The sequence below is a fragment of the Lutra lutra genome, chromosome 11, assembly GCF_902655055.1.
Source record: "Lutra lutra chromosome 11, mLutLut1.2, whole genome shotgun sequence".
NCBI lineage: Eukaryota > Metazoa > Chordata > Mammalia > Carnivora > Mustelidae > Lutra > Lutra lutra.
In genome coordinates, this window is record NC_062288.1 from 104,194,111 (window position 1) to 104,255,282 (window position 61,172).

At 43.3% G+C, this 61,172-nt stretch overlaps 1 protein-coding gene and 1 pseudogene across 1 annotated transcript; one reads left to right on the forward strand and one right to left on the reverse strand.

The window, feature by feature from the left end:
• Window positions 1–743: 743 nt before the first annotated feature.
• On the forward strand, window positions 744–848 carry LOC125081480 (uncharacterized; annotated as a pseudogene).
• Window positions 849–3,631: 2,783 nt separating this feature from the next.
• Window positions 3,632–28,027, reverse strand: XRCC2 (X-ray repair cross complementing 2). The gene is made up of 3 exons (XM_047695952.1): window positions 27,873–28,027; window positions 15,696–15,777; window positions 3,632–5,211 (listed from the first exon to the last, which is right to left on the reverse strand). Exons 1-3 carry the CDS (start codon window positions 27,909–27,911, stop codon window positions 4,490–4,492), a joined length of 843 nt encoding a protein of 280 aa, XP_047551908.1. The 5' UTR covers window positions 27,912–28,027; the 3' UTR covers window positions 3,632–4,489.
• Window positions 28,028–61,172: the final 33,145 nt, after the last annotated feature.

Genomic DNA, 61,172 nt, shown 5'->3' on the forward strand with positions numbered 1-61,172 from the left:
GGTGGCTCAGTCGGTTAAACATCTGCCTTCGGCTTAGGTCATGATCCTGGGGTCCTGGGATTGAGTCCCACATTGGGCTCCCTGCTCAGCAGGGAGTCTGCTTCTCCCTCTGCCTCTCTCTCCCAACTGAAGATTTTTATGTATTTGACAGAAAGAGAGTACAAGCAGGGGGAGCAGCAGACACCAACTGAGCCACCAGGTGCCCCTTCAACCGTTTTTTTTTTTTTTTAATTTAAAGATTTAATTTATTTGACAGACAGAGGTCACAAGTAGGCAGAGAGGCAGGCACTCAACTCATTTACAGTTGGATTTATCTCTACCAACTATTTGGTGCTGATCTGTACTGTCCACTTTCCTCCTGCGTGTACTGATCTGTTTCTTGTTTTCCCTTTGCCTCCTCAACAGATACCACTGCAGTGCATACTGCTTTGTTTCTTCTAGGGGCAGCTCTTCATCTTGTCGAGTTCATACAGGTCTAAAATGGGTCCCTATTGTTACTCTCCTTCCCAGTAACACCAGATAATTAGATTGATATAATTTCAATGACCAACTTCACATGCATTATGCTTACAAGCAACAAGATTAAACTTGGACTTTTCCCTCCCACAAATTTGACATTCCTCACATTATCAATAGTTCTTTAGATTTACTAAAGTGCTTACTGTTTTCTTTGCTATTACTTCTTACATCTCAGACCTGTGATATTCCTCCTCCTTGAAGTTTATCTTTTAGAAGTTCCTTTAAGCTTTGCGCAGTGGCAGTATCGTGGCCAATGAGGTTTATCTGAGGCGCGATTATTGCTAATAGAAGTTCCTTTAGTGAAGCAATTTTGGCGGAAAATTGTTTTTGTTCTTCTGAAAATGTCTTGTCTTTCACCTTCATTCTCAGATAATCCATAAAGCATAGTGTTTGCATCAAAATTTCCTGGATGGTATTAACAATAAACATTTGATAGCAGAAGGCTGAAAACTGTATACAAACGGAAGCAATAAGGTAAGCGTGATCTTAATTTTGTATTGCATTTATCAGATCAATGTCTGGAATACCTTTCTTATGCAATTTTCTTTCTTCTTCTTCTTTTTTTTTTTTTAAGTTATGCAATTTTTTTCACTAGATTCTCACAACGATTCCAAGAAGTTCACCCCCTTTTCTACAGGTAAATGGAACACTCTAAGATTTGTAATCCTCACTCCATTATTCTGGTTCTAACCAGCACCCCCGTATCTGCTATCTGCACAACAGAATGTGCCATTTCTTTCCCTATAAGTCTCATTCTTCTTAAAAGTATTAAATTTTCTGTAGTGTTCAAGAAATCCCATTGGTGTAACTTTTAGTTTAAAAGAATTTTTTTATTAACCAGGATTCTTAATTCCTTCCAACATGTCAGATAACAAATCTTTTTAAGATAACTAATTCTTTGGTCTGACACATTAATATATAATTGATAATTTAAGCTAATATAAAAGTTCATTATTTTTTAATCATGTTCCCGAAGAATAAGTTATAAATCTGTGAATAACAGCCCATTAAGTTAATACTTCATTTATATAGAGGAGAAATGGAAACAAGGATAGAATTCTGCTAAGAACTGCTCAGTTTTTCATACATGCGTGTAATGCATATATCCAGAGCTAGAACAGGGAAGGTATTGGAATTTTCATATCTTTTTCAAATAGCTTCAAATAATAATCTTCAAATAAAGAGATTTTCTATCTTATTTTTAAAGATTTTATTATTTAAGAGAAGAGTGCGCGCACGTGCACACACCCATGGCGGGTGGAAGTGGAGGGGGGAGCAGGGTCCCCATTTAGCAGGGAGCCCAACGCGGCGGCAGGTGTGGGTAAGGGGTGGTGGAGACCGCTGGAACTCTGGGATCACGACCTGAGCTCAAGACAGACGCTCAACCAACTGAGCCACCCAGGGGCTCCAAGAGATTCTCAATCTTACTGATCACACAATTATCCAGGGGGAAATGAACATATTCCTCCAACATACAAATATTTGTAAGTTACTTACATGTAACTTGTAATAAAAACCACAAAACTACAAAGTGAAAAAGGATGGACTAGGGATAAAATAGGTCATATTCTTAAATATTTTAAAGTTTATTAGTGGCAAAATCAGATCTGTTGAGGGCATATGGATGTGAGATGTGAATGACAGAAATGGGACCCAGCGTAACTTGACTGGAATGCCACTGGGACCACTGTCATTTTAAATTTCACAGTGCGGCTGAAGAGCAAATACTGGGCCTAGGAGGACTGTTTGTCTGACAGCTTTTTATGGTCTCCTGAGAGTTATTCCTCGACCCACAACAGAAGTAGCTCCTACACCAGGACTTGGCCTTCATCAGGGAACAGTCCGGAGGCCCCCTGCGCTGCAGCGAGTGGGAAGGACAGAAGGCAGTATGCAGTGTGTTGACACATGGACTGCTGCTGTAAGCAGTGGGAACCAATCCTACCAGGGCCACTCTGAGAGAAGAACTTCAGTGTCCTCTCACCGGAGGGGTAAGGAAGCTGGAGTGTTCACACACCAAACCCTGCCCTGCACTGGCGAAGGCCTGCTGGCCTGGCCCACAGGCAGCCCAGAAGCTCAGGCAGCCAGCAGGCACCGCCAGAAGGCCGAGGGTTTTGGAAACTGCAGATAAGCTAGAGGCGGCGCAGGGTCCATGGGGAGGGCACAGACGGCAGAGGCCACCTCTGCTGTCCCTGCATCATGAAGAATATTAACTTCAGGGCACCTGGGTGGCTCAGTTGGTTGGGCGACTGCCTCCGGCTCAGGTCATGATCCTGGAGTCCCGGGATCCAGTCCTGCATCGGGCTCCCTGCTTGGCAGGGAGTCTGCTTCTCCCTCTGACCCTCTCCCTTCTCATGTTCTCCCTCTCTCTCAAGTGAATAAATGAAATCTTTTAAAAAAAGGGGGGGGGGGTGCCTGGGTGGCTCAGTGGGTTAAGCCTCTGCCTTCGGCTCGGGTCATGATCTCAGGGTCCTGGGATCGAGTCCCGCATCGGGCTCTCTGCTCAGCGGAGGACCTGCTTCCTCCTCTCTCTGTCTCTCTCTCTCTGCCTGCCTCTCTGCCTGCTTGTGATCTCTCTCTGTGAAATAAATAAATAAATAAATAAATAAATAAATAAAAATTAAAAAAAAAAAAAAAGAATATTAACTTCAATCTTAAATTTCTTTGCAGGATCCTTTCTAAGCCCTTAAGAAGAATCTTTGTCAGGTTAATCCACAGTCGGTTTTTAACTAAACTGGGGACAATAAATGAACACACCCACAAAAACATCACGGCCAATTCTTTCCACTTTCCAACAGGGTACTTCAGAGAGGAATGTGACAGATGACCGCCTATACACAGATCGGTGAGCGCACCAGCAGCAATCTGAGTATCAAATATCGACACAATTTCACCTTTTCTCTGATTAAAACAGAAGTTGAGGGGCGCCTGGGTGGCTCAGTGGGTTAAAGCCTCTGCTTTCGGCTCAGGTCATGATCCCAGGGTCCTGGGATCAAGCCCCGAATCGGGCTCTCTGCTCAGCAGGGAGCCTGCTTCCTCCTCTCTCTCCTGCTTCTCTGCCTACTTGTGATCTCTGTCAAATAAATAAATAAAATCTTTAATAAAAAAAAAAAAAGAAGTTGAGATTTTCTTCCTCTCCACAATACATTACCTTGTGTACCCCTCGAGGTGCATGCTCCCCATTCTGGCTATTCCTTGGCCAGAGTACACAAAGCCCTGTCCAGCTCTCAGCTGGAAATAATTTGACTCATTGCATGGTATGGCTGGACTATTCTAAATGGCTAAGAACATACTAGTTACAGTTCTACTACAGTTTTAGCCTTTATCACTTAATGAGGAGATGAAAATGTCAAAAACAATCTTCATAGAATTCTTTGAATGGTTATATTATTTCCCCGTGTTAAAAAAAACTGTACAGAGACCCAACCAGAATGCAACTCCATCTTGGACTCATTCTAACTCTGATCAAAATGCTCTGGCTTTCCATAGTCTTTGGTGTAAAAGGCAGATGGGCAGGCTCGTGTTTTCATCCCCTTTGCAGAAATAACAGCTCTACAGAAACATTTTCCAAAGTCACAGCTTCCGAAAGGAGTTACATATGAGAAGTCAGAAATGCATTTAAACTTTTCTAAACAATTAAGTACTTAACTAAATTCCAGAAATGTGACACAAAGTTAGAAAAAAGTTCATTTTATTCAGGCCGCAATGTGTAGATTACTTATTTAGTCTTAAAACAAGCTCAATATACAGTTTAATTATTATCAGCACTTTATCTTCAACAACCCAAGAATAGAATAAAGTTTTCCTGTACGAGTTTAAGAAATCCATTCTGGAAAAAAAAAATCCATTCTGTGTAGAAACATTTTTATTAATTCTCCCAGAGTTTAAAACTTTATTACCGAGTTATTTTAGCCCATTAAAGACTTTTTAGATTTTGCATGATATCCTGAAAAACACTATTTTATGACACATATCAACAAAACTCAACGCCACTTTCTCCAATAATAAAAATGTGCTTTTTTGAACTGTTACTTTTTAAATGACGTGAAACTAAAGAAAACTGGTTGCTGGTTTTAAAATCCTCTTGTTTGGAGAAAAATATCCTATGCTTTACTACTCGTTGCCATGCCTTACAGAGATAGGGTCTGTAGTCCACATCTGCCTCACTTGGATGGTTAAAGGCAGGAGGAGGCCCTTCTGTGCAGTCTGAGGTTTTCTGCATTAGACTTTGTGTTGTTGCAAAAAGAACTAAGCGATACTCACTCACGAGTTTCTCTAAGAACTGAGCGCATTTCTTCACGGTGCACTCCTGCAAGTTAACACTGTCTCCTCCATTGGCGCGGTCTATCCAGTAAAAGGCGGACAGGCTATCCAAGATCAAAAGGCAGAGGGAAGGGTGGCTACAAACCGTGGTTTCTAGGGAGTACAGCGTGAGGAGCAGCTGGGTGCTGTTACTGCAGCTCACCAAAAACAACCTTCCCAGGCACTGTTTGACCATTTCTTCACAACTCTGGGACAGTCTATGCTCGAGAATTGTAACCAGCCGGAGCATATCAAAGCGGTAATCTGTGTCAATAAATAAGACTTCTACTTCCAGTCCCCCTTCGGATTTTGGAAGTATACATCGTGCTGTTAAATGATAAAGCATTTCGGTTTTTCCTGTTCCCTCTGGACCATGAAATTCAAGAATATCACCTGTGTAAAATGTAAAAATGTCAGTCAAAATGCAGCAGCACAGTAACGGTAGGCTACAAAATGAAAAGTCTGCAACAGTGTGTAAAAAGATGTTTACTGGAATGTGAAAGAAAAATTCTAAATCCATTTGCGAAAATGGATCCATATAAGCAAATACAAATAAGTAAGGAAATTAAATCATTAAATTTCACCTCTGAGAAAGGAGCTGGCTATTAATTAGCATCAAGAAAACGTGAAAAACAGAATGACAAGGTGGAAAGGCACCCAAGGAAGTCTCCCGGGGAGGAGTCCACATGCACTCACACTGAAACTGAGAAGCTAAGAATAAAGTGCTAAAAGAAGCTACTGACCACTACGGTACACAGCACTTCTGCTACTTGATTATCCAATATACATCCTCCCCCTTCCCTTAAGTATAAAACCTCTATTTGGGCGGGGGGGGGGGGGAGGCAGTGCATCAAGCTAAAAAACTATTTTTCTCAGTATCCCTTGCGAGGAGGAGTCAGGAGGATCACCAGAGCCAGGGAGTCACGAGTACAACTCTGTTGGGGGTTTCTAAGTTTTGCTTTCCTGGTACAGGTGCCACTTCTGCTCTGCCATACCCTGCTCTGGAGGGGAAGCAACCGTCCTGAGGCAGTGAGTAGAAAAGGGACACCCTAAGTAGGGAGGACCCTGAGAATCGTGGAGCAGGAAGACAAAAGGTTCCCAGGACTTTGATGACATGGTGGAATCCCACACCAGCTAGGCAGGGCCTGCGTCTATACCACCTGTGAGGTGAGGAAAATAAGCCTCTATCAGGTAAGCCACTGAGTTGGACTTCTGTCACACGCGGCTGAAATGATCCCTAACTAGGGTTTTTTGGTGTGACTGGCATTATGGGCGGAACAATTCTCGACACTGCAGTTTCATATGTTCAGCTCTTGGGCCTAAATGCCAGTAACAGCCCTCCACATTTCCAAAATGCTATCGGTTATTCTCCGCTATATAAATTTCTTGAAGCTGTGCCCTGCTGGAATGACATCTGCACTGTAAATTATTTTCCCAGCATTATAAGCTGAAGTAAACTACTCTGAATTTCAAAGACTCCAAATCTTTTTTCTATATAGGTTTCTATACAGGAAAACGCAAATTAAACACCTGGGGAAACTGTCCTACCTCCAGAGCTCTTCAAAACCCACTCCTAAGAGTGGCCTTCCAATCCTTGCTAGTTTGTTTCCCTTTAACTTATGGCTGAACCACAGGACTGGAAACACTGTTAAAAATGCAGATTCTCAGGCCCCAACCAAATCACTAGTGTGAGAGTCCAGTTCCTTTACTTCCTGTTATTACTAACAAACCACTGTAAATTGGAACATTCACAAAGAATGTAAAAAAACGAGCATGTTACCACTATAACATATTTAAGGTACTATGAAACTTGAACCAGTTTCTACCATAATCTTACATGCAATATGCAATTAAAATTTTAAATAAAAATGATTCCCCACACCCCTCCCCCCAAAGATTCTAGACTCAAGAAGTGAAACTATTTTCACAATAACAACTGTTCACCGATACTCTTGCTGGCAGTTAACACAGTAACTAAGTAACTATTCAGGCCAGATGTTCAGTTTACTCTCCTACTACTGACTAAGAAGCGAAGCTGAAATCCTCCCCTTACCCACAAGTAAGTCTTTTACTTCCCTATATTACAGAGCGTAAACTACATGCATTTGATGAAACATTAATGTAGAACAGATATTAATGGTAGAGAAGGAAAGCTGAAAACACAGATTAGCAAAACTAATCTCAAAATAGTTTGTAGGATGCAGCGAACCGCACGGAGAACACAGTGGGGAAATCAGCCAGCAGACGGCACCAGACCCTCCCTTCCTTCCCCAGAAAAGAAGGCGATGAGACCTATCAACAGCGACCAGCTTTTCTATGGTGCTTTACAGATGAAAGGGGACAGCTTGATGATAGCTCATTTGACCCTGATAACAACACTCTGAGCGAAGAAAGCAAACTTTATCACGTTCCATCATTGCAGTTATCATGCTATATAATTTTTAAAAGATTTTTTAGTTTTACTTAATGTCTACACCCAAAGTGGGGCTCAAACTACAACCCTAAGATCAAGAGCCGCACACTCCATAGGCCAACCAGCCAGGGGCCCCTCATGCTGTACGATTTCTGGCTATTTCGTCGTATTTCCTACGCACTACTTTAAGGTTGGGACTTTACTATTCTACTTCCAGCAAAAAACACGTACCTTTTGAATGCCCTTCATTAGGTTACTTTCTTTTTGAGAACTTCTTGAGAGACATCTGAAAAATGAAAATGTAAGTCCTACCTGGTGAGGGCTTAAGGCTCCAGAGTGAGCTCTGGAACATCGCATTTTGAAAAGAAGCAAGTCAGTAGGGAGTCCCAGGTAGGGAGTGCGGCACTGGTCACCAGAGTCCTGCAGGTGTAAAGGCCCAGGACCAAGGCTGGAAACGAGAGACCAACACAGGAGACAAGCCAGAAGAGGAATAGAGTGCCCAGTACAAGTCCAGCCCGCTGCCCACGGCCCCTGGCCCAGTGAGTGTGGACACTTCGTTTCTGTCAGGTCTTCAGTGCCTGCCCATGTTCAGGGGTAAGGTAGCGACGTATGTAAAGGTTCTTCTCAGAGACAGGGTTGGAAGTACCCATACACATCAAACACATAAGGAAAGCAGGAATTTTTAATTCACGTAATCACATAAATATCCTAACAAGAATTTAGCTTTCAAAATGCTATGTTAGGTAGGTGTCACAAAATAAAAATGTCCTACAACCCCTAGGGATTTGAGATTCAAGACCGTAATAAGAGTGCAGACATAATGATCTGAGAATAAGCTACAAAGCAACAGAGAACAGAAAGCTCAATTTGGTGGGTGAGAGTAAACAAAAAATTAGGAATAGAGGCCAAAAACACAACTCTTGGGATAGATCCACGATAGAGGAGTCGGCATGAAGACATAAAACATGAATTTAATATAAAAATTAGAGGAGGAAAATGACACAGAGCACAAAAGGTTTCAAGAAAATGAAAGAATACTGGGGCGCCTGGGTGGCTCAGTGGGTTAAAGCCTCTGCCTTCGGCTCAGGTCGTGATCCCAGGGTCCTGGGATCGAGCCCCGCATCGGGCTCTCTGCTCGGCAGGGAGCCTGCTTCCCTTCCTCTCTCTCTCTGCCTGCCTCTCTGCCTACTTGTGATCTCTGTCTGTCAAATAAAAAAAAAATAATAATAATAATTTAAAAAAAAGAAAGAAAATGAAAGAATACTAAATAACATTAAATGAAGCACAAAATTTCTAAAAGTAAAGTGGCAGAGGAGAGTTTGGGAACAGATCCCTGAACTGGTCCCAGATAGTTACCTTGCACCAGTAAATGTGTAGTATGCAAAACCACATTTATTTTTATTTTTTTTTAAAGATTTTATATTTATTTATTTGACAGAGAGGTCACAAGCAGGCAGAGAGGCAGGCAGAGAGAGAGGAGGAAGCAGGCTCCCCGCTGAGCAGAGAGCCCGATGCGGGGCTCGATCCCAGGACTCCGAGATCATGACCCGAGCCGAAGGCAGCGGCTTAACCCACTGAGCCACCCAGGCGCCCCAGCAAAACCACATTTAATATATGTATTATTTTATGAAGCAAACTTCAAAATCAGATACTCAGAAAAGAGATGGGAGGGCTCTCCAGGGAGAACTCAGCGTTCTTCCAAGGATTAGGCTGCAGGGAAGGCAGGGGGCACACAAAGAATTAGGGGAAAAATATGATGGTTTACATTCATTTAAAAAGTAATATTCAACAGCAGTTTCATGAGGCTGAAGTCAAATGAAGACAACCAAAGGTAGGAGAAAGGCAACATATTCTGAAGTAAAAGGGAAGAGACTCCACTGGCCAGAGGGTAAGTGGGAGCCGTCTGTGGGTATTTCTGGAATCCTCAGAATAGGAAAAAAATGAAAATCTAGCTGAGTATTTTCTTGGAGAGAAGGTGGTGCTCATAAACATCATTCAGCATAACTCAATGGAGTAAGTCTTTGAGAGCACTCGTTACATGGTTTAACACGGTTTGCTAAATTCATACATTACTAAGAAACAGATGACGTAAGTATATGGATTCCTTAGATTCTTGGTTTGACAAGATTGAGATGAGGCAAAGCTTAAGGTGAAATCCTTGGTTAGGAGATTAAGGGGTATATAAAGACACTCTTTTCCTTTTACAGATTAATAGCAAAGCAGTAAAAAGGTCATCTGTTAACAACTGGGGAAATAAAATGTGCAAACTTACAAATTACACATAAATATCATCACGGTCCCAGATTCCCTATAAATATGTTTAATGATGAAGTCAGTTTTGTTGATTTTATAAACATTTACTGTCTAATCATCACATCAAAAATCATATTCAAGCATGATGTCCTACAGAGGGGCATAGTCCTTTTAGCTGTTTTTGAAGTTACTATCTCAAATGTTTCTGAGACCTGTTGGAAAAGAAATCATACCCTTGTCCATTCAAAGTATTGCATATGACAACTTGGGAGTAAAAAAAACAAAAAAACCACCTCTCACCACTAAACACACACAAACACACACACACACACACACACACAAACACACACACACACACACACACACACACACACACACACCTCTCTATAGTTTGGCACTTGACAAATTAAGCTAAATCAGAAAATCTGGATGGTTTGGCCTTGGTAGTTGCTCTCACAAATAGAATGCTGTAAGGGATCTGGGTAACAGATTGTCAGAGTGAGTTTATGAATCTGAAGATCCTTCAAAATAAGGATAAAAAAGAAAAGCCAAAAAATACACCATCTTGGTACCAACCTACTAATTATATAACAATATGTTGAATTTGCAGATTACAATCATACAGAAGAGGTAATGAGTTAGGTATGCACTATTGTATATGGTATAGTATACAGTACTGCATAACTACTATGAAAAAGCATTTAGAAATGTTTACAACGGAGTAGAGCTTTCTATAAGCCCTAAATGTGAACTTCCCCATACAGCTTCTGATAAACTGTTGTTGACAAACAATCCTTGTAATACCAGTCTTAGGTCTGCTACTGCTCCAGTGGGCACTCATTTAACTAGTTTCACAGCTAAAATATCTACAGTATTTATAAAATATTGAAATTAAGATGGTGTTAATCCAAACTAAGTAAACTTTTTTGTTAGTGATTGAGCACGATGGTGTTTTTAAAGTTTCTACAAATATAACATTCAGGGCACGTGGGTGGCTCAGTGGGTTAAGCCTCTGCCTTAGGCTCAGGTCATGATCTCAGGGTCCTGGGAACCAGTCCCGCATTGGACTCTCTGCTCAGCAGGGGGCCTGTTTCCCTCTCTCTCTGTCTGCCTCTGCCTACTTGTGATCTCTCTCTCTCTCTCTGTCAAATAAATAAATAAAATCTTAAATATATATATATATAACATTCAAATGGATAAGCGGTGCTCTGACCCATGTTTTCGTGTCAGTTTCATAAGGTCCAACTTAATAATATCTTATCTGATAGAGTAAAAAGTTCAATCTTTTGTCTAACACGTTTGGTCAAAAGTTGTCTTTATTATTGATAGTTTAGAAAATTGTTTGCTAACAGATCTGCTCTATAAAAAAATAGTAAAGGGAATATTCTAGGCTGAATGAAAGGATAGCAGATAGTTACTTGAACGCATGAGTTAATAAAAACCACAGGTAAATGCAACTACAAAGGTAAATATGAAAGACAGTATATGTTTTTTTTTTTTTAAGATTTTATTTATTTGATAGAGATCACAAGTAGGCAGAGAGGCAGGCAGAGAGAGAGAGAGAGGGAGAAGCAGGCTTCCTGCTGAGCAGAGAGCCCGATGCAGGGCTCGATCCCAGGACCCTGGGATCATGACCTGAGCCGAAGGCAGAGGCTTTAACCCACTGAGCCACCCAGGTGCCCCGACAGTATATGTTTTATATTTGTAATTTTTTTCACTTATCTGACTTAAACAAATGAACTAAATAATATTTTTTATTTATTTCTTTGTTATAATAATTTTAATTCTTTTTTTTTTAAGATTTTATTTATTTGACAGAGAGAGATCGATCACAAGTAGGCAGAGAGGTGGATAGAGAGAGAGGAGGAAGCAGGCTCCCCACTGAGCAGAGAGCCCGATGCGGGGCAGATCCCAGGACCCTGAGATCATGACCTGAGCCAAAAGCAGAGGCTTAACCTACTAAGCCACGCAGGCGCCCCAATACATTTTAATTTCTTTGCTGTAATGACTTTTTAATTTCTTGCATTAAGTCACAATTTTAGAAGTGTTTATGGATATACGATGCATAGATATGTAACTTGTAACAGCACAAAGGAAGAAGGAAGAAATGGAGCTACCCAGTAGCAAAGTATTTATAAAATATGGAAATTAAGATGGTATTAATCCAAACTAGATTATTTTAAATTAAGATATTAATTGTGATCCTCAGAGCAACCATTAGGAAAATAACTCAAGGTCGCCTGGGTGGCTCAGTCAGTTAAGTGCCTGCCTTCAGCTCAGGTCAAGATCCCAGAATCCTATGCATGGAACCTGTTGAACCTGCTTTTCCTGTTCCCTCTGCTACTCCCCCTTGGTGGGACTGGGGGGGGGGTAATGAGGCAGTGGCATGGCTCTTTTTTTTAAAAAGTGAAAGTAATGACCAGGAATAAAAATGGTACACTAGGAGCACCTAGGTGGCTCAGTTGATTAACTCTTGCCTCTTGATTTCTGTTCCGGTCATGATCTCAGTGTTTTGAGATCAAGCCCATGTCTGGTGGGGCTCTGTGCTGGGTGTGCAGTCTGCTTAAGATTCTCTCTCCCTCTCCTTCTGCGCACTCCCCAAATGGCACATTAGAAAATATTTAACACAAAAGAAGAGAGTAAAGAAGGAATAGAGAAAGAAAAAAGATATGTCTATATAAAAAGCAAAATGAGGGGCGCCTGGGTGGCTCAGTGCGTTAAGCCGCTGCCTTCGGCTCAGGTCATGATCCCAGGTCCTGGGTTCGAGCCCCACATCGGGCTTTCTGCTCAGCAGGGAGCCTGCTTCCTCCTCTCTCTCTGCCTGCCTCTCTGCCTACTTGTGATTTCTCTCTGTCAAATAAATAAATAAAATCTTTAAAAAAAAAAAAAAAAAAGCAAAATGACAGTCATAAACCCTATCTTATCAGTAATTCATTAACTGTAAGTGGACTAAACAGTCCAAACAAAAGGCAGAGATTGGCAGAATGGAATAAAAACACAGGATTCTGGGGCGCCTGGGTGGCTCAGTGGGTTGAGCCGCTGCCTTCGGCTCAGGTCATGATCCCAGGTCCTGGGTTCGGGCCCCACATCGGGCTTTCTGCTCAGCAGGGAGCCTGCTTCCTCCTCTCTCTCTGCCTGCCTCTCTGCCTACTTGTGATTTCTGTCAAATAAATAAATAAAATCTTTAAAAAAAAAAAAAAAGCACAGGATTCAACTATAGGCTATCTACGACAGGCACACTTTACCAAGTCACAGACAGACTGATAACAAAACAATAGAAAAAGATATGCCATGCAAACAGTAACCAAAAGAGAGCTGATGCGGCTGTACTTGTACTGTACAAGTACTGTACTCAAAATATACTTTGAGACAACTGTTACTAGAAACGAGGGACATTTTTGTTTTCCATTGTGCTAAAAGATGGCATACAAGTTACCATTTCTAATTGTACAGTTCAGTAGTGTTAAGTTCCAGTCACATTGTTGTACAACATCTCCAGAACTTCCATCATGCAAAACTGAAACTCTATCCCCATTAAACAACAACTCCCCTTCTCCCCTTTTTCCTCAGTCCCGGGTAACTATCATTCCTGTTTCTATGAATTTGACTGCTTTAGATACCTCATGTAAGTGAAATCACAATATTCTCCTTTTTGTGACTAGTTCATTTCACTTAGCATGTCCCCCCTGTTTATCCATGTAGTAGCATGACAGGATTTCCTTCCTTTTTAAGGCTGAACAATATTTCCTCGTCTGCATATACCACATTTTGTTGATGTATGCATCTGTCAACGCACATCTGGGTTGGCCCCATCTCTTAGCTATTATGAGTAGTGCCGTTATGAACATAGGACTGCAAATATCTCTACAATATTCTGCTTTCAATTCTTCTGGAGATCTACCCAGAAGTGGAATTGTTGGATCATATATATGGCAGTTCCTTTTTTTTAAGATTTATTTTGAGAGAAAGAAGAGTGAGCACAGTGGGGGTAGGGCCAGAAGGACAAGGAGAGAAAGAATCCCAAGCAGACTCTACACCAAACCAAGAGCCCAACCTGGAGCATGGCCTGTGCTGAAATCAGGAGTTGGATGCTTAACTAACTGTACCACCCAGGTGCCCCAATCATACAGCAGCTCTATTTTTGATTTTTTGAGGAACCTTCATACTGTTTTTCACAGTGCCACCATTTTACAATCACATTAACAGTGCAGAATTTTTCTACAACCTTAACACTTGTTATTTTGTTTTTTACTGTTACCATCCTAATGGGTGTGAGGTTACAAAGGACACTTTATAAAGATAAATGAATCAATCCATCAATAAGGTAAAATTATAAACTTGAAAGTGCCCAACAGTGCACAAAGCCCTAAAGTATATGAAGCAAAACTGAGAAGTAAAGGGAGAAATACACAATTCAACAGTAATCATTGGAAAATTCAATACCCATTTTCAATACTGGATAGAACAATTAGGCAGAAGACCAACAAGGACAGGAGACTTAATGCTAAAAATCAACCAGAATTATTACAAAACATCACGAAAACACTCAATCCAACTATAGCAGAATATACATTCTTCTCAAGTGCACATGGAACATTCTTCAAGATAGACCGTATGGTCAGCAATAAAACAAGCCTCAATCAATTAAAAAGACTGAATCAGAGAAGTATGTTCTCTGATCGGAAAAGAATGAAAACAGGAATCAGTAATGACAACAAAGCGGTAAATCTTCTTGACCTTGACTGGATTAGCCAATGGCCTAGCTATGATACCAAAAGCATGAGCAATAAAAGACAAAACAGATAAACTGGACTTCATCAAAATTAATAACTCTGTGCTTCAAGACACCATCAAGACAGTGAAGACAACCACAGAGCGGGAGAAAGTATTTCCAAACCGTATTGGATAAGGGACTTGTATCTAGAATATATAAAGGACTCTCACTACTCAACAACAAAAAATCCATTTTTTAAAAGGGCAAAAGATATGCCATTTCTCCAAATTACACCTAGAAATTGCCATTAAGCACAAGCAAAGATGCTTAATATCATTAGCCACCAGGGAATGTAAGTCAAAACCACAATGAGATATCATTTCATACTCACTAGGAAGGCTAGATAGAATCAAAGACACAGACGATGACAGTTGTTTGTAGGATGTGGAAAAACTGAACTATTCTAGGCCTCGCCCCTGGCGGCAAGTAAAATGTGCAGCCGCTATGCCCAACAGCCCCACAGCTCCACCAAAGGTTAAGCCCAGTCACCGCATGAACCTAACAGTCCCTCTCGTGGGTATCACGCATGAGAACCAAACACATGAATCCACAGAAAAGCTCATACACAAATCATCCCAGCAGCATTATCCATAACAGCAAAAAGCAGAAACCCAAATGTCCATCGAATGATGAACGGATAAAGCGTGGTATATCCACTCAACAAGAACCAGAACCACTGAGCCATGCCACGGTATAAAAGCTGGAAATGTTATGCAAAGGAGCAGAAGCCAGTCACAGAAGACCACATACTGTATGATTACATGAAATACACAGGCAAGGCTGGTCTAGAGAGTCATCAAGTAGATCAGTGGGCACCCAGGGCTGAGGGATGTGGGAGCAAATGGGAAGTGACTGCTAAGAGGCACGGCTTGCTTTCTCGGGCAATGAAAATGTTCTAAAATCAATTGTGATGACAGCTGCATACATGTAAATACAAGTCAGGAAGCTGCACGCTTAAATGGGTGAATTACACCTCCACAGAGCTCTTCCACTAACGAGGACAAACAATGCCAGCACAGTAGTACTCTTCTGTAAGTCTTCCCTAGTGTAAAAGTGCGGGGGGAACAAGTGGCCATGTCTTTTCCCTTCCACTGAAGTAGTAACAGACAACGGGGTACTTAAGGACTTACCTGTGACTCTCAAACTTCTAAAGAATTAAAAAATAAATAAATTATAGTAACAAAACTCTCTCAACTACTGTGTTGGGGTAAGAGAGGCCAATATTTATTCTGAAGATTTTACCAAAGAAGAGCCAAAATTTAACTCATCTGACACAGATAATGAAGACTTAAAAGTGTTCTAGCATGATCTATTTCTCACTTTTTAATTTTACAGGTTAATCCATATAGCCGTTTGCTACAAGTATGTACATATAAATAAATATATGGTTTTAGAAGACTTAATGTGTGACATTGTGTTTTGGTTTGAGATTTTTACCATGTACAGATGAATCTTCATCAGCAAACAGACTCGGTTCTATTTCTTTCAAGGAACTTCTACCTTCAAGTCGGGCAAGAAGCTAGCAAAAGAAAAAAAAGAAAAACTCATTACCTAAAAATATAAAATCTTAGACATCTACATTTACACCATTTTCCAAAGGTCTATAAAAAAGACCCATTTAATTTTGAGGATTTGGAGGAAATCATGAAATAGGAAATACAAGTTAGGAGGAAAATTGTGTTCGTTCATCCAGAAAACACTTCCTTATTTCTTTACATCTCAAATACTGATGGTATAAAATGAGCCCCAGGAAGACTCTGGACACCAAGTTCAGGGGAGCTTCTGCAGTTAGCAGACCGTCACACATTGTTGTTCGGAGAACTGAGCACCCTCCATAATTCCACCAGGAGAGGACAACTGGAAGGTCTGCATTTGGAATTCTCCTGGACTTTGACACCTCCTCCTGTGCCTGTCTTTAAGAGTGCATCCTTTCCCTGCAGTAAACCATAACCATGAACACAACCACTTTCAATGAGTTCTTTGAGTCCTTCTACGGAATTGCTATACCTCAAGGTGTCCCCGGGGTCCCCAGGCCCCCCAACTTGCAAACAATATCAAAGCGGAGTGTAGTCTTAGGGATCCGGAACTTGGTAAAGTCTGCTCCCGGGACGTCCCCAATTTCACACACAGATGAAGGACTTCTGCTCCAAAATTAAATACAATCTTTTTCTCCCCCTCTCGGAAGAGCACTTGTACTGATAATTTGAATTGGATGCTTTTTTCATAGACTACCCTTTATTTTGAAAGAACAACTAAAAGAAACTTTGATTATACAAACTCTGGTATTTGGCAGACATTTTATTAAAACGAAGAAAGTAAGCTTGTCACTTCAAGAAAATTGACAGTTGGGAGCCTGGGTGGCTCAGTAGGTTAAAGCCTCTGCCTTCAGCTCAGGTCATGGTCTCAGGGTACTGGGATCGAGGCCCGCATCGGGCTCTCTGCTCAGTAGGGAGCCTGCTTCCCCCCCTCACCCGGCCTCTCTGCCTACTTGTGATTTCTGTCTGTCAAATAAATAAATAAATAAATAAATCTTTAAAAAAAAAGAAAGAAAATTGACAGTATTTGTTGCCAATGATAACATTTGAATTTTAGAAAACTCGCCCACCACTGTGACCTTGATAGCTTCCCGATACTTAAGATCCTTTATGGGGAAGACACCAATGTTTTAATGAATGTGATTTTTAAAAATAATTATTTAACAAACACGCCAATTCTTGAAAGATCTGTGTAATTCAGTGAACCAGTATTTCCAAATGACCAATGCATGTTAAATCAGTCCTGGGTAAAAGATTCACTCCAAGTGTAAGACCAATCAATCAATGGTTTTAACATATTAAAAAAAAAAAAATCACTGATATAATTTTATATTCTACATTGCAATTAACTTTTAGGAAACTAATATCTTGTCCCGTTTTGGTACAGAATCAAAGAAGTAAACCCACAATTATCTAAAAAGACCTTCAAATACTCCTTTTTCCAACTATACATCGGAAGTACTTTATGTTGTTCTGGTTGAAGTACAACATTAAGAGAGTCTTAACATAATTCAACCAGAACAAAATAAAGTCATAGACTGGATGCAGAAGAGATGAGACCCCAGTCAAATTCTATTCAACTGGACATTAAAAAAGAGATGTGCAAATATGTAAAAGAGTGTCACTCCTCATATTTTTTGTTTAGGGAAATATAGCTATTTTTCATTAAAATACTTATAATATCCAAAGAGTTTATAACTATCACTTGTATATGAATGCAAATATTTAAAATTCTAAATTTCTCACTGCAGCTCTCTCCAAAGCCCACCTGCTCTGGAGATCTCTCGAGAGTATATTTTTGCTTTAATAAACTTTCTCGCTTCTGCTATTCAATAAATAGATAAATTTCTCAGTTTCACTGACAGCTAAAACCCACATAAACAAAAGCTCTTTTGGTGACAGATATTCACTGAACTTATTGTGATCATTTTGCAACATAAACAAATATCAAACCATTATGATGTACACCTCAATCTAATATAACGTTGTAACTACTATTCTACCAAAAAAAAAAAAAAAATCCCACAAAAAAATGCACAAAAGCTCTTTGAAATCCTCAATAATTTTTACATGTGTAATGCATTCCTGAAGCCAAAAATTGAGAACCACTGAGTTAGAAGATGGAGAGTCCAGCTTGAAAGACAAGACAGAAACTTTCATGAACAAGATGAAACACATAAAATGACTTCAAAATGTTTTAAAAAGGGCGCCTGGATGGTTCGGTTGTTAGGCGGCTGCCTTGGGCTCAGGTTGTGATCCAGGGTCCTGGGATCAAGGCCCACATCAGGCTCCCTGCTCAGTGAAGAAGCCTGCTTCTCCCTCTCCTGCTCTCCTGCTCCCCCTGCCTGTGTTCCCTCTCTCTCCCTGTGTCTCTGTCAAATAAATAAATAAAATCTTTAAAAAAAAAAATGTTTTAAGAAGCATGTATACAAGTAATTATTCTCATCAGAATGACTAACTTAGGAAATTACTCTGATTGTTTACTCTTATTGTCACTCCTCAAAATATTTTAGAATTCTCCACTGTGAGAATTCCTGGTAGGAAAGGATTCAAGAAAGCTTTATATTGGCAGGATACTTGGACAGAGATGGTATAACTCCTCTTATCCAATTGGCTAAGTTAGCCAGTTTGCATCTAATTTTCCACTATTATTAAAAAATCAAATTTATTTTCAAGGATGAAAACTTCCCACTAATATTCAAAATGTTTACAATGCCAAAGCAGAGTCTGTTTCTTTCAAATAAATAAATAAACTTTAAAAAAAAAAAAGGAAAATACCCTAAAAACCTGACATAAACAATTACAGAAATTAAAATTAATGATGTCCAGATTTAAGGAATGAATTAAAAGAAGCCAGGTGTAATCAACCTGGAGTTTCTGAAGGACAAAAAAAGAGTCCAAAGTGTCCATGGTAAAAGGAACCCCAGTGAGTTCTGTTAGACAAGACAGTTTAATCCTTTCAGGGAGATTAACACACTGGGCAATCACAGCTTGGTGATGGATTTCTCTTGATTCTCTCTGCAATCTTTCTGAGGCCAAATTTCCTATTTAGAAAAGAAGGCAAAGTGGACACAACAATTTTAGTCTATTTGGCAATTTCACTAATATTGTTAATTAATAGATTTGACATCTGATTTGTAAATCAGTATCTTCTAGGTTTTATTATTTTAACAAAGTCATCAACTAATAGCTACTATTTGCGCTTACTGTGTATCTGCAGTACCTAATTTATATACATTATCTCTTTTAATTGTTACAGTAACTATTTGTTATCATTCTCTTTTTCAGATGAGAAACTAGTAGATGCCAGAGCCAAGGCTTAAGAGATCTCTTCTGGCTCCCAAAGCCTGGAGTCCGCTGGGCTCCAGTGCCTCAGAGTCAGTATGACGGAGTCTAATAAAATCTGAGTACAGAGATAAAATAGTTTCTGGATCTACTAAGCTGATCCGAGATCCTGTCTAGGCAATTACCTGACCTCTTTCAACCATCTCTGTTAATACTCCCCCCAACAGCAACAAGGAGCCCTCAATGTTTTCAACGGCAGCATTATTACCATAACAATAATATAACCTATAAAGGGGGTAATCCTCACTGCACAGCCAGCCACTGGTAACCATCTCAGCCAACGTGGGGATACACAGATGTAGCAGACATAGTTCCTATCTTCAAAGAATTTAACAGGGGAGAGTCAAAAGTTTACAAAAATGCAATACAGTACAGTGGATGCTACAGAAGAAACACAGGCACGGTGCGTGGAAGGTAAGGGAACCTAACGCCATCTGGGACAAATCTCCCCGGAGGCCCAATCAGTGACCGGGGACCTCCTGGAGCACAGCACCCCTCCCAACATTCTTTCTTTTTGTTTAACCACACCCTTAAGTATACCCTTAGGGCATAACGCCCTTGACCTGCCCCAGAGCGGAACTCCCGACACAGCCATTAGACATTCTCCTCTAGGGTGGTCCCACAGCAGCACTCCCAACCTCCAGGGCTAGAAAAGCCGGTCTCAAGGGTGGTGGAGTTGAGAAGATTCATTCAGGAAGTCCCCTTCTCACAGCAGGCTGCCCTTGCCAGCCTTTCTCTTCAGTCTTAACGTCAGTTCTAATTTGTGGGAGGCACACTTAATTTTGAACAAGAGATTAAGCATTTAGTTCTTTTAAATACATACAAAATGTGCACTGATAGAGAAATGTTTTTCTTCCTACATGGAATGTCCTTTGCCTATTCTCTTTTAAAAACAAATGATGATAATAACATACATTCTTCAAGGCCGCCTCCTTCCATGAAGCTATTACTACTGTACTTAACACATTACCAGCCCATCTCCCTCATCTGGATGTAAAAGCTCAAAAGGAAAAGCACCTATTTTGACTCACAATGGACTCCAAAATGCTTTTGTCTGGCAGAAACTCAGTAGCTGCCTATTAAATTAAAAGGTAAACAGGGCAAAGGTAGGCAGGCTTGGGAAGGATGGAGTGTAAATGACCTCAAACTATTTCCATTTTCATGTTTAGACAGTATGCAAACTTATACCAAACAAAAGTCCATGAGTATTCATGTCCTTGAAGTTCTTTATACTAACAAAAGTCCATTCCCAATGCCATTATATACCTTCTTGTGACACCTAGTAAGCAGAATACCTATCTAGTAAGCAGAATACCTACCATTCAGTTGTGGAAAAGCTTACACAAGAGCAGAAAGAATACAGAGATCAAACTAATTAGAAATTAATGGCATTAAGGTAAATACACACACACACACACACACACACACACACAGAGCTCATTTAGATAAAGGCTCATTTCCCCTGATCTTCTGTAAATAAATTTGTCTGCAGATAGACCCCAGTAGTAGGGTTGCAAACCGGTTCAGTATAAAAGGCTACCTAAGGGGCATCGGGTGGCTCAGTAGGTTAAGCCTCTGCCTTAGGCTCAGGTCATGATCTCAGGGTCCTGGGATCAAGCCCACATCGGCTCTCTGCTCAGCAGGGAGCCTGCTTCCCTCCTCTCTCTCTGCCTGCCTCTCTGCCTACTTGTGATCTCTCTCAAATAAATAAATAAAATCTTAAAAAAAATTAAAAAAAAAGCTACCTAAAGGGGCTCCTGGGTGCTTCAGTCAGTTACCATCTGCCTTTGGCTCAGACCACGATCCCAGGGTTCTGGGATGGAGCTGGGATGAAGCTCAGCTTCTCCCTCAGCATCTCCTCTCAGTTTATGCTTTCTCTCAAATACATAAACAAAACCTTAAAACAAAAACAAAAACCTACCTAAAGAAGCAAACATTCTGAACCAAATATTCCCACCTCTGCCCATAATAGACCTGGATTTCCCAGCTATAAAATAAATACAATTCTTAGTTTTACTACTCATAGTAGTAGAGGAAATTCAGGCAAAAATGTGTAACTATAAGACAAGAAATGAAAGAGAGGAGTCGGAATAAGGAAGCAAGGGAAAGCAGCAGCTAGATGAGTATGTATGTGACTGATGCAAAATTTGGATCTCATGGTAGTTCCATAAATTCCTCTTCACATGGGAAATTAGGCTCCTCTGCCACTTTGAAAATTCAACTGTCCTTCAGGGCGGAGCACTAGGCCTGGCCCTCCAATCAAGCTTGAAGAAAAGCTAATGCTTTTATAAAAGCAATCATCCTGTAAGAGGAAAAGGAAAAATAGATACATATAAACTAAAGCAAAAACTACGGCATGTACGGAGCAACTGGGTGGCTCAGTTGCTAAGCATCTGCCTTTGGCTCAGGTCAGGATCCCAGAGTCCTGGGATCAAACCTCACATCAGGCTCTCCACTCAGCGGGAAGCTTGCTTCCTCCTCTCCCATGCACCGCCCCCAAAAGGTACTACATATATATCTGACAATTTAAGCAGCATGAATTTCTCTTTTTTAAGTTTTTAATTCCAGTTAGTTAATACTAACTGGTTTAATTCCAGTTAGTGTTGTATTAGGTTCAGGTGTACAATACAGAAATCAACACTTCCATACACCACCCCGTGCTCACCCCAAGCACACTCCTTAATCCCCATCACCAGTTTCACCCATACCCCCGCTCTCCTCCCCTCTCTAAACCAGTCTGTTCCCTGAGTCTGTGTCTTGGTTTGTCTCTCTCATTTTTTTCCCTTTGTTTTTTAAGATTTTATTTATTTGACACAAAGAGAGCATGAGCCAGGGGTGGGGAGGGAGAGAGGACAAGCTCACTCCCAGTTGAGCAGGGAACCCAATACAGGACTAGATCCCGGGACTCTGGGATCACAATCTGAGCCCATGTCAGATGCTTAACCGACTGAGCCACCCAGATGCCCGTTTGTTTTATTTCTGAAATTCTTTTTTTTTTTTTTGAGAGAATCTTTTTTTTTAATTTAGGATTTTATTTATTGGACGGAGAGACAGCACAAATAGGCAGAGCGGCAGGCAGAGGGAGGGAGAAAGCAGGCTCTCCGCTGAGCAGGGACCTGATGGGGGCTCGATCCCAGGACTCCGGGACCATGACCTGAGCCAAAGGCAGCCACTTAATCGACTGAGCCACCTGGGTGCCCCTATTTCTTAAATGAATGAAATTACATGGTATTTGTCTTTCTCTGGCTGACTTATGTCGCTTAGCACAGTACTCTCTAGCTCCAACCATGTCACTGCAACTGGCAAGATTTCACTTTTTTATGGTTGAATAGGATTCTGTTGTATGTATACACCACCTCTTCTTTCTTCTTTCTCCATTCATCAGTCTATGGATATCTGGGTTGCTTCAGTATCTCGACTATTGTAAATAATGCTGCTATAAACATGGGGTGCCGGAATCCCTCTGACCCAGTGCTCTTGTACTCTTTGGGTAAATACTCAGGAATGCAATGGCTAGATCATATGGCAGCTCTACTTTTAATTTTTTTTTTTTTTTTTTTTTTTGAGGACCCTCTAGGGTTTTTTCCATAGTGGCTGCACCAGTTTGCATTCCCACAACAGTACACGAGGGTTCCTTTCTCGCCACATCCTGGCCAACACCAGTTGTTTTTTGTGCTGCTGATTTTAGCCATTCTCAAGATGAGTAAGAAGTATTAACTTCTAGCAGAATCTCTAAGGACTAAATTTTAAATTTATGATATCCCACAAATGAGTAATTCCATTAAATGCATTCTTCAGATTTCATTAGGAAGTTATACCAAGCTGCTTCAAATTTTCATTTAGATAAAACAAATATTGGGACCCCTGGGTGGCACAGTTGTTTAAGTGTCCAATTCTTGATTTCGGCTAAGATCATGATCTCAGGGTCGTGAGATCGAGCCCCACATTGGGCTCCAATCTCAGTGCAGGGTCCACTTGGGATTCTCTCCCTCTCCCTCTGTTCCCACTCGCAGAGCTCTCTCTCTCAAATAAATAAAATCTTTTTAAAAAAATCAAATAAATGCAGTCCCAAAAAGAAAACAGTAGAGCATAAAATCAGTATTACAGGAGCTTAATGTTGGCAGAACACTTATTCTCACCTTGCATGTGAGGAACTCTGCTGGAGAAACACTTCTGGCATATTCTCCTATCCTCTCATTCTCCCTCCCCCAGGGAAGATCTTCTAATGGGTTACGAGCAGGTACCCATGGATCATCCCCTTCCTCCCCCACGAGGAACTCTGCTGGAGAAACACTTCCGGCATATTCTCCTATCCTCTCATTCTCCCTCCCCCAGGGAAGATCTTCTAATGGGTTAAGAGCAGGTACCCATGGATCATCCCCTTCCTCCCCCACAATGGCTTTCCTACAGGCAGTACACATTCTGCCGTGTTCCTATACTTTAGTCTAAAAAGAGAAGAGCACTCAGAAACGAGCATTTGGCAACACAGGTTGGCTGATAACCTTACGAGAAGTTTTAGTGGTCTAGTGGGAGACAGAAGCCTGATCACCACGGGCTAGAGAGAATGGGAGATAAGTGCAGACCGGAGCACAGACTTTGCTGTGCTGAGTAGTAAAGGAATGGGGCTGGCTGGGAAGGAGACATCTAGGGAGGTTTTCTGCTTCCTGTTTATTGCTTTATGTTAGGATACCAATGGAAATTATTGGTGAAAAAGAAGATTAAAGATGCAGAAAACTGGGACTACTGGGTGTCTCAGTGGGCTAAGGGTACTGGGATCAAGGACTGCATCAGGCTCCCTGCTCTGACAAATTTTTAAAAAAAAAGAAAAAGAAAAAACAGAAGACAGAAAAATGACCATAGGAGTGGGAAACATCTGTAGCAGTGAGTTCCTTGAGGAGGAATGGGATGGAAGAAATCCATGTCGTAAGTGGAAAAGTTGTACTTTCTTTTTTTTTTTTTTTTTAAAGATTTTATGTACGTATGTATTTTTGTATTTAGGCTGAGCCCACGCTAGAGTGCCCACCCTGGGGGAGGAGCAGAGAGGGAGGGAGAAAGAACTTCAAGCTGACTCCCAGCTGCACGTGGAGTGCAGGGTGGGGGGTAGCCCCCTCTTCAGCACCGCCCATCTCACGATCCTGAGATCGTGACCTGAGCCAAAACCAAGAGTCAGATGTTTAATCGACTGAGCCACCCAGTCACCTCGAAATTGCAGTTTCTTTTCTTTTTTTTTATTAAAGATTTTTATTTATTTGAGAATGAGTGAGAGAGAGATAGCACGAGGTGGGGGAGGGTCAGAGGGAGAAGCAGACTCCAGTGAGCAGGGAGCCCAATGTGGGACCCTTCATGGGACTCCAGGATCATGACCTGAGCCAAAGGCAGTTGCTCAACCAACTCAGGCACCCAGGTGCCCTCGAAGTTGCAGCTTCTTAGAAGCAAAAATATTTACTCTATTTTAAGGAGGAAATTCAGAGAAAACCTGTGCATATATTATCAAGACAGACTTCATGAAAACGGAGGAATTGCAGTATTAATATCTGATAAAGCAGACTTCAGAGGGAAGAAAGTTCCTAGAGACAAAGGGGGACATTACAGAATGAATAATAAAAGTATCATTCCACCCAAAAGACATACGATCCTAAATGTGTAACTTATGAAGCAAAACTAATATAGGTGAAACGAGAATTAGACAAACCCACAATTATATCTGGGACCTTAACAGTCACCTCTCAGCAAAGGACAGAGTTACAAGCAAAATTAAAGATACAGAAATCTCGGGGCGCCTGGGTGGCTCAGTGGGTTAAGCCTCTGCCTTCGGCTCAGGTCATGATCCCGGGGTCCTGGGATGGAGCCCCGCATCAGGCTCTCTGCTCAGCAGGGAGCCTGCTTCCCTTCCCCTCTCTCTGCCTGCCTCTCTGCCTACCTGTGATTTCTCTCTGTCAAATAAAATAAATAAAATCTTTAAAAAAAAAAAAGATACAGAAATCTGAACAAACGAGATCTGACTCATGTATGTAAAACACTGCACCCAACAGCAGCAGCATACATGTTTTTTTCAAGTGCCCATGGGACATCATCAAGACAGATCACATCCTGACCCATAAAACCAACCTCAAATTTAAAAGAACTGAAATCATACAGAGTATGTCCTCCAACAATGAAGGGCACAAACTGGTAATCAGTAACAGAAAGACAACAGGAAAAATTAAGGGAGTTCCTGTGAAGTTTTTTTTTTTTTTTTTTTTTGATGACACACGAAGCAAGGCAGAACGAAGGGAGAGGGAAGAGGAGAAAGATATCAAATTTATCTACTAAAGTAACAATTATTGAGTGCTAACTGTGGGCTAAATATTGTTCTAAACACTGGGACTAAAGGAGTAAACTCAACAGACAACAAAGTCTGCTCTCATGACCTTTAAATCGATATAAAATGTCAGGTGAGATAAGAAGAATAAACAAGGTAAAAGAATAAAGACTAACAGTAGGTAAAAACCAGGTTATTATACTGTAAACTGTAGTCAAGTGCTGGTCTTTAAATGCAGGGTTCATTATTAAGTTTTACACACACTACTTGTCCTACCATAGTTCTATCTCTAGAACACATTAAAAGAAAATATTTTTTGCACTTTATTTTCTTGGAAGACCCTATGAAATGTCTTTTCCCTACTACTCACAAAATGTGGGAATGGTTAGCTGTTTTTTGAAGCTGTAATTCTAGCGAGTTAAAAATTTAAAGTAGTTGTTTGTTGGGCTCGCTTGCGACTTCAGTTCTCCTCAACACGAAGCCTCCCAGTAGAACCAGTAAAGTTTTGTAGCATAATATGCAATGGAAGAAAACTGTGTCCAAACAAATTAAGCACTAGCCAGAGTCCTACAAAACACTCCGAGTTTCACTTAGCTGGTTTTGTTAACAAAAAGGAAAAAGAATAAAGTAGCACCTATTGCCCAGCTCCCTGCTCTCCCCTTGGACCCTCTGTACTCAAGTAGTACAAGCCAAGCAATCTGGCTAAGGGTCTCCATGCAAACATGGCAGGCCAAGGATATGTTGCTAAATTTCCTGTTCCATGACTTGGCTGCGCTGGGCTCCCATTTTTTACTTTTAAAAAGATTTTATTTATTTACTTAACAGAGAGGGAGAGAGAGAGAGCACAAGCAGGAGAAGTGGCAGAGGGAGAAGGAGAAGCAGGCTCCCCACCGAACAGAGAGCCTGATGTGGGGCTTGATCCCAGGACCTGAGCGGAAGGCAGACCCTTAACTGACCGAGCCACCCAGGCGACCCAGGGCTCCCGTTTGTTAGATACTAGGCTTGATCTGACTGCAAAAGTCACCTGTGTTTAACCCTGGTTTCAAACGATCATCTAAATATAAGGTTTTAACTGTAGTGGTTCTAGCAAGGGTTGGTAAACTCTAGCCAGCAGGTTAAATCCAAAAGTTTAAAAATAAGTTTTACTGAACACAGTCATGCTGATTGTCCCCCTTTCTGCGGATGCCTTCACATTAGAACTGCAAGGTTAAGGAGTTCTGACAGAGAGCGCCGTGACCTGCAAAGCCTAAATACTACCTGGCCCTTCACGGGAAACATTTGTGGACTCCTCCTAAGAGCACTGCTTCTCGGGCGCCCGGGTGGCTCGGTCGGTTGGGCGTCTGCCTTCCGCTCAGGTCATGATCCCGTCCCTGGGATGAAGCCCCATGTCAGGCTCCCTGTTAAGCCTGCTTCTCCCCTCCACTTGTTCTCTCAAATACATACATAAAACATTTTTTTTTTTAAGAGTCTTGTTTCTCTCCCTCGTCTGTATAAAAGATTCTTCCTAACCCACCTCGCCCATTTCTCCGGGCTCAGGGCCCAACTCCAGTCTCCCTCACTCGCTTCGTTCTAACTTTCAGAACCACCTGCAGTTCCCTAAACACCCACGTCACCGGCTACTCCCCGCGGCCGCCGCCCCCTCCTTGCCAAACCGATCTCACATGGCCCTTAAACCCTCAGTCCCTGCTCCTCCTGACCAGGGCTCCGTGCTGCCCGCCCTCCACCGGACAGCGCGCTTCCCTCCGAAGGCCGCGGTTCCTCCGAGTCGGCCTCCCCTACTGGTTCTTCAGGCAGAAGTCGTTCCTTTAGCTCCTCGTTCCCGTTCCGTAACCGGTGACCGACGCGCAGGCCGCACTGGATACTTGCCGGTGCCGTTTCTGAGCAAACTCTCGCAGCACCTGTCAAAGCCGGCGTGTCCGCGGACGCCCCGCGCCGGAAACGCTCGCGGGCGAGCGAGCGGCCGGTGCCCCGCGCAGGGGCAGGCGGGAGGCCACCTGCTCCAACACCACCTGTCCCGTTCCTGTCTGCAGACCGTCCGACCCGCAGGCCCCGCCGTGTCCCCGTTTCCGCCGCCCGGCTCACCGCTCCCGACAGCGGGTAGCCCGGGACAGCCCCGGCCCCGCGCGGCGAGCGGACCGCAGGAAGCGCACAGCGACCGGGCACGCGCGGGCGCCTCCCTCCGCCTCCGCTCGCCGCGCGCCAAGCAGCCCACGCACGTCTGACGACTCCCAGGGTCGCGGGCCGGCGCCGGGGGCTCAGGCCGGTGGGGTGGGCCGGGCGGCAGTCCGGCGCGGCCGCCTTCCCTCCGCCGAGCGCCCCGCGCACCCCCGGCCCGGGCCCCCGCCCCGCCTCCCCCGGCCTCCCGGCTCCGTCGCGCGCCCCCCGCCCTGCTCGCGTCTCCGCAGCTCCCGTCCCAGACCCGGCGGCTCTCACCTGCGTCCCAGACTCTGCCCTGCGGAAGTCACTACACATCGCCCCGAAGGCTGGGCGAACCAGGCACTCAACTTTCCCGCCACCAGCGCCATTTACCCCAGCGGCCAAGGCCTCGCAGCCAGTCAAACGCGCTGACCCGCTGACCCGGGCGCGAGCATGCGCACTGCGCCCGCCCAGAGCCAGGGAGGTGAGGGGCATGCGCAGTACTGTTGACGGGCGTCCCTCGCCTGAATGACGTCAAACTCCGTCTCCTAGGAGACCGGAGACAGCTGGTGATGTTTTTCTTGTCTCATAAACTTCAATTCGTTTTTATTAGGTAAAACTAGCAGCATGTACTTTTTTTTCTTTTTTACTATAAACAAAACAGTTACTGAGTATGAAGGGCTTTTTGTCCGTTTGTGGGTTAAAAGCCTCTGGCTGGCGATACGTGTGATTCAGAGTTAATTCTGAAAACAAAGAATTAAGACTAAGTTTGAAAGAATCTGTGTAATTAAGAAATAATTATAATAATAATAATAATTACAGCTAACACGTATAGTGCTTAGTATGTATCCTTAGTGCGTTATATATAATAATTCATTTAATCCGCGCAGTCCTGTGAGGTAGCTACTCTTATCCGCATTTTACAGTTGAGGAAACTGAGGCACAATCTTGGCGCACTGTACTCTGATGACCAGAGGGTAGTGAGTCAGCACATTAATGGGAAGTGGGAAAGGAAGAGCATGGACACAAACAGTTCTTCAAAGAAACTTGGATGTGAAGGAAGGAGATAACAGTAACAAGAAAAGTCAAGGAAGAGTCTTTTAAGAAGGCGAAGCCTGGGACGTGTTTAAATGCGGACAGGGAAGAGCTGTGGGAACTTACTGGTTAAAGAAAGAGAAAGAACATTTGATGGAGTCAGGACTTACAGACAATGGAGTGTAATGCAGGTGTAAGAAAGCTTTAGCTGTGGGGGGGGCATCCCCCCCCCCCCCCCCCCCCCCCCCGTGAGTAGAGACAAGGGTTGAGAATGGCTGCAGATGAAGATAAATTTGGGGATGGGACGCTCAAAGAGCTTGCGGAAGGTCAAGTCTGAGGTAGAAAGCAAGGTAGTAGAAATCCAAGACTCCTCTTGTGAAAGTCAGTTCCTTTTGTGAAAGTTGAATTCCTCTTGTGAAAGTCAAGTGTGCGCCTAAGCTGATGCCAGGATTTAATGTTCCCATTGGCAGGCTCTGCCACAAACCTTCCTCAGAAGTCCATTCTTGGTTCATTCTGTGCACAGAGCAGTGGTGATTGACCTCAGTACTCCATGGCGGTAATTGTTTTAACCAGGATAATTTTCCTTAACACTTACTGTCTACAATCACATTTAACACACAACATATATTAGTACTATTCTTTCATTGCACAGAGCTTTTCTCCCTGAGTTACAATTTTCTTGAATCTCAGAATAAATTTTCTGAAATCATTCTGGATTTTGGTAACACACACACTCGAAATTTTAGATCTGGTTCCGTCCCTTAGTCCCATGATACACATCGCTCACCACCCTGGACCTTAGTTATCGTTGTGCTGTGGTGATGAAACTATGTACTTTAAAAAGCTAGCACAGCATCTAGTACAAAATATTGATTCTCTTCCTACCTCCCTATCTTTCTTAGATCATATCTTAGCATAGTGCCAAAGCTACAATAACTACACAGTCCCCATCTCCTGTTAACCATGATGGCAGTGATTAGGGCCAGATTAAGAGATGAGCCTGTCTGGCAGTTGTCCAGGGTGGTACATCATAAAAGCTGCTAAAACTTCTCTATGTGCTAAAACATCACAGGAATATTTGATGGAAAAAAATGATTTTTAATTGCAACTCTTTTCAAGCAGGATACTGTATGTGGTTGGGAAGAAAAGACACTTGGAAAAATGGTGAAACAGTCACCATCAAAGACACCTTTGAGTAACAGAGGTTTACTATGTGTAGGTTTAACTGATTGGGATAGAAGGTAAGCTGAACAAGCTGGTGCGTTACCACCACCAACATCCTCCTACTCTGCCTTCTCCCCACCCGCTCCCACACAAGGAAGCAGGATTGTGAATCTCTAAAAATAAGTCAGCAAATATTGAAAATGCATTTTTTAGAAGACGTGCCAACTTATTTGCTCCCTGAGGCAAGTCTGCAAATCTTACTGTAATTCTGATGATATTGATGATAGTGATGGCTTGCGCTATAACCCCTTTTGAACTGGGGCCCTGGATTTCCTATCTTAGAAATGTGAAGTCTAGGTTTTCTAATTCTGTAAGATATCCAAGGCGTTTGTGTAATGAACAGCCATGGAAGATGGATGCAGTGTCTCCCTCAGGAGCAAAGTCCTGCTTATTGTCCATTAGAAAAGATTTGGGTTCCCTGAGCTGAAATGTCCTCCCTTATAATGCAACCCACTCCGTGTGAGGCGTTATCTTACCCTCTTCACATTCCCTGTGCTTACCCGGGCTCTTAGAACCAGCATAACGAGATGTTGATACTCTGGCTGCTGGTTTGGACTCGTGTGTGTGTGTGTGTGTGTGTGTTTTAAGATTATTTATTTTGGAGAAAGACTGTGTATGTGGGGGAACATGGGAGGGGCGAAGGGAGAAGGAGAAGGAGAGAGGGAATCTCATGCAGACCCTGCTAAGCATGAAGCCCAACACGGGGCTTGATTCCTGTGTCAGGATCCCTGGACCCTTAGATCATGATCTGAGCTGAAACCGAGAGTCAGACGCTTGGGGCACCTGGTTGGCTCAGTCGTTAAGCATCTGCCTTCGGCTCAGGTCATGATCCCAGGGTCCTGGGGTTAAGCCCCCCCCTTCTCAGGAGGGGGCCCGCTTCTCCCTCTGCCCCTCACCCTACTCGTACTCCCACTTTCTCCTTCTCTCTCTCAAATAAATAAAATCTTAAAAAAAAAAAAAAGTCAGATGCTTAACAAACGGAGCCACCCGGGCACCCGCTGACTCTTCTGTCTTTTGTCAGGATCCATGAAATTGTGGTAGGCTAACTCATTAGCTGACTAGAAGAGTAAACCCACACTAAGCAGTCTGATAAAGTAAAGATTTTGAGTGAGCAAAGGAGAAGTTCAGAGAAGCAGGAATGTCATTATAATTGAGAAAAGCAGAATTTAGCCAAAATAGATAAGCATGTCTTTTATTCTGACCAAAAGATTTTTTATGCCTTTTTAAGCTTTCTTGATGAAGTTTTGGGCCTAATCTCTAGGATTTGACAAACTAGAAATTTAGTCCTGGTAATAGTAATGCCCACTTTTGGGTTCTAAGAAGCAATAATCTGGAACTGATACTAATGGCCATTAACATCAATAGGAAAAACTGGAATGACAAAGTTTCATGAAAAGATATATTTTCACTCATCTATCTTTAAAAAGTTGACATAATATCATATACCTATGAAATATTTCTCATAGATAATACTAAAGTTGCTCATGGTATAAATTAGAATGTTTTGGTTACAAGTCACAGAACACTCATCTCTTATTGATTAAAAAAAATGAGAGGGGTCCTTGGCTGGCTCAGTCACTAGAGCATGTAACTCTTGATCTTGGGGTTGTGAGTTCAAGTGCCATGTTGAGTGTAGAAATTACTTAAAAATAAAATTAAAGGGGCGCCTGGGTGGCTCAGTGGGTTAAGCGGCTGCCTTCGGCTCAGGTCATGATCTCAGGGTCCTGGGATCGAGTCCCGCATCGGGCTCTCTGCTCAGCAAGAAGCCTGCTTCCCTCTCTCTCTCTCTCTGCCTGCCTCTCCGTCTACTTGTGATCTCTGTCTGTCAAATAAATAAATAAAATCTTTAAAAAAAATAAAATTAAATTAAAAATATAAGAAATATATACATTAATAAAGAGATTTATTGGGTCACGCAGATAAAAGTCCAGAGGTAAGATAGGTTTCAAGGTTAGTTTGTTGAGAGGCTGAATTAGGCAAACAAGTACCTAGTTTCTTTTTTCTCTTGTCACATTCATATTCTCTACCTTGGCCCTTATAGAGCTATGTGTCTGCATCATACAATAGAGCAATAGTCTCTTACCTATTAATAAACATTAATAAATTAATAAACTCAGGAAATAAGGTTGGGCTGTTTAGCTGGGGCCTGAGTTACATTCTCTACCCCCAGACCCCGGGTTGGAGGTGTATTCTTTCAATGTGTATGGGCTCTGTGCAAGGTGTGGGTAACCGTAAATAATGAAGCAACAACATCCCAGTAGTTAGGAGAATTGGGAGTGGGTGCTGGGGAGGCACCCTCTATCTCATTATATCCTCCATAATGAGGACACATATATAGAAAGCACCGTATCTAGGTCATCCCCCTCTTCCATTCCATTCGCGTCTCTGCAAAGCAAATCTTTCCTTACATGTAAGAAAACCAATATTTGAGAAAGAAGGCCTTTACACTTGAACAGCCACCCTGGCCGGGCTGAGCTTCTCGGCCCTCACACTGTCCCTAATGAAAATTACGTGTCCGCTGAACTGGCTTAGTTCGTTAAGTGCACACCTGTTTGCATGGGCCATCTTGCACAACATGGTTTTGAAATTCCTTCAATTTTAATATTCTAGAGAAATCACTTCTTTATAAAAGAATGTTCAAGGGGCAAACGGGGCACTCAGTGGGTTAAGCATCTGCCTTTGTCTCGGGTCATGATCCCAGGGTCCTGGGTTCCAGCTCCATGTCAGGGGACTGGTGGGAGGGGGGTGGTCCCTGCTCAGTGGGGAGTCTGCTTCTCCCTCTCCCTTGCTGCTCCCCCTGCTTATGTGTTTGCTTGCTCTCTCTCTCTCCCCTTGCCACCCCAGCAAAGAGAGAAATAAATAAATCTTGTCTTTTTTTAAAAGAATATTCAAGGTGCTCTCATCACTTGCTGGTGGAAATGCAAACATGTGCATTCTTTATGGAAGGGAATTTGCCAATACCTAACAAAAATTATACATTCATTGGGTGCCTGGGTGGCTCATTGGGTTAAAGCCTCTGCCTTCGGCTCAGGATGTGATCTCAGGGTCCTAGGATCAAGCCCCGCAGCGGGCTCTCTGCTCAGTGGGGAGCCTGCTTCCCCATCTCTCTCTGCCTGCCTCTCTGCCTGCTTGTGATCTGTCTGTCAAATAAATAAATAAATAAAATCTAAAAAAAAAAAAAAACCCCAAAAACAAACTATACATTCACGAACTTTTTGACTCAGCAATCCTACTTCTAGGAATTTATCCTAAAGTCATACCTCCAATTCCATATAGAGATTTAAAATCCATCCTCAACTCTGTGATGCTGGGTTTGCCTCTAACTTCCATGAGGTGGTGGCCTCTACTTCTTCCCTGGGAAGTGAGGGATTCGGACTAGGTGATCACTTCCATTGATCAGAAGTCAACTCTGTTGCAGACACTCTGCCTTTTGCTCTTTGTATGATGCCCAGCCCTTTCCAGCAAGGTATTTATTACACCCCCATTTCATAGATGAGGACTTTGAGACTCAGACAGGTTTAACCATCATACAGTCCTCCAGCTGGTAAACCCAGGTTTACCTGACCATAAAGCCTGAGGTCTTCCTAACATATTAAGTTGCTTCTAGAAGATGCAAAGGGTTTCAGGCCTTTTATAACTCTAGGATTCTCTGTGATTAAGAAAAGAATCAACAGGGACACCTGGGTAGCTCAGCCAGCTAAGTGTCTGCCTTCAGCTCAGGTCACGATCGCAGACTTCTGGGATCAAGTTCTGCATCAGGCTTCTGGCTCAGTGGGGAGCCTGCTTCTCCCTCTGCCTGCTGCTCCTCCTTGCCTATGTTCTCTCTCTCTCTCTGACAAATAAATAAGATCTTAAAAAAGAAAGAAAGGAAGAAAGGGAAAGAAATTAACATGTCTGCCAAGGTACTAATAATTCATAACCTAAACGTTCAATCCCTTTTCCTGGGGGAATTAACCAGCAGCCAAGTGAGTATCAGGTTCACATACCCTAAAGTCATTGTCACCTCAACCCCTTTCTTTCTTATATACCTCGGGATAGTTCATTGTACTTTTTTGGCTTGCGACCAGCTCTCTTCTCCTGCAAAACCCTGTTCTGGTTTCACTTACTCGTTTATTCTCTTTTAGGCCCCTTTCTTACTCTTTATCTCACCCCTGCCTAGACCATTACTCAAAGTGTTCTCTGTGTGTACTTGAGTCTGTCTGTGAGTTCCTTACAATACGTAGTTTCACTTGCGTGTGTACAAATTTGTGATTCATGGAGAGCAGTATGCGCCTTCTTTGTCCTGGTGGGGATCGAAGACCCTCCAATCCATTTCTTGTTCTTTCTCCACTGCGCTTTATATATCACAGCACGGTGCAGGTGCAGTGGGGCAGGAAGTGGGCTGAGTTCGGCAAGCTGCATTGCCAGGTTCCCTTATCAGAGTGTAGCCAGGGGGAGGCACCAGAGGGAAATGGGAGGATAAAGGAAGGGAGAAGCTGGTGTGTGCTCCTTCTCCGTCTTTTTAAGGATCTCCTGCAGCAACTGTCTTCTCCAGAGATCCAGTTCCCACGGAACACCCTGCCGTCGTTCCAGATTTTATAGTGACCTCAGCCCCTGGACTTAGGTCACCTCACTTCCTGCCCTTGTCCCTCCCATCTCAGGTGGTAGGGTTGACTCCCTGCTGTTACAAAAGCCTAGGCTTCACCTGTCCCCTGTTTGGTTTCTTAAATGTTTCATCATCTGGGTAACCAATTTCTCATATTACCTCCTGTTTTAAAATACTTAAGGTGTTATCTCTTTTCCTAGTGAATTCCTGGTGGATACACTCAGTTTTTCCCTTGTTTTAAGGTCCAGCTCTGTTCCTATTCATCTGGGTCACTCTCTAACTGCGGCATGGTGGTCTACACTGCATACCCACCACCCTGTGCTTATCTTAGTCATCTGTGTCCTCCGTAACTAGAGTGTCTCCAAATCCTGCTTCCACATACAGCACTCTAATGAACATTCACTATGTATGTCTCCTTACAGATCTTTTGGAGAATTTTTCTGCAATATATCCTTGGGATGGGGTGTCTGGGTCATGAACACATTAACTCAACTGAGTTCTGCTGGGTCAGTGGACAAAATTTCCTCTTTCCCCATATACTCAACTCTTGGCATCCAATTTTTTGCCTTAGTTATTAAATTTCATGAATACTATTTGATAGTGGGATTGACTAACAATTTTTGAGTGCTATGCCAAATGCCAGCCGCTTTACATGGTTTCTCCTTTAGCTCTATGGGTTAAGTGCCTGGTGAAGGAACAAAGCCGGGGATCAAAGGGGTTAAGCAACCTGCCCAAGGCCACATAGCTAAGAAGTTGCAGAGCTGGATTACAATCCAGGCCGATCAGTTCTAGGGCTCCAATGCTTTTACCTCATTGGTGAAGCCCCTGTTTTAGACATGAGGAACTGAGACTAGAGAGATGACATCAGTTCCATGATGACATGGGGATTATTTTGAACTTGGTGGTTCTTGGCTGGTGTTCTTGACTTCACACAACACCACCCAACAGGCACCATGTCTGGGACAAGAGGAACCCAGGGCCATGAACTTGTAATTCAGCCAAGAACCACCAAGTTCAAAATAATTCTGAATTCTCTAGGTCATGCCGACAGAACACCAGGAGAAAATTGGGAGAAAATTGGGTTCACAAAAAGACCTGCAGAAGTAAAATTGCTCTTGGGGGCGCCTGGGTGGCTCAGTGGGTTGGGCCGCTGCCTTCGGCTCAGGTCATGATCCCAGGTCCTGGGTTCGAGCCCCACATCGGGCTTTCTGCTCAGCGGGGAGCCTGCTTCCTCCTCTCTCTCTCTGCCTGCTTCTCTGCCTACTTGTGATTTCTCTCTGTCAAATAAGTGGATAAAATCTTTAAAAAAAAAAAAAAAAAAAAAAAGAAGTAAAATTGCTCTAAATTTAATTTAATTGGGGCTTTAGGAGGTGAAAAGATTGAGGTCAGCATCCATATTAAAATAAAGGGTTTTGCAGAGTCTAGGCATCAAAGCCTGAGGTACTACTAGAGTTCACAGGTTGATAGCATAAAAGGGTTTTGACCAATCAAAGCCATAATGGGATGCCACTTCACACCCACCAGGATGGCTAGAATAATACAAGAAAATAAATAAATAAAAAATACTAGCGAAGATCTTGAGAAATTGGAATCTTTGTATATTGCTGGGGAGAATGTAAAATGGCTCAGCCTCTGTGGAAAACAGTCCGCCCATCCCTTGAAATTAGAGTTCTCGTATGACTAGCATGTCCTCTCCTGGGTCTATATCCCAGAGAACTGAAAACCATTGTGCACACAAGGACTTGTACACAGATGTTCATAGCAACATTTCTCATAACAGCCACAAAGTTGAAATGACCCAAATATCCATCAGTTGATGGGTGAATAAATAAAATGTGGTCTATTCATACAATAGAATATTATTTGTCAACAAAAAGAAATGAAATACTAATTTGTGTTATGATCCATACAAACCTTGAAAACATTATGCTAAGTATTAAAGAAGCCAGTCACAAAGGACATAAACTGTATGATTCCATGTGTATAAAATGTCCAGAATAGAAGAATATAGAGACAGAATATAGATTATTGGTTGCCAGCGCTGGAGGGTATGGGAGAGTGTTGGTGAGTAATGGCTAATGGGTACAGGGTTTCTTTTTGGAATAATGAAAATGTTCTAAAATTGATGGTGTGATTGACGCACAACTCTTGAATAAGCTAAAAGCCATTGAACTGTACATTTTTGTAGGCGAACTACATGCATGTGAGTTTTTCAGGAAACCTGTAGAAAAAGGCTATGAGATTAAGACTTAGAGAAATGGATGTTGGGAATTGACTAGGACAACATTATCTTCTTTATTTACAAAACTGGCATTTTATTACTCATACACACAATTAATTATACAGACCTCAGCTCATTCCAGCAGAAATTTTTACTTCTTGTTTAACTAAAAGACTACTCGTTTATCCATCTGTATGTCTCTTTTGGGTCATATAGGATAGGGTTTCCAATTCCCTCTCTCTTTTTCATTTATATTTATAGACATATAAAAAGAGTTGTTATAATAAAAACCTGTTATATAGGTGAATATGGAAATAATAGATAGAATTCTCTCACCTTTTTAGGTAAAAAACAATTTCAAAGGAAGGTCCAAGAAAACTATTCAGACTGCATTTGAAATATCACTTTAGGGAAGCAGCTCTCAGAATGTTGGGGCTCAGGAGCACTTTACCCTCTTAAAAATTATTAAGGACCTCAAAGAACTTTTGTTTATGTGAGTCATATCGAATGATATTTACTGTATCACAAATTAGTTTGAGAAATTGAAAAATGTATGTATTCATTCAACCTGTTACACATCAACATATTTTATTTTATTTTTTTTTAAGATTTTATTTATTTATTTGACAGACAGAAATCACAAGTAGGCAGAGGCAGGCAGAGAGAGAAAAGGGGAAGCAAGCTCCCCACTGAGCAGAGAGCCTGATGTGGGGCTTGATCCCAGGACCCCAGGATCATGACCTGAGCTGAAGGCAGAGGCTTTAACCCATTGAACCCCAGGCGCCTCCAACATATTTTATTTTTAAAAAGTGTTTTTAAAGTAAAAAATTGGTGAGGGGTACCCAGCTGGCTCAGTCAGTAAAACATGCAACTCTTGGTCTTGGGGTTGTGAGTTCAAGCCCCATGTTGGGTATAGAGACTACTCAACGAAAATGAAATCTTTTCTTTTTTAAAAGATTTTATTTATTTGAGAGAGAGCAGAGTTGGGAGGGGGAGGAGCATGAGCTGGATGAGGGGTAGAGGGGGAGGGAGAAGCAGACTCCCTGCTGAGCAGGGAGCCAGACATGGGGCTTGATCCCAGAACCCTGGGACCATGATCAGAGCCAAAGGAAGCTGCTTAGCAGAATAAGGCACCCAGGTGCCCCAATAAAAATAAAATCTTTAAAAATTTTAAATAAAAAATTGGTGAAAAGAATAGCATTTTTAGTTTTTTTGCAAATCTTTTTAATGGTTGGCTTCATCAGACAACAGCTAGAATCTTCTATCTGCTTCTGAGTTCTATCTGTTGTAATGTCAGCACAGTGCAAATGCCAATATAATGAGAAAGGAAAATAACATCTTAGTATTTTTATGAACACAGTTTTGATTTCATGAACCCCCCCTGAAAGGTCTTGGCAATCCCAGGAGCCTTAGATCACAGGGTGCCAACCACAGGTTTAGTGCTTGCTATAATTCCTGACAGTAGTAGCTCCTTTGACTAGTTTTCACATTTCATTTTAACAGAATTGTTATTTAATAATGACATGTCAAAATATGTGCACAGATGCCTAGGTAAATGTACAAAAATTATTTAATTAAGCATGTGCCTCACCACTGAACATTTACCTTTGCTCTATGAAAATATAGAAACCAGGGGCACCTGGGTGCCACAGGAAGTCAATTGTCCAACTCTTGACTTCAACTTGGGTCATGATCTCAGGGCTGTGAATTTGAGCCCTATGTCAGGCTCTGCACTGAGCTTGGAGTCTGTCCCCCTCCTCTGCTCTTCCCCCTGCTCTCTCTCTGTGTCTCTAAAGTAAATAAATAAAATCTTTAAAAAAAAAAGCATTTTATTTATTTATTCATTTTTAAAGATTGTATTTATTTATTTGACAGAGATCACAAGTAGGCAGAGAGAGAGAGAGAGGAGGAAGCAGGCTCCCCGCTGAGCAGAGAGCCTGATGTGGAGCTCGATTCCAGGACCCTGAGATCGTGACCCCAGCCGAAGGCAGAGGCTTTAACCCACTGAGCCACCCAGGCGCACCTATTTATTTATTTATTTTTTATTTTATTTTTTTTTAGATTTTTATTTATTTATTTATTTGACAGAGAGAGAGAGAGAGATCACAAGCAGGCAGAGAGGCAGGCAGAGAGAGAGGAAGGGAAGCAGGCTCCCCGCTGAGCAGAGAGCCCGATGCGGGGCTCGATCCCAGGACCCCGAGACCATGACCCCAGCCGAAGGCAGCGGCTTAACCCACTGAGCCACCCAGGCGCCCCGTATTTATTTATTTTTAAAGATTTTATTTATTTATTTGACACAGAGGGAGCGAGGGGGATCACAAGCAGGCCGAGCAGCAGGCAGAGGGAGAAGCAGGACCGTGGGATCATGACCAGAGCCGAAGGCAGACGCCCCCCAGGCGCCCCCAAGAAACCAAGGTAATACCAGAAGAAGACTGGCGAGCAGAGAAAGGAATCCCTCAGAATGACCCGATGGTCTTCCGGCTGGTGTCTTCAAATGCAGGGCACGTTGCTTTGGGACTTGAGGTACACTTTTTAGTAATCACAGTCGCTACAAAGCCCAGCGGGAAGCCGGACTGGGTCACCCATGGTTTTGAAGTCTTGGGTGAGGGCCCGGGAGAAGACAACAGCAGGAAAGGAGCCGCTTTCGGTCCAGGCCGTAGCAGACGTCGGTAAGGCAGGAGGAAGAGCGGTGGTGACACGGGACCGAGTCGTCCCGGGGGTGACAACACCTCAGGGTCTAAAGGCCACGTCGTGGCCACGGCCGGCAGAGCCCCCGGCACAGCCTGGGCACAAACAAAGGGAGCTTGGACTACATGGATATGGAAAATGATCTTCTCAAACGCGCGGAAAACCAGGGACACCAAACAGGCCGTCGCTGGGGAGGAAAGGGCGACAGCCTGGTTCCAAGAACCGGGCTCACGGCGGAGACGGGAGCCGGCGCGCGCTCCCACGCACGGCCCCGCCGGGGATGCGCGCGCAGCAGGGACGCGGCCGGAAGCGCCCAGGAAAGCGGTCCCGGGGGAGGTGGGGCGCTGTGACGGCGGGAGGGGACCCCACACACCGCCGGGCCGCGCGGAGAGAATGAGTCACGTTTTCTCAACAGAGGTGCCGAACCAGCTCCGGAAGCCCGAAGAGGCCTGAGCGGTCTGTTCGCCGTCGGAGCCTCATTCCGAGGAAGGCGGATCTTCAGACGTGTCCTTTCCCGCCTTTGCTGGCCATGAAGGTGTTCGCATTCTTTCTTCAAAGATTTTATTTATTTATTTGACAGAGAGAGCACAAGTGGGCAGAGCGGCAGGAAGCAGGCTCCCCGCGGAGCAGAGAGCCCGATGCGGGACTCGACCCAGGACCCTGAGATCATGACCTGAGCGAAAGGCAGAGGCTTAACCCACGGAGCCACTAGGCGCCCCTCAAGCGTTGGAACTGAAGCGGTAACTGAGAGGAACTGCTGTGCACAACGCAGCTGTGACCACGCGGAAAGGCAGCCGCCGAAGACGACCGTATTTTAGAGGAAACACGGGTCTAGTCAGATATGTCCCGGATCTAGGAATAGTCCAGTTTCAGAGGAGGAGGGGAAAAAAAGCTAGAACCCTGTGGGTAGAGAATTTAAAAGTGAGTAGGGCCAAAGGAAGTTGTCTCTAAAAATAAGTCTCTTGTGGAGTGGAATTATTTTTTTTAATATTTTGTTTATTTATTTATTTGAGAGTGAGAGAGAGAGAGCATGAGAAGGGAGAGGGGCAGAGGGAGAAGCAGACTCCCTGCCTGGCGTGGGGCTCTGTCCTAGGACTCTGGGATCATGACCTGAGCCCAAGCCAGACACTTAACTGACGGAGCCCCCCAAGTGCCCCTAGAATGGAATTATCTTAAATATGATATTTTTACTAAACCAAGCATTTAATAGTTTACGAATAACTTGGAAAAACAAGAGTGGATGCATAAAATGTTCACTACTGTGAAATCTTTTTTAAAAATGTATTATTTTTTTAAAAGATTTTATTTATTGAACTACTTACTTGACACAGAGAGAGTATAAGCAGGGGGAGCATCTGGCAGAGGAGGAGTGGGAGGGGGAAGCAGGCTCCCACTGAGCAGGGAGCCCCATGCTGGGCTGGATCCCAGGACCCTGGGATCATGACCTGAGCTGAAGGCAGTCACTTAACTGACTGAGCCACCCAGGGGCCCCTCTTTTTTTTTGTTTTTTTTTTTCCTTTTTAAGATTTTATTTATTTATTTGACAGAGACAGTGACAGAGAGTGAGCATGAGTAGGAGTTGCTGCAGAGAAAAGGGGAGAAGCATACTCGCCCCTGAGCAGGGAGCCCAACGCGGGGCTCGAACCCAGGACCCTGAGATCATGACCCGAGCCAAAGGCAGACGCCGGACCAACCCAGCCACCCAGCCACCCAGGTTTAATGATATGGTATCCCACGTCACGGGACATTTCATAGCACTTATCACGGCAGGAGCTGTATATAGGGAAATGGAAAAGAGAGGAGCACAGTCCCTTGGGGTGGAAAGCAAGAGGCAGAGCCTGGTGTGGTCCGAGGCTGTGAGCATGTAAGAGCAGCAGTGTGAGCGCTGAGGGATAGCCCAGCGGGGTTACAAGGCAGGCTGGCCCCAGAGTGGAGCCTGAGACCAAGCCCAGCACAGCTGAAGGCAGAGAGGCTGAAGGGAAGCAAAAGACAAAACAGGAGGCAAGTGTTAATATTGGTTTATTACATGTAACGAATATACTGTAACACCGTACGATGGCAACCATGGCGGAACCTGGGTGTCGGGCCCAGGGGAATGTGGGTCCATGTACATTTTGTTCAGTCTTATCGATTTTCCTGTAAATGTAACGGTATTTAAAAAAAATAAAGCTGAGTTAAAAGCGTGTGTGTACAAGGATGAGGAATTTTGTAGATAAAAAAGATGCTCTCTGAAGTGGCAGTTTGGTATACTTCATCGCCTTTGTACTAAAACAGAAATGAGGGGGAAAGTGTGACAAATATCACAACGCGTTCACCATCTACATTAGAAAATCCCAGGAACTCCTGGGTAAAGGACTGCAACATTTCATACAAATTACGTGTTCCTCATAACTTATGAATTAATATTGAACTACTGGTGGCAAAGGGTACTCTTTGCCTTGTTTTAGATAAAGTACAACAGAAGGGGGAAGCTCATTTTTACCCACGGTGGGCTCAAGAGTGTTTTGTTCCTGCTGGTCTTCCAAAACCTCCTGTCAAGCTTGAATATATAACTTTTCTTCATTCTTGATCTCAGCATTTGTAAGGGATAAATAATTGATTAGCACAGGAATTCTGGGAACATATTCAGCTTATGCTCAGCACTAAACTATTTCTAAATGTCCTTAGGCCTCGACCCAAAATGTGCATCACAGAGATGTCAGCTGAAGCTGGGAAGTCAGTGACAGCATGGATTAGAGTCACGAAACGGCAAGTGCAACCAGAGAGCAGTAGACGTCAGTTCACTGATATTTGCATGCTCAGTGTACTTGGCTGCGGAAAAAATTCCCCTAAATATCTCTCTGCTAAGAGTATAACCTCTTTTTTTTTTAAATTAAGATTTTATTTATTTATTCGACAGGGAGAGACACAGTAAGAGAGGGAACACATGCAGGGACAGTGGGAGAGGGAGAAGCAGGCCTCCCGCCAAGCAGGGAGCCCGATGTGGGGCTTGATCCCAGGATGATGGGATCATGACCTGAGCTGACGGCAGACACTTAACCGACTGAGCCACAGAGGCGCCCTGAGTATGACCTCTTTGAGGGTAGAATCTTTGTTTCTAATTTTAACAAAATCTGGTTGAAAGCAGGAACTTCAAAATACATTGAATAAAAAGTATAATTTAAACATCTTTTATTTTTTTATGGTAACTCAACATGAGATCTACTCTCTTAATCTATGTTTAAGTGTACAGTTCCTTACAGCAGACTCTAGAATTGATGCGTCTTGCATAATTGACACTTTATGCTGTTGAAGAACAGCTGCCCATTTCCCCCTCCTTGGAGCCTCTGGAACCACCATTCTACTCTCTGACTTGATGAGTCTATTTTATTTTATTTTCAGAGAGGGAGTGGGGGGAGGGGCAGAGGAAGGAGAGAGAATCTCAAGCAGACTCCCCACTGAGTGAGGAGCCTGAAGTGGGGCTCGATCTCCCGACCTTGAGATCATGACCTGGGCTGAAACTGAGAGTCGGATGCTTAACTGACCACCCAGGCACCCCTAAAAGTAAAATCTTAAAAAAAAAAAAAAGCCCATGGCATGTACATGCTACATTTTCTTTATCTACTCATCTACCAATGGGTATTGACTTTGTTTCTACATCTTGGCTATTGTGGATAATACTGCTGTGAACACTGAAGTGCTGATACCTCTTTGAAATCCTTATTTCAATTCTTTCCTATAAATACCTGGGAGTGGGATTGCTGTATCAGATGGTGGTTCCATTTTTAATTTTTGAGGCATCTCCATACTGTTCTCCAGAGTGGCTGCACTATTTTGCATTCCTGCCAACAGAGTATAAGAGTTCCCTTTCTCCACCTCTCTGCCAACAGTTATTATCTTTTGGGTTTGGGTTTTTTTTTTTAAGATTTTATTTATTTATTTGTTGGAGAGAGAGTTCGTGAGAGTGCACAAGGAGGGGGAAAGGCAGAGAGAGGGAGAAGCAGACTTCCCATTGAGCAGGGAGCCTGATGCAGGGCTCAATCCCAGGACCCTGGGATCATGACCTGAGCTAAAAGCAGACAGTTAATCGACTGAGCCACCCAGGTGTTCCTCTTTTGGGTTTTTTTTTATAACAGCCATTCTGACAGGTGTGAGGTGGTATCTCATTGTGATTTTGATTTTGATTTCCCTGATGATGAAGGATGTTGAGCATCTTTTCATGTAGCTATTGGCCTTTTGTATGTCTTCTTTGAAGAAATGTCTATTCAAGTCTTTAGCCCATTTTCTAAAGCTTCATGATATTGGTCTTGGCAGTGATTTCTTGGATATGACCCCAAAAGCACAGGCAACAAAACCAGAAGTAGACAAGCGGGATAATATCAAACTAACAATGTTCCACCCCACAAAGAAAACAACCAACGGAATGAAAAGTTAACCTAAAGAACTCAAGAAAATATCTGCAGACCATCAAGTAACAGGTGTATTTCCAAAATATATTTTAAAAACTCATGAAACTCAAGAGCAAAAATGTTAATAACCCAATTTAAAAAGGATGATTTTTTTTAAAGATTTTATTTATTTATTTGTTAGAGAGAGAGAGCGAGCACAGGCAGACAGAGTGGCAGGCAGAGGCAGAGGGAGAAGCAGGCTCCCCACAGAACAAGGAGCCCGATGCGGGACTCGATCCCAGGACGCTGGGATCATGACCTGAGCCAAAGGCAGCGGCTTAACCAACTGAGCCACCCAGGCGTCCCTAAAAAGGATGATTTTTTAAAACTTGATTTTCTGTGCATGCATAAAAGGGTAACCTTTGTCTGAAAATTTGCATTCATAACATTGTTCCTTTTGCTTTAGTGCCAAAGGTGCCAGGCCCTGCTCAGGGTATAACAGAGGAACCCTGTGAATGCCATAAATAGGATTAGCCTCGGTTTTCACAGGCTCAGAGAATAACTTGGCCTCTTTTATCCCTCTCCCTACTCCCCAAGGCATTTCTGGGATCCACTAGGGTTGTGTCATATCCTCAGAAATAGGTCCAGTTGGGTTCTCCTGCCCGGCTTTCTTGCTGAGGATCTTACCTGACCTGCTCCTGGTGCCATAGTTGAATGACGACAGGACTGGCTCCAGCTGTCCTCTGCTGATGGTTACAGCAAACCCTCAGGGGGCAAATGTGCAGACCACAGCGGTTGGACTTCCCACCAATTTTGTGTTCTAGTTTCTTAACTGGCCCTCAGAGCAACACAGCTCTCAGCCAGACTCTTACCAGACACAGCCTCTTGGGAATACATCTCTTCCACTTTGAGACCATACCCCTCAGTCAGTACAGCTGGGGCATAGACTGGCCATCCTCCCTCTTTATCTCATTTCACGCATTCTGTCCAGGTATCCATGCACACCCTACCATATCCCCTCCCAGCCCCAAACGCCAAGACCTCTGCTCATACCAACTCATGCCCAGATGGCTTCTGGAGCTATTCTGCCCAAGACCACCCCATATAATCTAAATTCTAGTTTAAGCTTATCAAAGATCTGTTATGTTCTCCTAAAGCAAAGTCTTACTTTCTTGGTATACTGGGGGAAAGGAAGCGTGACTAGCTCATATCACTGACCTGCATTCATCAATTATTTTTTTTAAGATTTTATTTATTTATTTGACACAGAGAGAGAGAGAGATCACAAGTAGGCAGAGAGCAGGCAGAGAGAGGAGGAAGCAGGCTCACTGCTGAGCAGAGAGCCCGATGCAGGGCTCGATCCCAAGACCCTGAGATCATGACCTGAGCTGAAGGCAGAGGCTTAACCCACTGAGCCACCCAGGCGCCCCCATTCATCAATTATTAAGAATATTCTTAGCCTACCGTATGCACCATTTAATTGAAGGCATAGAAAAGAATATGAAAGGGATTATATTATTATTTTTGTCTAGTCATGTTTTTATTACTGGCCTCATCTCTTGCCCCAAAGTAATCATATCATAAGTGAGCAACTGTCCAAATCAGGAGTTTTAGAATTGGCATCTGTAAGACCATCACTCAGTCCCTGTGTATGGTTGGACCACAAACCATAAATTCAGGAGCTAGCGGGTGGCCACAGTTGGCCCTGGTACTGGAAAAGAGAAATCCAGGCTTCACAAGAACTGAATATATGCAGAATGTAGAGAGAAAAGGGGAGAGGCAGTAGTTCATGGGTTTCTAATAATTTTCTTCATTCTATTTGGATCCTTTCCTGTGGCCCTTAAGTATCTTGTTATATGCCTGTGTCTTTAGAAAAAATCCCACCTGTTTTTCCTTAATTGACATAAAGTTGGGTTTTGGCACTTGTAATCAAATAAGCAATATTTACTAAGCAATTAATATTGCAAGCATATATGGTGCTAAATATTTTGCATATACTCACTTAATCTTACAACACCAACACAGGCGATATAGCCTGATTTCACAGATCATGCTCGTACTATTCAGCTTCCCAAAGAATATGAAGTCATAAACTCTGTGCTGTAATTAGTGATTTCTCGTGGCTGTCTCTCCCATGGACTATAAACATCTTGAGGTCAGGAAATGGGACTTATTTATCTTTATACTCATAGCACAGTGTTCAAAATGATTGGGTAAATTAATTGGTTATGGCTTTACTATATTACAGTGCAAATGTTTGTACCTTCTCTTCCAGCGCATCTCAAGTCCTTCAGGGGATTAGGGGAGAGGATGCTTTTAAAATGACATACACCGGGGCGCCTGGGTGGCTCAGTGGGTTAAAGCCTCTGCCTTCGGCTCAGGTCATGATCCCAGGGTCCTGGGATTGAGCCCCACATCAGGCTCTCTGCTCAGCAGGGAGCCTGCTTCCTCCTCTCTCTCGCTCTCTCTGCCTGCCTCTCTGCCTACTTGTGATCTCTGTCTGTCAAGTTAAAAAAAAAAATAATAAAAAAAATAAATAAAATGACACACACCTTCGAGTTCTGATCACCCTTGAACCCCACGTTCTTCAAGCAGTTCCATAAGGAACCCACCATTAATGATGGAAGTATGTCATACAGCTCAGGTGTGGAAAGCTGTTGCGTGAAGTGTTGAGGACCATTACTGAGCTTCTTGAGGTAAGGGATGTGCATTTTCATTGCTATAAGCCCATTGTCCAACAGAGTGCCTGGGATACAATGGATTAACAATTTGTACTGGTTGAATGAATTGAGAAGGTTGCTTTTTATCAGGTAGTTTCTAATTCTTTTTTTTAAACCACTTTAAAGATATTTCATATCTTCTGGATCCCATTGTTTCTTTTGAGAATTCTGCTGCCAGTCTCAGAGTTGTTCTTTGGAAAGCTTTTTCCCCTTGGGCTGCACTTAATTATTTTTCTCTTTGTTTTTGGTTTCTAAGAAGTTCTACTGTGATGTATCTAAGTGGGAGTTTTTCTTTGTATTTATCTTGCTTGGGGCTCATAGCAATGATTGTATCTGTAGCTTGATATCTTTCATCAGTTTTGGAAAATTCTCTACCATTATCTCTTCAAATATTGCTTCATCCCCATTCTTTCTGTTCTCTCCTTGGTACTTCACTTAGATACCTTTTAGTTCTTTCTATCTCTACCTCTTTCTTTCTCTCTATGGTTTCTGTCCTTTTGTCTCTCAATGCTTCATGCTAGGTTTTTTTTTTTTTCTGACATATCTTCTGATTTATTCTCTTGTTAGCTGTGTGTAATATGAGGTTAAACCTGTATACTGAGTATTTAAATTTGGTTATTACTTTTCTAATCCTATAACTTTCATTTAGTTCTATTTTATGGTTTCCAATTCTCTTTTGAGTTGTCTTTAATCTCCTAGAACATATTCAGCAGAGTTATTTTAACACCTTTGAGTAGGAAGAACTCCATTATTTTGATCCCTTATGGGTATGCTTTTGTTGTTCATTGTTTCTCTAGGTTTCAGTTGATTTGACTCCTCACAAACCTATTTATTTTTTGTTGTGTACAAGACCTTGCATATTCACTATTACAGAAATAATTTGAATCTAATATAATGTTAGCTTTTGCTAGAGAAGATTTGTATTTGCTTTTGGCAGATGGCTAGGGACACTAACAATTCCAGATCTGATTAATTCAATAGAGGCCTTAAGATAATTGGGAGCTGGGGCACCTGGGTGGCTCAGTGGGTTAAGCCGCTGCCTTCGGTTCAGGTAATGATCTCGGGGTCCTGGGATCGAGTCCCGCATCGAGCTCTCTTCTCAGCAGGGAGCCTGCTTCCCTCTCTCTCTCTCTCTGCCTGCCTCTCTGCCTACTTGTGATCTATCTCTGTCAAATAAATAAATAAAATCTTTAAAAAAAAAAAAGATAATTGGGAGCTGAGCTTCAGTTCATCCTGATTCCTAGGATCTAGCCCTTGAATTTCCCAACTCAGAATGTGTGTGTGTGTGTGTGTGTGTGTGTGTGTGTGTGTGTGTGTGTGTTTCTCTAGAGCTCCCCCTCACTGAGGTCTCCCTCACAAGGCTATTAAAATATCTGCTCAGCTTTTCAATCTTTCAGTTACTTTTTTAGGAATTGGCAGAAGCCCCAGGAGAACAGTAGCCCTAACACTGGATGCCACTCCTTGGGTTTAATTATTCTCTAGATCCCAGCTCTGTAATTATTTACTGTGTTTTAGTTCCCCTAATGTCTTCAAACAAATTATTTTTATATTTTGGGCAGCTTTTCTAATTGTTCTCAGTGAAAGAGTAGTTCCCCATTATCCAGTATGCCATTTGCAGAAGGTATCTGATTCAATCCTTTAAAACTTTATCCTTACCAGATAAACTAATAGTAAAAAGAAAACAAACAAAAAAAGCTTTTATTTTTTTAAATGTCATTTACTCTTTCTTTACTCATTGGTGAAGATGCCATTAAGGCACTTTCTAAATAACTGAGAAGCAAGGCAGGCGGCCAAATGAGATAAAGGAAAAGATCTGCTTGATGCCCGAACAATGGAGATAAGAGAAACATTCCCCAAATTCAGTTGAGCAGACATTCTTCTTTTTAAAAGGCAGTTCCATTCTCAGCTTTTATGTGTTATGTGTTACCTGAAGCAAACTTCTCTTTATGCAAAGCATAAAGTAATCAGGTATCTCATCAAGTAGGACAGAACTTGTTCTTTCTTCTGTGATGACCTGGGGTTGTACGCACCATATGTCACACTGGGTTAAAGGCACAAGCGAGGAGGTGACCTCTTAAGAAAGGTTATAGCTACGTTAGGGATCAATGCTAAGTATCAGCCGAAGCCTGGGTCAGGCTGGGCCAGAGTGAACAGTAGCAAAGGAGGCAAGATGGTGCTGGCAGTCAGCGGACCACAGTGCCCGGGGGAGGTCAACAGACCTGGATAGGGGAGTGGCAGCTGGAAGGATCCAGTGAGACGTTGTAACTGGGGCAAATCTGCTTTCATTTCTGCTTGTCCAGAGCCAGCCTCAGCCTCATTCTCTATGGGACCGGCCCAGAGGAATGCAAGGGAAGAGGATTTCAGTCTGGTTTCTGTGGCAGAGGGAAGTGGAATTTTATACCTCTCCTGACAGAGACAATTACAGACTCTAGGAGCAAAGCCCAGGTGGCATTTCCCCAGAGTTGATCCTGTTTCTCTCCCGGGTTGACAACTACCTCGGGACAGGGATAATGGTTGTTGATACTATCCGCCACTGTGCTGATCTGAAACTAAAAGAGAGATTAAATATACAAGCAGAAAAGCATAAGGAAAGAGAAAAAATCAAGACTGGGTTGCAAGCTTCCCTGTGTGTCCGATAACCACAATGGATTCTGCATTGGTGTGCATCTGGGAAGCTGATGTCCCTTCTCTCCTGGAACCTGGAAGGGAGGGTAGTGGGTGAGGACCTCTCCCCTTCCCCTGGCTGTCCTGCCTCATTTGCACCCCCCTTCACCACACTCACTTGCTCATAGATCTCTAAATCAGAAGGGAACTTGGGATTCTGTCATGAACTTGTCCTCACTCAAAGCAGGAATTCTTCTGAAAGCCATCTTAGGAACTGATCCACAAGACTGTGCTCAAGCGCCATCAATATCGGGAAAATCGCTGAGGCATTCCTTTTATTATCTTATTATATATGAAAACACAGGCTGCACAAAAAAGTATGCTGAGCGGGAGGATTCTCTGTCTGTTCAGTGCCCCTTCCTGCGGCAACCACTGTGACGTTTCTGTATATGATATGGGAAGGGTTTGGTTCACCTGTTCATATGACTGTAGTTCCCTTCCTTCAACCAGGGCCATGCACAAACTTTTTATTTAAGATGAATGACAACACAATTTCACATTAAGTTCCATTTTCAGCCCTCTAACTGACAGGAAGTTGTGCCTAAAATTGAGCTGGATTTGTCTTTTCAAACAGTTTAGTCCTTTTCTTGGCTTCTAGAACTTCACAGAATGAGCAGAACTCTTCCATGCAGGGACGGTTCTGCAAGGATTTCGAGACAGTGGTCTTCTCTCTCCCACCACCCTCCAAAATATATTGAGGTTCCATAGTCCTCCTATGGCATTGTAGAATTGAAATAATCATACATATTTCTTGCCAAAGAAAATCACTCAAAGCAGGAAGCTTGCTCTGAGTTAAATAAAACCAGTTACTCACTTCTGGTGAAAGGTTCGTTGGTTTGTTCTTGTTCGTACAGCATTATCCGGCCGTTACATGACATGTGTTATGGCTATTATAGCGTTTGTTTACATGTGGTTACATCCTGAAGACTTTGTGTATCTCAGTTATCTGAATTTTACTTGCACGAATAAGATATTTATGTGATTTGGGTTTTCTTTTTGCAGCTACAAAAGTGAACTTTAAAAATTAAGATAACAAAAAAATAAAATAAAAAATTAAGATAACTTTTACAAAACGTACAAACAAGGGGTGTCTGGGTAGTTCAGTCAGTAAAACAACCGACTCCTGGTTTCGGCTCGGGTCATGATCTCAGGGTCCTGGGATGGAGCCCCACATTGTGCTCCCTGCTCATGGAGAAGTCTCCTTGAGATTCTCTCCCTCTGCCTCTCCCTTTCCCCCTAAAATAAATAAATCAAACTTCAAAAAAATAATAAAAATGTATAGATTATGTCTCCTAAAGTGGAAAAAACTTAAATACATTTTATCGTATAGCATGTTTATAGATACTATCAAATTTACTTATGGTAATGAAAACAGTGGATTCAGCTGAAAGGCATTGACATTCCCAGCTAATAGAAATCAGTTAACTATGATCATAAAATTAAGCTTTCTTCCTGGGAGTCCTGAAAATGGAGCTACTACTGAGGCTACTTTATTTATTTATTTATTTATTTATTTATTAAGATTCTATTTATTTATTTGACAGAGAGAGAGAGATCTCAAGTAGGCAGAGAGGCAGGCAGAGAGAGAGAAGAGGAAGCAGTCTCCCTGCTGAGCAGAGAGCCACCCAGGTGCCCCTGAGGCTACTATATTTATGAAAGAATTTGTGCCTTTTCTTTTAAGATAGATTTATTTATTTATTTATTTATTGGAGAGAGAGTAAGAGAGAGAGCACAAGCAGGGGGAGCAGCAGAGGGAGAGGGAGAGGTAGAGGGAGAAGCAGGCTCCCTGGTGAGCAGGCAGCCCGCTGGGGCACTCAGTCCCAGGACTCTGGGATCATGACCTGAGCTGAGGGCAGCCGCTTAACCCACTGAGCCACCCAGGCGCCCCAGAAGAATTTGTGCTTTAACACAAAGGTCAAAGTATAAGATTGCAGGAGGTATTTCAGGATGGAAGGACTTTAAGGCGTATGTGTAAGAAAGAAGAGCTCTGGACCGGATTCAGACGACTCCGGTTTGTTCGGATTTGCCTCTGGTTAGTTTTGGATCTGGCTGAGCTCGGATTTCCTCCATCACTGACTCGTGTGCAGCGCTACCCCTGTACAGCGCCTTCTATAAGTGATCTGTGTCATCTATATGTGGACCCTATGAGGTTCCTGCTCGAACTAACCCTGTGTTACACACGACCAACAGGCTCAGGAGGGCTAACCAGCTCGCCCAAGGTCACACAGCTCCAAGTGAGGGAGCGGGAATTCCCAGGCAAACAGCCCAAGTATCTTGTCGCCTGACTCAGCTGTATTTTGGGGATACTTTTTTTTTTTAAGTGCTGCTTTGCTCCTAGTTCATTCATTCTCTTCCATGGATCCTCCCACAAGACGCTTTTCAGCTCTTTTCTAAAAATCTTGGTGGGTTCTGTAACCTGTCAAACTCCCCGTTTGCTAACCAGTCCATCTCTCTAGACTATCTTGTAGAGATTGATGACCCGCTGCACCTTGAACCCAAGTTGTGCTTCTCTCCCTCTGCTCCATTTCCTCTGAGAAAGACCTCTTTCAAGTGCCACCCTTGGGAAGCCAGACTATCCCTGACCGAAGGGACCTCTCCCTGTTCCACCCGGAAATCCTTTGCCGGGGACCATACTGTTCACACCACTTCCTTTAATACACGATCACATAGTTATGTGTGCTTATGAACGACCTCCTTTAAGATAGAAAATAACATATCTAAGCCCATCCTAGGAACTCAGTGACCATTTCCAGAGGGCTTGGGTTGTGGGCTTTTTCTGGCAGTAGGAGCAGAGGGGTCTGTGGCCCTGGGGAGAATGGAGTCGCCCACAAGGCCTGCTGTAAGCTCCCGTGAAGAGCCTTGAAAGCCAAGACCATTGCTAGCTTCTGTCCCTCTGCTTCTCCTTCATTTTGCTAACAAAGGAAAGCTGGTAAGCCTCAGGCCATAGGGATCCAATAGAAAATTCCCTCTGGTCCAAGACAGTGCCGTGGGCATCATTGCACTGCAAGTTTACCCCCCAAAAACCATCTAAGCCTTTCTTCAGTTCTTACTTAGGTTAGTCTCTTTTGGATTCTGACCCTGTGGTTGTAGACTGAGTGGTTTATGTAAAACCGTTAACACCGGCACCCTGCAGTCAAAAGGACCTCTGCATTTTTCTTTTGTGGCTCCCCCCATAAATCTGATATAGTTCAACTGCTGTGAAGTAGACAATTAAGAATGTCCCTTCAGTTAAGATACAGCTTCTAAGTCCCTTAACATGTGGAACTAAGAGGAAAAAAAAATTCTTGCAGCGCGGACCTTCAAACAGACACCTAGACAACAGTGCCTCCTAGTGTCGACTTCAGACGCTGCGTGACGCGTGGACTCGCGGCCACGGTCGGGAGAGGGAGGCTTCCCAGCAGGAGTGAGCGTGGATCGACTCCCCAACGCGAACATGATGACATAAAAGCTTAATCTGAAAATGGATCCTCAGCAAGGGATGCAAACCAGGCTCTCACTCACCAGTGTGCACCGAAAGGGTTCTAGCTGGGAGAGAAGAGAATTTTTTCCTTTTCATTCTAAGACGTTGCCTGAGCTGTGAGCTGAGCTACAGAGTTTGCAAGTTCAGGCCGGCCACACTGGCGCCCGACATGGCCCACAGGGCTCCACCCTGACGATGGGCCCACGCTTGGTGCCACGCTGCTGACCCTCGCTTGACATTCTTAATACTTTTTGAACCAGGGCCCTGTGTTTCCGTGTTGCACTGGGGCCTGCAAATTAGGTAGCTGGTTTTGCCCTTAATAGAATTGGCTGCCTTGGTCTGGTTCCCAGTTCGGTGCTCTTGGCGCCGTGCGGTGCTCCAGCACCGGAGACCAGGAGGGTGTGTCTTCTTTGGAGGACGGTCTGCTGTGGTTACCACTGGACAGCCCACACCCCCCAGGGGGCAGGGCTCAGGTGTAATCATGCTTTGTTTTATCCACTTACTGTATCCTGTCTAGTGACCATGTTCATTCTTGCTCCCCAGCTGCATTTTAAAAAAATATTTTATTTATTGATTTATTTGAGAGACAGAGAACGTGTATGAGAGTGGGGTGGGGGGAAGGAAGGAGGGAGGGAGAGAGAAAGACTCTCACATAGACGCCCCGCTGTGCACGGAGCCTGCCTGGGCTTGATCCGGAGACCCCAAGATCATGACCTGAGCGGAAACCAGGAGTGGGACCCTTCACTGAGCCCCCCAGGTGTCCCTCCCCAACTGTATCTTCAAACAGTTACCCCACCAGCAAAGCCAGGCACCAGGTACCAAAGCACCCGGGACTGACTGCTCTCTGGGCTAAGGAGCTGCCTGCCCTATCTTCTGTCGATCACAGGTTTCCTTGTGCTCCTTGTCATTTCTTCTCTCCCTTTCCACGTCTGGCAGGTTTCTGTTTGCCTCCGTGACTGTCTGCCTCCCTGCCTGTGGTCCTACCCACCTACCGTAGGCCCCCACACTGAACACCGGCTGCATGCCGGGCTCCCTTAGGAGGCTCTGTACCCACGCACCCCCTCGTCCTGGAGGTACGGAGTTTATTTCTTCACTTTCCACTTGAGAAAATTGGAGCTTTCAGAGAAGCTAGGTGATGCGCTCACACTCACGTAGGAGACCTGCTGTTCCACACTGAGCCGCACCCCATCCCAGCCTGCCTTCCCCCCTCTCTCCATCCTGGAACCAGCCACCCGATCTGGGGCTGTCGCAGTGTCCCTTGCTGGATCATGGCCTCTTCACTCCTGTTGCTTGGGGACATGTCCGCTGTAGAGGGCGGATTACCCCAGCCCCAGGTCCCTTCTGGTCTTCTTTCCCCACAGGAATCCACGAGGCTTCAGGGTAACACATTCCAAACCCAAGTCATCTTCCTCCCCACACACAGGCCCTTCCCCTCACTCCATCTTTCGGGCACATGTCTCCCTTCTTTCCCGAATACTCAGACTGAGAGCCAACACTCTTTCAGTCCCTTTGTGGTGCGGGTCTCTTTCGCCCGTCCCTGCTCTGCTGGCTCTAACACACGACCTCTCAGATTCCCACCACTTCCAGCATCCACTCCCGCCCTCTCTCCGCTCCTCCGTCCACCCCATGAATGGCTGAAGAGTCATCTTTCTACAGAGGAGCTCCAGAGCCCACCAATCGGATGGAAAAGATGTCATTGCTTTCCTCTTCCCCTCCGCCCACCCCTGGGCCTTAAGGCTCCTTTTATGGCCCCTTCTTTGGAATTGTAATAATTTGTATGTTCGTCTGACGTGATGGCACAGTAAGAACATGAGACTGGTTTCCAGAAGCCATCCAATATAATCAGCTTTAGTTTAGGTTTTGTTTTTTTTTTTTTTAGCCCCATCAACGGGTTGATTAGACATCTGCCAGTGGAAGAGAACTTGATGGGCATTACCAACATCTTTGCCGACCAATAACGAACATTCCCAGTGACCCAGAACAAACTCTCAGTAACCCAGAAACCACTTTTCAGTGACTTTCAATGAGAAAAGCTCTATGAGTTGAAAGCAGAAAGCTTTTTTAATGACCATAGAATCACCTCTGGAAAAGTTGCCTTAGGGCCAATATAAGAAGTAGACAGATTCTCAGCATTAAGGCCTTAATGACACAATTACCACCACCCTCCTTGTTTTGTCTGATTCATTAGGCCCTTGGTTTCCATTAACTAAATCCAGGCCTTTTGTTTCTGGTTGAGGTAATAAATGGTGAATGGCACCTCTCTCCAGCCACCCATTTGATTAGCTTAAAATGACCTCATACTAGTTTTACATACTAGCATGACTCAGACTGATGTCATGTAATCCCGCTAAATGACTGTTGATTCCCCACGGCAATCAGCACCTTCCCAAAAGCTTCAACCGAGAACATTCTTAAAGGCCTGCTGTTCCAACCCTTTTTATTTGGATGTTGTACAATAGGCTTTCGCTTTGAGTTCATTGTTTCTGTTGACATATTAAGTCTTTAATTTACAGTGTCTTACATGGAAACAACTTGTTGAGAATGAGCCACCCCTACACTTTGAGTTTTGGTAAAAACTATGGTCTCCTAAGAGTAAATGGAATAAAAAAAAATCCAAGAACTAATTTACTGGTTGGGGAGTATAAGTCAGTGTTTCAGTTCATGAATTATTAATAATAACACCTGACATTTGTATCACTCTTCTCCATTCATCAGAGCACCTGCATGTTTATGATCTCACCTGACCTTCCAACGGTCCTTTCAGGTAGCTCGGGAAGCCATTATTAGCCCCCCTTGTCGCCAGCAGGGATGAAGGTGTTCATCGGGGTCAGTTAGCTAGTAAGTGGCCAAAGAATTTCAGTCTTGTGGTCTGCTTAAGAAAGAAGTGGGTACTAAGAAGTCTTTCCAATTATCAGTAAGTAGCGCCTTAACATTTTTATCGGGGGACAGGTGACCTCAGAAATAGAAGAGATAAGAGGACAGATGAGGGGTCCGTGGGTGGCTCAGCTGGTTGGTCTTCCTGTCTTCCGCTCAGGTGGTGATCCCGGAGTACCAGGATCGAGTCCCGCATCAGGCTCCCAGCTCCACGGGGAGTCTGCTTCTCCTCTCTCATGCTCTCTCTCACTGTCTCTCTCTCAAATAAACAAATAAAATCTTAAAAAAAAGAAAAAGAAGACAGATGAGGGAAGGAAAGGAAAGGGAGAGAAAAATGTCTACTCATGGACATCAAGTCTCAAGAGATATAGTAGTTTTACAAAATTAATGGGCATCAGTAGGTTCAAATTCACACCCTCCTCTTATTACTGCCAGCTTCTAGTTTTCTCTACTTTTTTTTTTTAGATTTTTAACTAATTTCTACACCCAACGTGGGGTTTGAACTCAAGACCCCAAGATCCAGCATTGCACGCTGTACCGAATGAGCCAGCCCGCTATCCCTCAAATCTGGACTTTTAAAAAATATTACCATAGAGAACAGCTAGAATTTAAACAGTGGGGATGTTTTAAAGGTTAAGAACTGTTTGGGGCGCCTGGGTGGCTCAGTGGGTTAAAGCCTCTGCCTTCGGCTCAGGTCGTGGTCCCAGGGTTCTGGGATCGAGCCCCACATCGGGCTCTCTGCTCAGCGGGGAGCCTGCTTCCTCCTCTCTCTGTCTCTGCCTGCCTCTCTGCCTACTTGTCTGTCAAATAAGTAAATAAAATCTTTAAAAAAAAAAAGGTTAAGAACTGTGAACTCATGCATGCACCTGGGGAAAGACTATCTCTGGGCAGCAGCCAGAGTCCAGCTGCCTTTAAGGGAAAAGACAGCCTCTGCTCTCTTAGACCCCATCAGAGCACTCTGTGGTACCCCCAGAGGCTTCCAGCTCCTTCTCCAGGCTATGGAGCTGCTGTCAGGTGGTGAGAACAGCCTTCCACCCACGCACAGCTGCTGGGTCATTTCTCTGATTTCACCCTGCCCATCCTGGCCCATTACCCACTTGAATAGATCAATCGTGTGTTTGACTCTCCTGTAAAAACTCTTTCTAAGGTTGATTTGGAAACCCAGCAAGATCAACAATTTGGTATTGGTGTGGACCACAAAGTGTTTTAAAATAATTTGTACAGGGAGTGCCTGGCTGGCTCAGTTGGTAGAGCATGCCTCTCTTGATCTCGGGGTTGTGAGTTCAAGCTCCACATGGGGCATGGAGACTACTTAAAAAAAAAAAAGAATTGTTCTGAGTTTTTCCCACAGGGAGAAGATTGAGTTTGTTGGAGAACATCGTAATTTATCTCTTCTTATGTGCTGAAACTGGAGGTGCCCTTGCGACTCCCAAACAGGAGAGGAGAGAAGTTGGGGAGTGAGACCGTGGCAATTTGGGAAACTCAGATTCTCGAAACAAGTGACTGACACGGAGGTGGGAATGACAAAACTATCACGCTTTGGAAACTTTTCCCATCCGGAATGGTGTGCTCCTTAAGCTTTGTACAACTGAAATGGAGACAGTCTTCCAAGTAATTTAAAAGTCAACTTAAACAGCAGAATAATTACTTTCCACCTCAGATCCTTGGGGAGTTGCCCCTGCCAACTTAATATGACCCTCTGCTGTAACTGTAATAATCAGACTACAATAAGGAGACCAGCCTTTGCTTGTCATCAAAATAAGTAATAGAAAAAATAACCTGCAGTATTATTTGTTAGCGGGGAGGGGACTTTTTAAGAGATTATCCGGGGTACCTGGGGGACTGAGTCGATTGTCTGACTCTTGGTTTCGGGTCAGGTCGTGATCTCAGGGTCCTGAGATCAGCTCTGTGTAGGGCCCCATGTGGAGCACAGAGGCTGCTGTGAGATCATCCCTCTCCTTCGGCCCCTCCCCCGCCACATGCACAAGCTTGCAAACTTTCTCTCTCTCAAACAAATAAATCTTTAAAAAAATAAAAAATTATCCAAAACTTGAAAATAGCGTCCAAAGGTGACTGGCATGTCCTCTCAAAGGCACACAGGGGTGAAAGTTCACCCAGGGCTTATCCAGGGCGACGCTCTCTGGGGTTCTGGCTTCATTACTGTGTACACTCAAGGACGCGGCTCTAGAATAAATGCCCGGCACTTTGCAGGACTAGATGCTCGATAAATTTTTCTTCCGTCCTAAGGTTTTTTTTTTTTTCCCCACTCATTAATTTTCTAAACTATTTAAAGCATCCCCCCCCAAAAAAGCTGTTGTAAATAGAGGGTGTGCCTTGTGATTAAGGAAATATTGTACTATTTAGGTTGAATTTTACTTATATCCTTGTAAGTAATCATATTAACGAATTCAATGTTCTAATTTTCCATTTATCCATCTAAGACATTGACCGACAGTAGAACGTTATCAGTGGCTGACAGCCATCAATCAATCAATTATAAAGCACAATTATGAGAACAAGGCTTGTCAGTGGATTTTAATTTTCTTCTCCAATGGAGTAACTGTTTTGATTGCTAGATATCATGAAGCAAAAGATATGCAATATTTGATTTTGATGGAGCATTGAAGTTTCATATTTTGAATAGCACAGTAGTAGCTATAAATTTTAAAAATATATATTAAATACCTTTGGGGACATGCTATTGTTCCAAATATAGTATCATAAAGTAAGAAGAGTAAATGGTCCCTTGCTAGTTACATGTCTTGATTTTGAGGCTAATTCAGGCTTCTTGCTTCTCTTCCTTTCAAGAGGCAGTGGGATGAGAGTTTAAAACCATGAGGGAGGTGTCTGGGTGTCTCAGTCAGTTAAGCATCCGCTTTCGGCTCAGGTCATGATGCCAGGGTCCTGGGATGGAGCCGGGTGGGGCTCCTTGGTCAGAGGGGAGCCTGCTTCTCCCTCTGCCTGCCGCCCTTGTCTGCCGCTCCCTCCTGCTTGTGCTCACTCTCTTTCTCTCTGACAAAGAGGTAAATCTTAAAAACAAAAAAATAAACCATTAGAACTTCCATTTGAAGGTGAGCTGAGAATAGACAATAAAAGGACCCGAAAATTGACCTTGCTGATTTCTAACATTTCTGAGAATAGGCGGTCATAATAAATGGTCAGTTAAAATACACGTTTCTCCCCCATTTCATGTTGATAACGGAAAGCAAACCGTAAGCTTATACACATGAACATATTGAGTAGAAGGGAATGTTTGAGCAAAGACCCATGATTCCTCATTTACTATTTACAGGCAGTAACAAAACCAGAGACTATGGGAAGGTTTCCTTCGAGAAAAGAGGCTAGGACACTTCTTGGGTATCTTTGCCCACGTTTTCTCCAGGTTATTTTTCATTCCATTGGAGATGCACGCACTTGCTGTTGAGTGTCTGGTGACAGCTCTGGATTAATGCCATGCCAGAGTAGGATGTGAGACCCTGAAGGACATCGGTTATCAGGAATCCAAAGTGGGAAGAGTTGGTGCCGACAGACAAATGCAGCACCTGAGTTTAGGAAATGAGGAGAAAAAGTACAATTATAGGTTTCATCCAGTCCCCTGAATTCCAACCCCGAAAATGTTCAGAGAGCCACTTGCAAAAATCTCAAATGTCGAGAAACAGCAAGTGTTGGCCAGGATGCGGAGAAAGGGAAACTCTCGTGCACTGTTGCTGGGAATGCAAACTGGTGCGGCCACTCTGGAGAACAGCATGGAGGTTCCTCAAAAAGCGAAAAATAGAACTACCCTATGACCCAGCAATTGCGCTACTGGTTATTTATCCGAAGGATACAAAATGCTGATCAGAAGTGGCATGTGCACCCAAATGTTTATAGCAGCATTAGCAACAATAGCCCAATCATGGAAAGAGCCCAAGTGCCCATTGGCGGATGAATGGATTAAGAAGATGTGGTGTATATCTACAATGGAATACTATGCGGCCATCAAAAGGAATGGGATCTTGCCATTTGCAACAACATGGATGGAACTAGAGGGTGTTATGCCAAGTGAAATGAGTCAGTTGGAGAAAGACAATGTCACACGATTTCACTCATATGTGGAATTTAAGAAACAAAACAGATGAACATAGGGGAAGGAAGGAAAAAGTTAGATAAAAACAGAGAGAGAGGCAAACCGTAAGAGACTCTTGACTGCAGAGAACAAACTGAGGGTTGTTAGAGGGAGGTGGGTGGGGGGCTGTGTTAAATGGTGATGGGCATTAAGGATGGCGCTTGTTGGGATGAGCACTGGATTTTATATGTACGTAGTGATGAATCATTAAATTCTACTCCTGAAATTAATACCGCACTATATGTTAACTAACTTGAATTTAAATTAAAAAAATTTTTTTGAACTTGCATCACATATTTTTGTGTGTGTGTATGTCCTATATTTATACACATATATTGTTGCATATGTATGCTACTGTGTTAATGCTATTGTACAAGACACACAAAAAACAAAAATATGAAAGAATGAAATAATATTTTTAAATAATTCTCATTTAATTTCATCTATTAAGGGAACAAAAAGCATTTTACTTTGTGATCGATTATGCCTCACTATTGCACAAGATCTTTATTTAACACTATGATAATTATTCAAAGTCTGGTATCAAATTTGGTTTCCTTCTGTGCTTGTTTTCATTACTGAAACTTGCCTGCTTTTCTGAAAAAGATATTTTTCACAGAAATGGAGAAATGAATGGCTTGTCTTTCAACTCAAAGATTCTTTGAAGCTCTCTGCAAAGAAAATAACCCCTGGACTTATGTGTCATAGAACATATTTTCAGGGTCAATCTGCATCTCATTAAAAAATGTCTGTGATAATCACACACTTTAGGATAGTGTTATCCATGACCCATGCATGTAAGCAGGGGGCTTCACGGGGGCCGTGGTCAGCCCCTGGAGTGCCTACCCTTCTTTGCTTTCCATCAGGGACACAGAGCAGCCAACGCACTGACCCGTGTCCACCAAGCTCTTAGATATGAGCAAAATTGTATTTTGTCTCTGTTTATATAAAAAAATAGGTACGATAGGAATTTTCCCTGTAACCTCATGGTTTGACTGACATATACTCCAGTTGGGAGATCGATGCTTCAGGAAACCGAGGTGTCAAACACTCTACGGGTTGTAAAGGGTCCATCACCAAGCCTCAGGCTTGTAACCCAGCATGACAGCAGTAAGGGTCACCCTAAGAGGGGGCCACTCGGCAGGCTGCTAAGCCCCAAACTGTAATGCAGTACGCCGGGTCCCATGAGTGAGGGCAAGTGGACAAATTCCTCATTCCCCACCAGGCATGGATGGAACGTCCTTTAACAGCTTCAAAATATGGGGCCTTAAGCAAGGCACATAGCCTCCCTAGGTCTCGGCTTCCTTGTTTGTAAAGTGAAGGGGCTGGAAGAGGTGATCCTTCTCAAAAACAAAAAAACAAAAAAAACCCCACAACCCTTAATTCTACAAAATAAAAAGATAGCCCATGTTAACTGACTCTGAAAATTCAGTGCCGTTGATAAATGGAACGTCTTCTTAATTCTTTATTTCAGAAAGAGCAAAGAGAAAAGATCTAATACTTTTCTACCGTCCTTTATCCAGACCCGGTGGTTGTAGCCGTGTTTCCGAATTCTGCACCGTTTGGACATGGAAATGGTGCACGTATCAAGTCTTACCAGAAACAGCAGCGGGGTAATCACTCACGCTGATATTTCTGCAGTGAGACGTGCGAG

Excerpts from the sequence above, each read along its gene's own strand:
- XRCC2 (XM_047695952.1), bottom strand. The coding sequence starts at position 27,911 with ATGTGTAGTGACTTCCGCAGGGCAGAGTCTGGGACGCAG. Across the intron at positions 15,778-27,872 it reads GGGCAGAGTCTGGGACGCAG|CTTCTTGCCCGACTTGAAGG; the intron begins GTGAGAGCCGCC and ends TTCTTTTGCTAG. Across the intron at positions 5,212-15,695 it reads TGAAGATTCATCTGTACATG|GTGATATTCTTGAATTTCAT; the intron begins GTAAAAATCTCA and ends CATTTTACACAG.